At 41.1% G+C, this 72,089-nt stretch overlaps 2 protein-coding genes across 2 annotated transcripts; both read left to right on the top strand.

The window, feature by feature from the left end:
- Positions 1–13,800: 13,800 nt before the first annotated feature.
- Positions 13,801–33,395, top strand: LOC147635545 (ATP synthase subunit beta, mitochondrial-like). The gene is made up of 9 exons (XM_086802880.1): positions 13,801–14,464; positions 15,965–16,040; positions 16,214–16,302; positions 16,436–16,553; positions 16,654–16,757; positions 16,973–17,131; positions 17,227–17,451; positions 17,598–17,909; positions 32,870–33,395. Exons 1-9 carry the CDS (start codon positions 13,991–13,993, stop codon positions 32,975–32,977), a joined length of 1,665 nt encoding a protein of 554 aa, XP_086659006.1. The 5' UTR covers positions 13,801–13,990; the 3' UTR covers positions 32,978–33,395.
- An 18,519-nt stretch (positions 33,396–51,914) lies between these two features.
- Positions 51,915–53,943, top strand: LOC147635544 (putative GPI-anchored protein At4g28100). Its single transcript, XM_086802879.1, has 2 exons — positions 51,915–53,413; positions 53,597–53,943. The coding sequence occupies exons 1-2, from the start codon at positions 52,502–52,504 to the stop codon at positions 53,918–53,920; spliced, it is 1,236 nt and encodes a 411-aa protein (XP_086659005.1). The 5' UTR covers positions 51,915–52,501; the 3' UTR covers positions 53,921–53,943.
- The last annotated feature ends 18,146 nt before the right edge of the window (positions 53,944–72,089 follow it).

The following is a 72,089-nucleotide window of genomic DNA, read 5'->3' as shown; positions in this document are numbered from 1 at the left end:
AACAAAACATGATCACACAAATATAAAACTGCAATCATTCGCAGCAAAAAAAAAAACACCCACCCACCCATTAGGAATTTCCAAAAAACCACTAGCCTTTTCATTTATGTTACATTCCCGTAACGCCGCTACGGGCATTACCACAAGAGGGGACGGCCTCTGGCTCACCACCCAGCCATAGAGGAAGAATGAGGATTGCCCCTCATCCCCCAAGCTATATAGTGTGTGGCCTGCCGTCCACACTAGCCTGGCCGCCCATGACTCCGCATGGGCGTCCTCTCCCACTGAACCCCGGACATGGCCATCCGGTTTGCCGTCGGTCATAGGCATTACAGCCTACGTGACATTACCCCCCCCTTAAGAAGAGTTTTTGTCCTCGAAAACAAACTGGGGAAACCTTTTGGAAATTGCACTACGGCGTTCCCAGGTTGATACCTCCTCATCCCTATCTGTCCATTTAACAAGTACTTCCTGGTACACTTTATGTCGGGTTTGTCTGTCACGATACTATAGAATCTTTTCAGATTCATGTGGTATCTTTGGTGGCTCTATCAAGTCCACCGAATCTCTGGAGAAACTGCGTTCTCTAACCCGTGAACTGATTTCTTCAGTTTACTGACATGGAAGACAGGATGGACTTGAGAACTCTCCGGTAACTCAAGTTTATATGCTACGTCCCCAATCTTCTTAAGGATTTTAAAAGGACCACAATATCTCGGAGAAAGTTTATCACACTTTCCCGTTTTCATGGTTTCTGACTGCGCAGGAACCTTTAAAAATACAAAGTCACCTTCTGCAAAGAACACTTGTGTGCGTCCTTTATCGGCAAATGTGTTAGCGCGATCCTGTGCGCTACGGATGCTCTCGCGTACAGCTTTGAGCATATCATTCATTTATCAAGGAACTCCTTGACAAATTGAATCTTCTCCTTTTCCAGGCCTACAGCCATGGAGATCTCGGCTGGAATCCATACATTAACATGAATGGTGTAAATCCAGTCGTCGCTGAATGCTTGGAGTTGTTATAAGCAAACTCCAATATGGGCAAATATTCTTCCCAATTTGATTGCTTCTTACTTACATAAGAACGCAACATATCCTCGAGTATTTGGTTAACTTTTTCAGTTTGACCATCAGACTCCGGATGATCTGCCATACTCATACTCAGAGTAGTATCCAGTTTTTTTGAAGACTTCCCTCCAAAAATGACTGTTGAACTTTCTATCTCTATCCGACACTATATCTGCGGGCAGGCCATATAGCTTGTAGAGATGTTTAATAAAGAGTTTTGCCAACTCTGGCGTTTTAACAGTTTTCTTCGTGGCAATAAACTTTGCCATTTTAGTTAACGTGTCCACTACCACCCACACCGAGTCATTCCCTTGACTCGTCTTGGGTAAACCGGTAATGAAATCCATGGAAATGTTTTTCCATTTTCCTTGAGGAATCTCCAGCGGATGGAGTAGTCCTCCAACCTTAAGACGTTCATGTTTATTGACCTGTCACTTATTGCATTTCAGCACATAAGTCCGGACGTTCTTAAACAAACTAGGCCAATAAAATTGTCTTTTAACTAGTGCATAGGTCTTCTGAATCCCAGGATGACCCGCACTTGGACTATCAAAACTATACCCCGAAGGTCGCTTCGCTACCCGCCGCACCTACGGCCAGTCTCTCGGACTAGCATTACATGCCGGCGAGGAAGGTGGGCGAGGCTGTGACAAAGTGCGTACGCGTACAGCGCGCCAGACCTCTGTAAAGACAGGATCATGCTCACACAAGCCGTGATATGGTATTTCAACCAAAACCCCAAGGCAAATTTCATGCCTTGATTTTGAATCATGTCATTAGCACAGAAGCTAATGTACTGGAGAGCACTCTAGTAGCGCAAGTTGTTAGACTATGCTACTAGATATTTGTAGACTACGCTACCATGTTGCATTACCAACTTGTTAAAATTTCTCGTTGGAAAGCTCTACGGCCAATCTAATCATGCATCACAAGGATTAGTTCCAAAGCTGAGAGATACTTCCTCTCAGAGTAACATCTTTGCACAAGCATATGCTCTAGAATCTTGTTGAGTTTCTAACTACCATCAATCTACGGATGGTTAAATTCCACTCCAACTCAGAGTAAATGTAAGTTTTGAAAATTTCCATTCAAATATAACAATCAAACTTCCTATCTCTCATGCCATACTATATATACGGGTAGACCATATAGTATGTGGAGATGTTTGACAAAGATCTTGCTCCACTCTACGGGTGTCTGGAATTACATCCATTCACTTACAACTCTTTGTTGTTATTACCAGACACATCCCTTCAAGTATTGTATGGACTCACACAACTATTCCAGTTTATGTGATATTTGAGGATATCCCTCCTTTCCCTCAAGAAAGGTTTTTGTCCTCAAAAACTCTACTCTCAAGCGGACTACGCGCTAGTGTCATAGGTCCAAGAATAAATCTAGACCGTGTTTAATATATTTTATTCTTGAGTCCTTCCAAGAAACTTTCAAACATCTTGCAACGAAGATGTGGTATAGTGTCTACGCACATATGGTGGTACTATTGATAAATGCTTTGCAACAGATTAGTGGTTTCACACTTGTAACAAAGTGCTTCATTGTTGCATATTATTACCCTTCATAAGCGGTTACACACTTATGAATCATTTGGGTGGGTTGTACCATCTATCAAGAAAAATTCCAAACTACTAATAACCACATATCAATCCACAGATAATGACTGAGCTCGCTGCGAAGCCCTAGGTTGCTAGATAATTGATGGTAATTATACAAGCCCAATGTCTCATTACATCGTACATTCAATGTAAATGCAAACATCACAGTACTTCGTGATGATGAACTTAGGAATTTCATCCTATCCCTGTTTGGTGTTGGTATGAAGTATAAATATGAGAACATTATTTGCTGCCTCCTCATTATAGCGGCAAAGCTACCTACCCATCACAGGTGGCAATCTCTACCAAGCTATAACCAATGACTAGCAAATAAACGAGTACTGTTGTAAGAACTTCATAACCATATCTCACACCAAACTCATAATCACTACGGATTAAATGCTAGGGCTTGCAAAATTGAATGTTATCTGATAGGTAGAGGGGATCATCAAACTACGGATGATCTCGACAACTCACTAGAACTGGTGATGTGTAACTTTTAAGTTACTCCACTCCCTTGCTTATTCCATACCATCGAACAAATCGGTTCCTCGATTTGAGCAACGTCAACATATTTATGAGTATTCATGGATTGTGGTTCGGTAATTTAAAATGTTGATCTAGAGTATCGTTCACTCGAGGATCTTAATTTTATTAGCAGCTATGTATTAGTAGTGAGTAACTACGTACCCACTATCATCACACTAGTAGTTCCATACTAGTAGTGAGTAACTACGTACCCACTATCATCACACTAGTAGCTCCATACTAGTCTGTGAGTAACTCCGTACACAATGGCGTACCTCCCCCGAGTGGGAGTACCATATACAACCATCTATAACAAGATGCTTAAGTCACTTGCTGCTAAGAAGTGACTACATAAATTGACCTTTCCATTGCACATTGCAGTACAATTTCTGGTATTACAACACGAATTTTTGGACGTCCTTATCATAGAGGTCAACATAAAAAGTAGTGCATAGGTCTTGTGGAGTCTCGGCCGACCTAACCACACCACTGGTGACTTCCTACAAAAAATGTGGCGCCGAAGTCACCACCTATGTACTTTAACTCCGTAAAGTACATGGTCTCATCTATCATCTATGGAAAGTTGTAAAACATTCCCGCGAGATGGATTTTTATCACCCTAAAATTATTGTGCACTATTTTAGTGTGAAGAGCTTTTTTCCTGGGTACCATGGTTCACCCCAAGCTCATCTTTTGCTAAATTCTCCGATTTAACAAAAGATATGTCTGCCTCCGAACACTCCGGTTCAGCCCCAGACTTTGAGTTTACTTCTTAACACTCCGGTTGAGTCAAAACTCACCAGATACAGTAGGATTTACCACTAAGCTCTCCGGCTTAGCCTTCTATCCTAACTCAGCCCAAGTTTATGTACACTTCATATGTCGGATATGATACTAACAACAACCAGGCTCGTCTGGAGTGAGATACTACTCACTATTGCCATGTAAAACCTTATTAAATCCTAGAAATGCTCCACTCATTCCTTAGGGGTCATACGACTCATAGGGTTTACACGCACATGAACTTTGTAAGCAAAATAGCCTGTCATGCAATATTACAATTGCTTATGTAGGAAAGTAATATATTTCCCAAATTCATATGGTAGCAACTAAAATGTGCTCACACAATCGCACACTTATGTTGAACATAGGCAAGACTACACTTGCAAAATGCTATAGGGCATCCCCCATGCATGAAACTGTCCAACCAAACTAGTCTTACTGCTAACCTCTAGATTTAGATCACTCCGGAACTAAATCACTCTGTTAGCACTAGTACACCATCATGGTCTTGCTACCTAGAGCTTCTCCGAATTCTGTATAACTGGGTTTTATCCCAACTCATGGCTATATTTGTAATTGTCAAAGTTCAAATTTTATCTTGCACACTTTATCACTACGGACAAGTGTACATACAGACCTGCCAAAGAGTCAAGTTACATGCACAAGCCTTGGCGTCCCATTCCACCAAGACTACAATCGATTCCGTGAGAATTGATGTCCCATACCATTAAATTACCACCAAACCAATTGATGTGACATATAAAAAGGCTCTTTCCCCCCTCGAAAGATCACCACAAACTCTCGAGCAGTGGGATGTCAACGCATGGCAATAAAAAAAAGAGAAAACCATGCTAGTAAGTTTAAGAACAGTTCTCTTCGTCGATCAACTTCTATAAGGGCATTGATCATTACATCTCAAGACTATACCCCTTCAGATTTACCTTTGATTTTTACAAATTAATCCTAAATCTGCTATTATTATCTAGGCGTACGCTAATCCTTCAGATTAGTACTCCTAGATAAACCATTCAGTTGAGTACTGCTAGCAGCACTACTAGCCCCTTTATCCCAAGTAATACACACCTTAGGGATTATTTTTACAAGGCAATTTACGTGACTTTTATGGTCAATACTTGCTCAGCTTAAATTTAGTCTCTCCGAACCAAATGTGTGATCACCACATGTGTTATTCTTGCGGCGCTACGGCCATAGACGTGTTCACTAGGCACAACGGCCATAGAACGGCTCTCTTTCGAAGGATTCGACACTATGTCCGTGGGATTTGTCTCTCTCTTAGCACGCGGCGCTACGGCCGTGTGCGGTGGGTCTCGTTCGTGGAAAACGGGCACTACGGCCACACGGCACGACGGGTTTCGATGAACTCCGAATTGAAAGATCACTACGGACCTCACTCTAAGATTACTACAAATCTTAGAATAATAGACCTCTAGGACCATGCACAAGTGCTTGCATCTCTACGGACCTAGCATAATACACTTTGGTTGTTAAGCACAACACAACACTGCGGTTGTTTAGTACGTCCTGATCCAAGAGATCATCTCATGATTCTAGGACCATACAAGTAGTGTCAGATTATATCACTAAGCCTCAAAACGGGCTACGCTACAACATAATTGCTACTGCGTGTGGCTACGCACCCGCGATCCAAAGATAACTCGATGTCGATGTTGTGTTGTGTAGCCACACACACACACGGTATCTATGGCAATAACGGTGTTGCGGGTGGCTATGCACTCACGACATGTATGTCAATGATCCTATCAACTGCCCTCCTTCATGTGTGTAGCTCCGCACACATGAATAATCACCTATGGACTCGCTTGTATCCTTTTGGATGTCCACGGGCACGCCTACGGGCACACCAATGTACAATGTGGAGAGTGCAAACCTCACGCTGTTGCTGTGTTGCAAACCGCGTTCTCTTTGTGGGATCCTTGGCTTTGGAGGGCTGAAAAATGAACTCGCAGCCACAGAGAAGGCTTCCCGCAACCCCCCGTTTCCCAAGCTGCCCAACACACAGTTTTAAAGCGTGCGAGGAGGTTTCTTTCCGTGGGAACTTCCCCAACATTTTTTTTAAAAAAAAAACAAAAATTTATTAAGGTTCAAAACCTTATCATCATCCCGCTGCTCTCGCGAGGCAGCTGCTGGCGCTTGGCTTTTTTTTCTGCAGCGTTTCTGGGCTGGTGGCTGGCCGGCGTTGTGGCAGCCTGGCCGCCGCTGGCTGGCCGGTGCGCCGCCTGGCTGGCCTGGCCGGCCACCGGGGCTGGCCGTGGCCCTGGCCGCCCGCTGGGCTGGCTTGGCCTGGGCCCTGGCCGCTGAGGCCTTTCGCCCAGACAAACGGCGCACGCAGCAACGGGAGGGGATCATCAAATTGCGCCTCACCTCAACAGCTCAGCCCTCCCTCGACTCCCCCACTTTCGCGTACGCAGCAACGGGGTTGGGGCTGCTGGTCTTCGCCCCCCCCACACACTCGCGTTTTTTTTAAAAAAATTTTGTGGGGTTTGTCTGCGCATTGCACCCCCCCCCCACCTCTACACAGGTGTGGTCTGCGCCCCCCCCCCACACACAAGCTTCAACGAAGCTTTAGCAGACAATGGGGCTGCTCTTCGCCCCTTCCACTTCCCCCGCACAGAGTTGAAACAAATTTCAAAGCAGATATTCCATTCAGAAAAATTCAATCGCTTACAAAAATTGCTTACCTGCAATACTCCTTCGTGTGTGTGACGGGGAGAGAGAGAGAGAGAGAGAGTTCTTCCCCTCCATTCTTCCATGGCTGCCTCCCTCCACACCCTCCATTCGAGATAAGGATAAGGAGACGAATGTTCGAAAACCATCGGTCCCCAGGTCACGCGCGGGCTCTGACAATCCCATCGAACCACGCTCTGATACCAGTGTTACATTCCCGTAACGCCGCTACGGGCATTACCACAAGAGGGGACGGCCTCTGGCTCACCACCCAGCCATAGAGGAAGAATGAGGATTGCCCCTCATCCCCCAAGCTATATAGTGTGTGGCCTGCCGTCCACACTAGCCTGGCCGCCCATGACTCCGCATGGGCGTCCTCTCCCACTAAACCCCGGACATGGCCATCCGGTCTGCCGTCGATCACAGGCATTACAGCCTACGTGACAATTTACTAACTAGTCCTTCTCATTCCTTCCGGAGGAGCAAAGACTATTAAACGTTACTCAACATCAAAGCCATCGACAAAGCTTGTTCATTCTCCCCACCCAAAGGTCTTTAATGTGATCACGAGGATGCGATCACCATCTCAGGAAGGGGGAATGTTTAGCCCATTCCTATGGTTTACAAGAACTACCATCATTATCTTACATCAAGGAGTCGAGGTAGATACACCAAGAGGCCATAAATTCAAGATATGAAGCAATGGTGTCCAAATCTATAACTTGGACGGACGCTCGTAATGGTTCGATGGAATACTTTAGGTGATTCCTGCTTCAAGAGCGTGTGGTAGCAAGTTAAGATGAAGTCCCAAGTGATGTACTTCATGGATATATTATGAGAGTAGTCATTGTAATAGCATTAGGCCTTTTATGAGCCTAAAGTGCCTGGCCGACCACAGTTTAAGTGAGTGTGAACACTTATGGCCATGTATATAAGTGAATTTCTCTCATAATACAATGCATGCTAGTGAGTGTGTGTGAGTGATATAAGGTGAGAGGAGGGACAAGTACCCGTAGTGCAACGCGGTGGTGTGATAACCCTCGGGAGGTGCAGTGGAATTACTTCTCAAGGAGTTGTAAAGCTTGGAGACCTCAAGGGTTATGAGCTTTGCCATTGGAAAGATCCACACGGCAGTTGTGGCTCACCATGTAATCTCTTGTTGTGGATGTGTTTCAAGGGGGGTTAGGGTGAGCCACCCATGCTATAAAAGTAATAAATTAGGTCATTATGCTTGTGCTTGCCCTCTCTATAAGAAACCTAGTGGTGGTGGAGGTGGCAGCAAACTGTGTAATCATAAGCACACATATGTTGGATCTATTCCTGAGAATCCATATTTTGGTGGTATTGATATATGGTGAACCTGGCGTGCGTAACATAGTGTTGGTAGATCAAACTTCCTCAACTTGTTTTTAAGCTTCAAGGCTGTGAAGAGGAGCTTCACAGCCTTGAAGCTTTGGTGGTATTGATATATGGTGAACCTGGCGTGCGTAACACAGTGTTGGTAGATCAAACTTCCTCAACTTGTTTTTAAGCTTCAAGGCTGTGAAGAGGAGCTTCACAGCCTTGAAGCTTTGGTGGTATTGATGTATGGTGAACCTGGCGTGCGTAACACAGTAACTCAACTTGTTTTTAAGCTTCAAGGCTGTGAAGAGGAGCTTCCTTTTTTGATATTATGATTTCACAACATAGTTGTTTAATTGGGCAAAGATTGGTTTTTCCACAAAAGGCCAAATGTAAATATTGACTATGTCCATCATGTAATTACTTTTGTGCATAATGACAAGACTTTTTCATTGTGCAATGATCTTTCTGGTCCAATGAGGAAGAGATCTTATGTTATTGAGTATCCAATTGTATCACATAGTGATACTCTTTTGTTTAATTGGAAACTTCTCAAGTGTATCATAATGAAGAATATGTCATCCTTTATTATGCTCTATGATGATACAGATCCCTTTCAGATGATAATGTAAATAATTATGCATAAGTGGGTCTTAGCCTTATCAATAGCCAGTGTCTTGCCCTTGTACAATTGATTTATGAGCATGATTGATGAGTTACATACAAGCTCAAAAATCCCAGTGTCCCAAGCAATGATAATGTAGATTTATACCCTGTTTTGGATTTAAAATTGACCACTCAAATTAAGGGGAAAATATGATTTAATGCTTTATAAAGGCACTTGAATGTAAGATATGAACCGCTAATGGCCCTAAAAACCTTATTTAATTAGCACTAATCAAGGTATTAGTGAAAGCAATTTATTGTTAATTGGGCAAAAATACCATGATTTGTAGAACACTATTAGAAGGGTAAATCAAGGGGCTTTTTCAATATGAAGCTTTGGCAAGTTATAGCAGGTACCGAATGGTAGGGTTGAAACCTTAATGGTCCAATATGAAGCTTTGGCAAGTTATAGCAGAGGTACCGAATGGTAGGGTTGAAACCTCAATGGTCCAAAAATACTAGGATTAGTGCTGATTGATCATTGATTAGTAAAGGTAATTTTTTATTTGCACTACAAAGAATGGGTCAACTTGGAGTGTAAAATTAAAGCACCAAATGATAGGGCTTTTGTAAAGTAAGCATAAACCAAGTAATAGCAACTCCCACTGTGACGAGCTTTAAACTTATACACATAAAATTAACCACTCTTAATCAAGGTTAATCAAAACTTTACCAAAAATGCTTATGTTTGAGTTCCTAGTCTTGATTCAGCTGCTACATGCCACAAAATGCAAATATGATGCTGTAGGAGGCGGATTTGCAACGTACAAAAACCCTCGAAGCTTGATGGAATGCCTCTAATTTTGCTTCATCGGTACGCTCTGGAGTGATTTCTCCCAAAGACACAAGCATCGATAAATTGCTGGCTCCCAGTTGCTTCGAAGCATTTTCACCCCCACCATTGAATATGCCCAGCTTTATGCCTTTGAAGTGGGAAGATGGCCAAGAAGAGGCTTGAGAGCTATGGTTTCTTCTGTGAGGAGCAATCAAAGCTCCATTGAGCATGGGTTGTGGAGAAGATGATAAAAAGGCTTGAAATGTGATGAAATCTTAGTGACTAAGCTATGTGATTAGTGGATTATTGAAGATATAAAAAGCTAAGAGAAACCTAGATTTAGGTTCTGATATCTTTTGGAGTTTATGGTGGATCAAACATGATGATTTAACTTATGGTAAAGGTAACATTAGGTTAAGCAAGAGAGGTTAAGACTAATTACATGAGATTAGGTTTGATAATAATGCGAGAGAGAGAGAATGAGAATGTAGAAAGACTTGTGTTTGTGTGCTTGTGTTATAAATATTCATTGGATGCCAACCTATTTATAGGCTTAGTACAAAAGTGATTAAAAAGTTAATTAAGGGATAATCTCATTTACCAAATCTAAAGGTGTATCAAAAAGAGCACCCATTTCCTAGAATGGAGTGCAACCCAAGACTATGCACACATGCTATGGCTATCCTAGAATGGAGTGCAACCCAAGACTATGCACACATGCTATGGCTATCCTAGAGGTGTGGTTATGCCCATACACCTTGTGCCAAATTACGTCTTTAGACCATAGAAAATATACTCATATCCCCAATGTCACATGGTATTTTGGTGTATTATTTCAACACTGCAGCCTCATAGGTTGAGTCAATCTGAGAGAGATAAGGTTGTTAAACAACTTAAGGAGTAGCTCTATATGGGGCATGTGAGGCATAGAAAAGCACTGTGGGGAGGAGCGCCAATACTTTTAGTGTATGGGACATGTGGTGCCTAGAAAATCACCTTAGCAAGTGCCATTACTTTTAGTGGATAAAACTAGGAGAATGTGTGTTGACTATAAGGGTTTAAAGAAATTCCAATAAACAAGTATCCATTGCCAAGGATGCATGATCTTGTTGATCCTCCTCCTCTTTGAGGAGCGAAATACTTCTCAAAAATTAATTTAAGAATAGGGTATCATCATATTAGGATTTTCACGAAAGATGTCTATAAGGTTGTGTTTCGGACTAGGCATGGGCATTATAAGTTCTATAAGATTGTATTTCAGACTAGGTATAGGCATTATGAGTCCTTTGTATTACCTTTTAGACTCACTAATACACTAGCTACTTTCCAACTGATGATGAACGATATTTTTCTTATGTATTTGGGAAAATTTGTTATAGTCTTTCTAGATGACATCTTGGTATATAGTAAAACCCTTAAGGAACATGGTCAACACTTGGGAATTGTGTTATTAATTCTCATGAAGAGCTATTGTTTGCAAAACAAAGCAAATATGATTTCTTTAAACAAGAGCTTTGTAGCTCAGACATGTCATTGTGATTAATGGTGTTTGTTGATTGTGAGAAAACAAGAAAAGTGAGTGAGTGGCTGATTCTAAAGACCATCACACAAGTCAAATCTTTCTTTCTTCTAGACATTTATCTAGAATTACACTAAGATTGATTTACTCCTTTTTAAAAATTGAATAAAAGAATAGAGAAGGGCAAGTATAGTGAGTGTAAGCCTATTCAATGGATTGAGGAATTGGACAAGTGTTTTAAAGCGTTTAAATACGAGGCTACTACTCCTTCTATGCTCCAAATTATGCATCTGAGTAAACCATTTGTGGTTGAAACAAATGTCAATGACTATGATATTGGAGCTACTCTACTCTCGGATGGTAGGCCAGTAGATTTTGAGAGTAAAAAATTGACCAACCCACAGTTTAAGTGGCCCATGCGTGATAAAGAAATCTATACATTAAAGAAGTGGAGACACTATTTGTATAGCTCTACTTTTGTGGTTTATGTGGGTCTCCGAAATACTTTTGCAATTCCTTTGAATTGAGGGAGAGAAAAGCTCATTAGCTTAAGCTTCTACAAGAGTTTGATTTTGAGATAGATGCTTTGACTAGAATCGGTAAATTAGCTTTCATTTATCAAGGTATTCAAATTGACTTTTATGGCTCTCTAAGGGCTTGTGTATGAGAGAGATTCTTTCATAGAATTTGGGATGTAATCTAGGTTGGGATGACCCCCTATAGCTGTTAGTTTGCGAGAGAATTCGATTTGGAATCACTTGCTCTTTCAAAAAGGTAAGGTCTATGTACTTAACATAGATGGTGCGAGAAATCGCATTACATTTGAGTGTCATGACATTCCCTGTCTCGGGCATCCTAGGGTACTGAGGTCTGAGCCTTTGGTAAGAAGAGATTTGTTATGGCCAAAGTTAAAAGACAATGCTAGAAAATATGTTTGAAAGTGTCAACAATGCCAAGCCAATGAAGTTGAACGCTCGAGACACGCCAACTTGCTGTATCCGTGTCAAAAATACATGAACAGAAATATATTTCGATAGATTTTGTGGTTATGCTACCACGAATATATAAAGGGAATAATGCCATTTGGGTAATCATTAAATTAACTCACTAAGCTAGCATGATTTATTATTGCCAGAGAGAAAATCTTAGCTGTATAACTCGCAATTGAGAAGTGGTTTAGTCTTTATAGCTTACCTTTATGCCTTGCCAAAGTTGATATTGTTAGTGATAGAGATCCTAAATTTACTAGACATTTTTGGCGAGAAGTGTTTGAGAAATTGAACACTAAGCTGAGTATGAGCTCTTCATATCATCTCGAGTTTGATGGGGATAGATAGATTGTATGAATATAATGGAAGACATGTTGCAAGCATATGTTTCCATGAGACAATCTAATTAGAAAGAGTATCTTCCATTTGTGGAGTTTGCTTACAATAGTGCTAAGCATTCTACTACTAAGTTGTGCCCTTTTATGTTAATGTATGGGTTTCACCCTACAGTCCTTGTGGATGATTGGTTTAGAGAGAATCCAAGTAGAAGTTGCGGTTGATTTCTTGACGTAACATCAAGAGATGTTGCAATTTGCAAGAGAGTGCATAGGATAGAGCACAATTCTGTGCTAACCAAAAGCTATCAACTAGAGTCATGGAAGAAGACCAAATGGTTTACTTAAGTTTCTTAGGTAACAAGAAAGTATTCAAAACAATTATTGGGAGAATGCTGCTTCTTTGTGGAGCTAGTTTCTAGAGTTTGTCTCACAATCTTCCTCTCGTTAGGAGGGATAGAATGTTATGTTCCTATTGTTAAGACATTATGAGGTTAGCGTTGAGGCCGACTAGACACAATTCAATATAGTGTGAAGTGAGTAAGTTCTAGATAAGTTAGGTTGGTGGTTCATTTGTGATTATTTCAGTTATGTGATTGGACTCTAGATCTTGGGATTGGGGCATCCCAAGTGCCTAGCTATGGATAGCCCATTAGATCATCGTATTGGTTGTGAGGACCATAGTCACATTGGTCGTGTGAGGACCATAGTCATGAGGACCAAAATAGCTGTGATGGGGCTGGGAGTGCATGGTATGGAACATGTACTTTGTGTGGATGCTGACGATGTTAGGTTCTACGTGGCCTCTAGCTCGGGATTGTATTTGGTTTTGAGCGTATGGTTGGGTGGTGAGTGCTAGCCTACCCTTTTCATTGTCCACTTTGGTTTGATGGTATGTGTACGACTGTGGATTGCAAGTATTCTGATTGCCTTGGTTATATGAGTCAATCTTAAGCAAACAAAAAAGTAAGTGATTTGATGCTTGGGGTGCTACAAGGGTTTGGAGCGAAATTTAAGTGCTTAAAAAAACTACCAATACTTGGCCGATTGATTTAGGGTGTTTACACACTTGGGTGGAAGCCCATGAAAAAGTTTTGCCCAACCAATCAGATCACCACAATCACCTCCCGTTTGACATTTCTTTACAGACTGTGACCATGCCCATGCACCCTCAGTGCTGATGTGTTTGCTGATTGAAGCCCAACAACCACCATTCCAGTTCTGGGTGGAATAGCCTGCCCATAGCTCTCAGTTGCACGATGCCTTTTTTGTGGACATGACCGCGGTCTGTAAAGGGTATTGTCGCCCAACAATTGTTTATCAAAAATGTGCCCGCCCACAGCTCTCAACCTTTTCGTGGGCAGGCCCGTAGTCTGAAACACCCTTAAAATTTGCTTGATTAGAAGCTTCCAAAATCCTAAGAAATAGGATTTAGGAAAAGATAAAGGCTCTCTTTAACCTAGAATGTCATTCTCAAATTAGTAGGAGAAAGAGAACGCCTTGTTCATCAAATTCTGTTGGTGCTTGGAAAAATTGCTTGGTTTGCAAATTACAACCCATGTTGTGTTCCAAAAATGTAACACGTGAGACGAGAGCATATAAGGTTTTCCTTCACCTTTTCGTTATCAGGCCATTCGGCACAGCCACAGCTTAGAAAGCTTTCCCATGGCTACCCGACGTCTGCTCACCTCTCTTCTGCGCCATGCCGTCCGATCTTCTACACCAGGTCGCTTCTCACGGCATCTCTGCACTTCATCTCGCCCGGTCGCCTGTGCGGGCCTCCGACCCCCTACCGTGACCCCATCCATGGGCGCCCTAGGGTTTCGCCATTTTGCTGCAGAAGCCTCTGCTGCAGCAGTCGTGGCCCCTGCAGATGGATCTTCGAATTCTATGGATGAGTTCACAGGCGCGGGCAGCGTCGGCTCCATTGCCCAGGTGATCGGTGCTGTGGTCGATGTGAAGTTCGAATCCGGTTTGCCCCCCATCCTCACTTCGCTTGAAGTCCAGGACCACAATATCAGACTGGTCCTGGAAGTGGCGCAACACTTGGGAGAGAACACTGTCCGCACCATCGCCATGGATTCCACCGATGGTCTCGTCCGTGGTCAGAAAGTGCTCAACACTGGTGCCCCCATCACGGTATGCCTTCATCATCACCATGCCCCATAATGTGGCTTGTTTTCGTGCAGTATAGAACAGCGGCATTGATGTCAATGCTTCCATAATGTACATCCATACATGTAAGGCATGCGGTTTTGCTAGGACAAGGTCCCCTTCATGGCATTTGTTAGGGCAAGACCTTCTTCATGGCATTGCTCCTCTGATTTTTTTGGGCAAGAGCCCTCCATGGGGATGTTTCCCTGTTTTATTCCCGTCATGGCAGTTTGTTTAGGGTAAGGGCATATTTATCACAACCATGCTCATGAAGAGCTTTTGCTTTTCCAATGTAGCCCTAGGGTTTCATGCAAAACATGCTGGCTACCAAAGACACTCACCAGGACATTGCTTCCCTGATTTGTTAGGGCAGAACCCCATCATAGCAATGCCATTGTGTTTTGCTAGGGCAAGTCTCCTTCACGGCAATGTGTCTTGAGAGTTTCATGAGAAGCTTTTGTTAGGCTGAACCCTCATCACTTATGGCACTACTTTCCTAATGTACCTCTAGAGATCATGTAACGTTTGTTTTAATGGCAAGACCTTCACCATGGCAATGCTTTCCTGTTTAATACCCCATGATGGCATTGCTTCCCAATGTTACTCTCTCCCTGAACCCATTGCATCCTTGTGTTTTTGATGTCATATGCAACCCTTGTTGTAGAGGAAAACTCTATCATGAATAGGTGATGTCGCCAGAGGCCTTCATGTAAAGCTTGCTGTTTTGTTAGAGCAAGATCCTTGTGCAGAATTTCTGGTTGGTTAAGGTCCTGCTCCCCTAAACCTAGCTTCAGGGTTTCAGTGAGACTTCCTGCTTTCTTTTTTCACTTGATTGCCCGAGCTTTTGATGCAAAATGTGCTGTTGTGTAAGGGCCTTAAGTTATTCTAAAATTTATGGCTAGAGGTTTTAATGTTGCCCTATTAGCGTAAGGATTTCATGCAAGGAGGTTTCCATGTTAAGAAGGGATTTGTTCTCTTTGGTTGAAATAATATATTGCATTCACAGAAACTATATAAAAAAACAAGAAATTTGTTAACTGGTTAAGTTGCAGTGATATTTTTGGCCGTCGGCTTAGCATGCAAAGTGTTTTTAATGTTTTCATTTTCCTCTTGTACTTACTACTATCACAAATTGTTCATTCAAGTGAGTTTTCTAAGCTTTTAAAGATTCGGGGAAAATCGTGATTTTGTGCTTATGCCTTTAGCTAATGTGATACTTGTGAAGCGCTGCTATTGCTTCCAGAAAGTGAACTTCTGGTTGTGCAGTAGAGATGCTGTTGCGGACTATTTAAAACAAGCTCCTTTGTTTTGAGTTTGTGCATCATGTTTCACTGCTATTATATCCTGTAATTTTGTTTAGTTTTCTTTGACTCCCTCATTGTTGTCGAACTGCATGGCATAATCAATTGGTACAACGAGAGCAAAAAACCTACTTATATCTTGTTTCTCTATGCTACCCTGTGCCCTAATACAATCTGCTGGCAGATCCCTGTGGGCAGGGCTACTTTGGGACGCATTATGAATGTGATTGGAGAACCGATTGACGAGCGTGGTGATATAAGTATGAAATTTGCCCCAAACATTAGAGCGTTTTTGGGGGCTTGGAATCTCTTATTTTTAAAAGGATTTTGTGGGCTTTCAAACCAAGCAAAGTTGTTGCAGATATTAAAAAGTTACTTGCTGTGAAGAGTTTCAGTTCTTCTTTCCTGATGATGCATTTGACGTGCTTGGCAGCAACTGAGCACTTTTTGCCCATCCATCGTGAGGCTCCTGCTTTTATTGACCAGGGTACAGAACAGGAGATTTTGGTGACTGGAATCAAGGTGGACTCCAGATTTTTTCCATGTTGTCAAACAGACCTCAATGGAGGCACTCATTTATTGTAATGTTTGTACATAAGAAGATGGGAGTTCTGTTTCCAGTCACATTCAGAAATGATGAGGTTTCGTCTTTTAGGTTGTTGATCTTTTGGCTCCTTATCAACGAGGTGGAAAAATTGGACTGTTTGGAGGTGCTGGAGTGGGGAAGACTGTTCTTATCATGGAGCTGATTAACAATATTGCCAAGGCCCATGGTTTGCAGCTTGATATCATCAGCTTGAGGACTCATCATAGCAAAAGAATCTACTGCTTGTCTGACTTGGAGCTGATTGCAAGATTTTTGGCGGTTGGCAGGTGGGTTTTCTGTGTTTGCTGGTGTAGGAGAACGGACACGAGAAGGCAATGACCTTTACAAAGAAATGATTGAAAGTGGAGTCATTAAGCTGGGAGAGAAACAGGTGGGTTGCGCACCATTTCAGTGAAGGTTGATGTTAGAGAGTAGGATGAAATGACTTCACTAACATTGATGTGCTAGCAAGATGAGTAGGGATGCCATCTTTTTGATCTGAAGCCTTTGGACTAGAGTCTCATGAAGTGGATATTACTCTGTTTTCTTTGCTAATTTGTTAAACAACCTGGCCTTTTGATTGGGTTTATGCTATGCTTGACACAGGCAGAGAGCAAGTGTGCTCTTGTATATGGACAAATGAATGAGCCACCAGGTGCTCGTGCAAGAGTGGGGCTTACTGGCTTGACTGTTGCGGAGCACTTTCGAGATGCAGAGGGTCAAGATGTGTTACTTTTTATTGACAACATTTTCAGGTTTACTCAGGTATTTGCATTCGGGTTCATAACAGTAATCAAATCTGGGAAATAGTTTTAATTCAATTGTACAAATACGGCAACCTGCATTTTGTTTGCCTGCAGGCAAACTCTGAAGTGTCAGCTCTTTTGGGAAGAATTCCATCTGCTGTGGGTTATCAGCCCACTTTGGCAACGGATCTGGGAGGTTTACAGGAACGGATTACTACTACCAAGAAGGGTTCAATCACTTCAGTGCAGGCTATTTATGTGCCAGCAGATGATCTGACGGATCCTGCTCCGGCCACTACTTTTGCTCATCTTGATGCCACGACAGTGTTGTCTCGGCAGGTATGCAACATCTTACAGCACTTGATTCGGTGTCAAAGCCTAAAGGTGTTAAGCTAGTGCCTAGTAGATCGTCAGATGATTCTTAGTTTCATTGTGGACTCTGCTGCTAGTCTGGCTCTTTATATATGTGTGTGACTTCTTTGCAGATTTCTGAGCTTGGTATCTACCCAGCTGTGGATCCTCTGGATTCAACATCTCGCATGCTTTCTCCTCGTATTTTGGGTGAAGAACATTATGATTGTGCTCGTGGAGTGCAAAAGGTTTTGCAAAGCTACAAGAATCTTCAAGATATTATAGCTATTTTGGGTATGGATGAACTCAGCGAAGATGATAAGCTGACAGTTGCCCGGGCCAGGAAAATCCAGAGATTTTTGAGTCAACCTTTCCATGTGGCTGAGGTCTTCACAGGGTCACCTGGCAAATACGTTGATTTGAAAGATTGTATCACTGGTTTCAAGGTAATGTCAAGATATTTGTTAAAGTTTATGCTTCTTGCTTCAAAATTTTGAATTGAGAGTAATAATGGACTTGATAGGCATGAATACAACTAAAGGGTTTTTCTCTTTACATGTTATTGTAGATTTATACGGGCTACATTTTTGGTTTGTATTATTTTCAAGATACGTAAGTGGGCACACACTCATATACATGTATTTATATATACATATATATAAATACATACAAACATATGTGTGTGTGTGTGTGAGCACACATGTTTATGCGGTATGCACACACGTGCACACACATCAATTCTCAAATTTTTTCCTTAGTTCTGGTTTTCTTACAAATTTTACTTCTCGTTTACACTAAACAATGTTTGAGAGCTATTGTTTCCATTTCCTAGCTTCAAGTCATTTTGGTTCCTTCATTTTTGTTTTCCTTTCCATGACTATGAGAGATAGAGTTTTATTATCATGTTCAAAAGATGCAATGGGTGTATGAGACCAAAAGTAGTACAAGAGTTCCGTGTGATACTGAACCATGGAAAAGACAGAAACTAAAAAGACTCATATAAAAGATGAAACTAGCTGAATGTTATCTCCTTATCATCATCATCATCATCTTAGTGAGCATGTGGATACTTGTGAATTTACCTCGTTATATCAACATCATCCTCATCCGCGTTGAATTTTTGGCATAGGGGAGTTTGATTGTTGAGAGGCTTAGCTTTTTCCACTAGTAGTGGGGGAGTGTCTCTATGTCATTGGGGAGAGAGAAAATCATATTAGCGTCTGGGCGAGGAGAGAGAAAGAGAGATATTAACGTCTTGCAAAAGACCCAACGGGTCTATGAGACAAAAGGTGTACAATGTGTCCACAGAATCTCATCATAAAAAAAAAGGCAACATAACGTAAAAGAACTTACACTAATCCCTAGGTAAATGGAGAGAGAGAGAGAGAGAGAGAGAGAGAGAGAGAGAGAGAGAGAGAGAGGCCTTTGTAAGGGCTATGACACGGGTACCTAGCTTATCTTCAAGAAAAAAGCAATTTCACGCGTAAAACCTTGAGAAAATCTGAAAGTTAATAAAAGAGAGTAGAGAGAGAAGACACCACAATAGGGGTTGAAATAGCCTTAGGCCGACCCCCCCCTTCCGAGTTATATTAGATAAAACTCCTTGGAGGAGTCTTGAGTACAAGTTCTTAGAGCTAAAGAGCTCTATATGTCAACATTGAGAGAATTGTTGAATTTATAGTTCTTGCCCAAGAGCACTTGAGAAAAGCGCTATAAAACTCACTTATAGTACAAAAAGCATATTTTTAATAATAAAAGTTCTCCTCTTTTTAGTATTTAAAAAGATTTTAATCTTTTGCTTTCCAAAAGCTAGTCGCATCATTGCAAGTCGGTAAGATGACTTTGCGTTGTTATCTTGCCACGTCACCATTGCTACGTCATCAGTGCCATGTTACTTTTTTCCTCCCCCCAAAAACGTTGCATTTTTACATATCAATAGCTTGTATTTTGATACTTTGGTGACATCCTCCCAACTTATTAAACAGTTGTCCTCAACTGTTAGGTCTTGCCTTTCTTTGCTTCCCTCCCTCCCCTCCTTCTTTTTTTGTGGGCTTAGCAGCTAGCTGTTCTCTCTTTGGCTCTTGACATGGTTCTTTACGTAGTTGTTTCTCGTACTGGTACGAATGGGTTCGTACTGTACGGTTAGTACGGTACGATACCGTACGATATCGCACGGTACGAGTTTTGTTTTGCTTTGTTTTGTTTTTTTTTTAAATTTTTTTCCCTTTGAAAAAAAAATTCCAAATGCTTAAAAAAAATATAGAAACCCTGCTTTACGAAGATCCCAAATGCTCGCAATACTTCGCAACTTTCGTGTCCACTCAATATTCCATATGGGGTTGTTGAGAGACCTAAAAAATTTGGCGAGGTAGATTGGTAGTGTACACTTGATTGGTAGGATGAGAGAATCTTGCTACATCACTTGGGGATCCCTGGTATAGGTAGGCTATTAGATTCTCAAGTTATGTACGAGGGAGAAGATTTGGACATGGCCATTTTGATCTAGAGAGGAGTCCCTAAACTTATCACCCTAGATGCACTCCTCGTATTTGTGCAAGGATGGTCCCTTAGTCATAAACACTACACTGGGAGACCTTTGGTATTGCATTATCCATCCAGGTTCTTTTTTGGAGACAATCGGGAGATCCAACCGAGAGAGACACATATCCATGTTCTGGTTCCTCAAGCACTGTAGACTCCTCCCCTCCCAACCTTTCCTCACATTTAAGCTTGAAGCTGTCACGATTGTGACTAACTCTCTTAATCTCTCCTTAATTATTCATTAATCTCTTATTAACTGAAAGAACACCTGTGAAGGGTCACACCCTTACACATGGGTCACTATCAAAGGACATGTCTATTCATTAAAAGGCACACCCCTAAGTCCAAAGGACATAACCGTTGACTCAAGAGCCACACCCCTTCCCAGGGATGTGTCTCTGCACTTGTAACCTTTCGGCCTCTATTTAAGAAAGGCCCCTGTCTCAATGCAAACGATCTCAATCTTCCTATCAGCATTTGTCTTATGTTTGTTAATTAAGTCTTAATCATGTTAATAAAGCTATAAAAGCTTTACAGTGGTATCAGAGCAAAATTTTTTCCCGGGCCTACGGTTGTGAGCCTCTCACCCTCTCCGCTCTACTCTCCTCTCGGTGTTGTATGGAAGAAGCAGAGCGATGGTGGACTTGGCGTGAATCCTTGCTTAAAGTAATGTAAACAAGCAGCAAACTTTTTCCCGCCCTGTGAGATGTCCAAACCCTAACCCTAAAATCAGCCTGCCCAAACCCTAAAATTGGGTGTAGCAAGTGTTGAATGGAAGAGCAGGAGAGAATGCCCCATTTAATTCTACCCAATTTTGCCAATTTTGCTTGATTAAGCATTTTCTCAATTTTCTATCAAAAAAAAAAAAACCACCTGCGGTCTATGATGGTGTTCTTCGCAGCTTGATGGCTACCTTGGTGCTTCTTCTCCAGCAAAACTATTTATTATGACATTCACAGCAACAAGCTGCATTCCAGTGGTTTGAAGCCATGTTCCATCAACAACCAAAAGCTCGTATCGATGAGCTTCAACATGTTTCTCAACAAAAATTCTCTCACCCTAAGCATGGTTCTTCAGAGACAACTAGACACAAAGTATCTTCGTGCGAGCAACGCAAGCCTCAGCATGGATATTCTTGGAAATGTTACAGTTCTAAGCAACCAACTTCTTATTGGAATCATCACAACAGAAGCAGCAACATGAAGCTTCCAAAGGATCACATCTTGGAAAGAAATCAGCCATATCAAGATGGGCTTACTTAGTGGCATGTGTGCCCGACCCTAGTCGACGAGTACTCGGTCGTGAACGCCGCGACGTTGGACAAGTTTCCCCTCGCGAGCAATGCCCTACATTCAAGTCCTTACAAGCTCTTGGTGGCAGTGTTGAAGACTTACTCATTCTCACGTTGTGCAAGAGGATCCTTGAGAGGTCTAAGAGACGCAAACAACCTCAACCTCCCCCTTCTACATTGGAAGCCTTAATACCTGCTGAGAAAGCTGAAGATTCAGAAGATTCTTGTACATGTGTGACAAATACAATGTCCACAACCCCTTTTCTTGCCGTGACCCAGGCAGAAGCAATAGCCTCGTCACCGCTCGTGCAAAACGGAGTCTTTGCCTCTGACCAGATACCTGACGCCGTGGTGAATGATGATTCTTCTTCAAAAATGAAGACTCCAGTCCTTACCTTCAGTGGTGCAAATGAATCTTTGAACATAACTTGTCCCGAGAACAACTTTCTAAGCAAAGAAAACCATATGGAAGATATTTCTTCTTCATCTACGACAACCCTTGAAGACATCCGTGTTACAGACAAGCCAATGGAATCCCTTTCAAATTTCCAAATGATGGTCACTAACCAAATGCAAAGTTTGGTGACACAATCCTTGATATTGGAGACTCAAGACAGTTTGCTTATGGTTTCTCTAACGGCAAATGAAGATTTAGTCTTTTCTTGGACAAAGCTTGAAGTTACCAATGATGTTAACAAAAGTTCTACTCAAGTTACAGATATGATTCTCATGCTTTTGGTAAAGATGAGACAAGTTGCAGATGCAGTTAATATTCAGTTTGGTATATGCAAGATTGTTATGGTCAACAATAATGCCATGACATGGGATCTAGCAGCTAGAGCTTTGGATGCAGAAGCAATTCAATCATTTCCCTTCTTCCAGAGTCTCAACAACTACCCCTGGATCTTATTTTAAGTGGGAGGGAATGTCACGATTGTGACTAACTCTCTTAATCTCTCCTTAATTATTCATTAATCTCTTATTAACTGAAAGGACACCTATGAAGGGTCACACCCTTACACATGGGTCACTATCAAAGGACATGTCTATTCATTAAAAGGCACACCCCTAAGTCCAAAGGACATAACCGTTGACTCAAGAGCCACACCCCTTCCCAGGGATGTGTCTCTTCACTTGTAACCTTTCGGCCTCTATTTAAGAAAGGCCCCTGTCTCAATGCAAACGATCTCAATCTTCCTATCAGCATTTGTCTTATGTTTGTTAATTAAGTCTTAATCATGTTAATAAAGCTATAAAAGCTTTACAGAAGCTCCATAGGTTGTAAGTGTAAAAAATAAAAACCGTATTTTATCGTACGGTATTCAAAAATTTCATATCGTACCAAAATTCCCGTACGCTATCGTATTTTCGTACCGTGGCAACCATGGTTCTTTATGCGGAGTGTCCTCCTCTTCTCTTGTGCTTGGCTTTGGGGAGCATCTTGTCCTCACGGTTTTCACTCTTCACATAAAGTGACCTTGGGTTTGATCTCTCTGGCAAATACTGTGAGGACAAAAGGAGGAAAGGACCCTATGTGTGAGAGATCAGAGCAGATCAACACACCATGAAATGAATGAATGATTATATGTATAATAGTGAATGTAATCCAGTACAAGAGGGTCTTTGATGTGAGGTGACTGAGTAGTAGACCGGCGAGGATAAAACTCCTTGGAGGAGTCTTGCGTACAAGTTCTTAGAGCTAAAGAGCTCTTGTCTTTTTACATATGTCAACATTGCGAGAATTGTTGAATTTATAGTTCTTGCCTTAAAACACTTAAGAAAAGCGCTTCCAAAAGCTGGTCGCATCATTGCAAGTCGGTAAGATGACTTTGCGTTGTTATCCTGCCATGTCACTTTCCCTCCCCTCCCCAAAAAGAATACATATCAATAACTTGTATTTTGATACTTTGGTGACATTCTCCAACTTATTGAACATTTATTCTCAACTGTTAGGTCTTGCTTTTCTTTGCTTTTTTTCCCCTCCCTTTCTGTGGGCTTAGCAGCTAGCTCTTCTCTCTTCGGCTCTTGAGACATGGTTCTTTATGCGGAATGTCTTCCTCTTCTCTTGTGCTTGGCTTTGGAGAGCATCTTGTCCTCACGGTTTTCACTCTTCACAAAGATGAAGTCGGTGCAAGAGGCTCGGTTGATGATGAAGGCTTGCATCGAGGACAGCGGTGGCATGTGAAGTAGAGGTCAAAGGTTGCAAACGCAGATGTGCTGTTGAATATCGAGGGAGCATGCCAGTTGCAATGTGGTGTGGAGCACTTATGGGTAATGATGAATAACTAGGGCAGAATGTTGTTGCTGAATGCTAGTTGGCGAAGGAGCAGGGTTGCACTATTGATGAATCAAGATATGTGTTGAAGCTCGATGATGAGGGTAGAAACGTTGCTGTCGAAGTGTCGATTGATGATTTGCGTGTAGTCGGGTTGCTGCTGTGTGCGGGGGATAGAGTTGACGGCGGCTGATTGATCATATGCGATGGTGATCAATGTGTTGATGGTTCAGGCGGCTACTGCAATGCTAGAGCCAACTACTTGATGATGTTGATCAATCGGGCTGCTGTTGGGTGCAGGGGGTAGAGTTGACGGGGGCTGGATGGTGTGTGTTGATGAATGTTGTGATGATCACCGGTTGTTGCAAAACGTTGCTGAATGCAGGTTGATGTGTGTTGGTTGAATTGAATGATCAGCACAATGTAGGAGGGACACGTTTATATAGTGCTGACCGGCCTTGTTGGCTAGCCCAACCAACCAAGAGACAAGGCCTTTTTAGGCCTTTGAAAGGTAAATAATGAGGGCCTTCTTGGGCCCTTATGGAGGACCTATTTGGGGCCTCCCTTGGCAGCCCTTTTGGGCTTGATAGTCACATAGATACTCCCACCTCTTGTACCTCTAGATTTTGTCAGAATATGCAACGGAAGTGCACTGAAGAAAAACATAGCAATAGAGAAGGAGAGAGAGAGGCGTGTAACTCTGCTATATATATACAAGAAAATCCTTGGAACTGAATACAACATGTGTGGGGGCAAGGGGCCATTTTATATGGCCCCTATGAGCCAATCGGCCAGCCCAAAAAGCAACCAATAGGAGCAAAAAGCTCACGACTTGCTCATGTCTCTAGTCGGCCAGCACACAGATGGAGACGTGGACGAGCAAGGGCAGTCGGCTAGCATCCAGGACACCCAGACCAGCAGTCGGCCAGTGTCTGGATCAGCCAGGAGCCACAGAACAGTCTCCCACACCTGGTAAAAATAGGAAAAAATATGGAGAGGGAAAAAATGAGAAAACACCTAAATCGGGTGAGCACACCCACAATAGAGGTCTTGGTGTAAATATACAGACAGGAGATGACTGCTAACACCCCCTCTCAGCTGTTGGATGTGGAACTAACCCGAGTGAGCTAGAGTGCCGCCAGAGCAAAGCCTGAGATAGAGACTTCGTGAAGAGGTCCACCGCATTGTCCTCCGTCGAACAGAACTCTAGCAAGATGTCATCAGCAACAATCTTTTTACGACCAAAATGCCTGTGGATGACCATGGGTTCCTCCAATAAAATTCCAATCCTACCAAGTAACCTCTGTAACCTTACCACCTCGTAACCTGCACCACAAACAGCTTGGTACTGTGTCTCTGTCAACGACAAGGCAATAGATGGCTGCCTCTTATTGCTCCATAAAACTGCTCTTGAGCCAAGGGAAAAGCTGTAGCTTGATGTCAAGGTCCTCGTGTCTGGCTATCCTCCCCAATTTGAGTCACTCCATTCGTGGAGTCTGACTCCATCCATCAATCCCCCTCCTGTGTAAAAGAGTTCAAGATCCTTTGCATGCTGCAGAAACCACAAGATACGCAATCCTGCCTCCCAAAGAGTCCTCTGCAAACATGAGCTCAACAGCCTCATCAGGAAGCTCCCGTCCAATCTGGTATGCATCAACCAAATCAATGAACCATTCTGCTCCTGAGTCAAAGAGGCATCATACTGCTCACAAGGATCAACACCTATTACGGTGGGGTGCCAAGTCCTGGAAACCTGCTGAAGACCACTCAGGGCCTTCGGAAACCTTTTACCAACCCCCTTTGAATTCGGAACCACAAAGCCTGGAGAATGTGCAACATCCACCTCCTTTTGCAAGTAATCAATTGCCACTTGCTTGGCTTTCCAATAGGTCCCTGTGGAAAGAACTTTCTCATCTACAGGAGTTTCTTTGTCCTGAATACTACGAGACATCAGAGCATAGGTTACCTGTAAAGTTTCCTCTGACTGACGAACACAAGAACTACCAACATCCGTATTGGAAAGTTCTTGTCAATTGCTACCATCATCTGGCAAGCCATCCACCATCTGGTCCTGGAAAGCGTGCACCTGCAGCGTATCCACACTTAAGTGGCCATTACCAGACTGCCACTCATCACAAAACTGAGGACCTGGGAGAGAGAGTGCTGAAAGTTTGTAAACTCCATTCTCCACTCTGCCTTCCCAAACTACTTGGTCTGTTGCCTTGTCCTGGAGAGCAACAAAATGCTCATCAAACTCCACCCGTACGCCAGTCTTGCAAACCTGATGCACTGACAACAGATGAAAACCAAGTGATAGAACATACAACACCTGGGAGGAATGCTTCTCTCCTCTGCCATCGGGAACTATCTCCAGCTTGTCCTCACTGTGAACTGGGATAGTGGATGTATCCCCAGTAAGAATGTGACCAGAATACTTGCAGAGATCCTGTAAATCTGAACAGGAAGGAGTCATGTGCCTGGAAGCACCACTGTCTAAAATCCACTCCTGAGTATCCGTAGTGGAGAGTCTTGCAACCTTCTCCTTGCTCGAAGAAAATGAAACATCGGTGTCCATCACCTCTAGGTGCACAGTCTTCACGGTTGCTGCTAAGGATTCTGCACCCTTCTCGATGCTCCGCTTGGGACACTGCCTCCAATAGTGGCCTCTCTCGCCACAATCATTACAGGCCCTCTGCCTTGAGTTTCTCGCGGTTTGAGTCGGACATCTTCTCAGAAGACTTCTCCGATGAAGCCTTCCCTTTGCCGTTGTTGTTACGGCCTTTTGACCGTTGGCCAGTTAAGGCCTCCGAACCTCTGCCCTGTGGAGGGTTCGAGAATCTTTCCTCCTGGTCCAAAACCATGGGCACAAGCTCCTCCCATGTGACGGTGCTGAGCCTGCCCCACTGGTAATCAAAGAAGAGTAGAATGCTGAGTATTGAGAGGGCAAATGCGACAGCAACGTGATGGCCATATCCTTCGAAGATATCTCTTTCCCAGCCTGAAGCTCTTCCTGCTGAAGAGCCTGCAGCTTGTTGATGTGCTCCCGCATCATCGATGACTTTGCAGGATTCATCACTCGCATCTGGATTTCCAAGGAGATCCTCTTTATGGGCGATACCCTGTTATAGAGAGAAGCCAAATGTTGCCATATACCTCTGGCTAGTGTCATATGCTTGATATGATTGATTACCTGCGGTGTGCAGTTGAGGAAAATGAAAGAACGGATCTTGGCGTTGACACGATCCCACAACTGAGAACTAAGCATGTGCCTTGTGTTCCTTCCAAATTGAGGGTAACTCCCCTTCTTCTAACTCCTGTCGTGGAACCCCAACAACAATGAAATCAACAAGGTTGTAAGACTGCAAAATAGATTCCATCATTACCTTCCATATGACGTAGTTGTTCCCGTCCAACTGACGGTCCACTGGGAACGTGGGGAGTGTTGGGATCTTCACATGCCTCTCAGCCATCTCAAGTAAATCTGCCATTGCGTGAGTGTAACTGAAAAGGGTGGGTGGGTCGGAAAAAAGAACAACTTAAACCTACAAGTGGCTGTCCAGCAAGTCAGCCCGCCTTCCTCTTGCTTCTCTTTCCGAACGGTCCAAAACAGTCCACCAATCAGCAACAAAACAGCCCCCCTCATGCTCACACAGTTCCCAAGATTTATCAAGAGCCTAGAGCTCTGATACCATGTCAGAATATGTAGCGGAGATGAAGACAAAATCTGAAAACTCAAGAGCAAGTGCACTGCAGAAAAACACAGCAATAGAGAAGGAGAGAGAGAGAGGCGTGTAACTCTGCTATATATACACAAGAAAATCCCGAGAACTGAATACAACATGTGCAAGGGGCCATTTTAAATGGCCCCTATGAGCCAATCGGCCAGCCCAAAAAGCAGCCGTCAGGAGCAAAAAGCTCACGACCTGCTCATGTCTCCAGTCAGCCAGCAAAGACTCAATCGGCCAGCACACAGATGGAGACGTGGACCAGCAGGGGCAGTTGGCCAGCATCCAGGACACTCAGACCAGCATTCGGCCAGTGTTTGGATCAGCCAGGAGCCACAGAACAGCCTCCCACACTTGGTAAAAATAGGGAAAAATATGGAGAGGGGAAAAATGAGAAAACACCTATATTGGGCGGGCACACCCACAATAGAGGCCCTCGTGTAAATATATAGACAGGAGATGACTGCAAACAGATTTCCCCTTAGGGAGGAGTTTTCGAGCATGATTCTCTTCCTGTCAAGATGAGCTTGCACCCGTTATATGTCAGAAGACACAAACGTGTGCACACATGCTCGTCCTTGGGTTTAACTTGGCGTCCGAGACCCTTGGCACACTTACACAGATATTGCTTACAAGCATAAATCAAATGAACAAATGAATGCACAAACAATTCCTTGGTTTTGATACCAAGTTCGTGGGGGGTGTGTGTGTGTGGGAGCATATATTGATACCAATATATGCTCCATTCAGTCGTATTAGTGGACATGCAAATTTCACATTGTGAAGTTTTTGTCCGAGTTGCGGCGAGTTGATATTGTGCCTATTCTTTCTATCTTTAGCGGTGCATTTACCCTATCTAGTATCAACGACTTACCCTATCTAAGTGTCCAAGGTTAGGTATATAAGTCCCGTACATGGTCTTGGTCAGGTGTGCATTGTCTTGCACATGAAGCAGTGCCAGTCCAAACCATGAGTCTCTCTCTGGAATGATGTTAGGTGTTTTGAGTGTTTGGTTTGCAGCCAGACTCTAGGCATCTGTATAGGAAGCATGTGGAAGAAAGGGCCAGCCCTTTGGGTTACCATGGGAAGGGGCGTTGCATCTCTTGAATGGGCAAGGGGTAGGCCTTAGGCTACCCCAAGGGCCCAAGAGACCTGTGGCCAGTGGCTACCAGCCAAGGGATGGCTGTGGCCCTGTTGGCCAGCCCCCAGAGGGGCTTTGGCAGCCTGTTGGCCAGCTTTGGAGGCTTGGCCAGCCAGCTGACCTGCCTTAGGAGGCCAGCCCAGCCAGGCGGCCAGGGCATATGGGGCTGCCCAGCAGCCAGCGCAGGCTTGGACAGTCTGCGCAGGGCGGCCAGCAGACAGATGTGAAATGCGCTGCCCAAAGAGGGACTTTTCCATGTCGTGTAGGAAATATAAACAGGCCGACTCATGCATGAGCCAGCCGACCAGCATTAAGAAGGGGCTATAAATATCCAAGCCTGAAATCCATTCATTCATCTCATAATTCACAAAGAGTTGCTATATTCCAAGGGCGAGGACAGCCAAGGCGAAGAGTGCAGGTCAAGAACATATCTTTAGATCTACAAATTTGCGTTATTGTACATCATTCTAATAAAGCAAATACACCATTCGTGGTGGGGGCCCTTCAAAGGGTGTTCGGCACCCAATACTGTGTCTGAATCCCCCCCCCTCCTCTCTCTCTCTCTCTCTCTCTCTCTACACATCTCTCTCTATGTTGTCCGTTATCTTCATCCCGAAAGATTACTGAATTTTGAACATTGAAGTTACCGATTCTATGCACCAAGCTTCCGCATGTTACAATACAAAGGCCATTGACATTCCCTCGGCTTCTAATAAGTTGTCTTCAATTGAAAAGCTTCTTGATATGCCTGTAAAACCTGTGGATGCTTTGCAAAGAAGTTCTCATCCACCCACTTGGCATCCATAGCCGAATAATAGTGAACTTGACAAGGTACTTTATAGTAATCTTGCCATGTGATCCCCTTCTTTCCTTGTGAAAGACAATGTCCTCTAGCTCTTCAACTTCTGGTGGATCCTCGTTCACTGGTTTCAAAGGTTCGAGACTTTTATAAGCTCTTAAGAGACTCTCATGAAAAGCATTGTGAATCGTCCAATGATTGGGTAATGCTAATTTGAAAGCCACATCGTTGATCTTTTCCAATATTTGGAAAGGTCCATGGTACCTATTGGACAACTTAGGGTAAACCTTTTGTTTGCTCTTGTGCTTTCGAAGCCTTTCCTTCTGAAACTTCAACAATAGCCAATCACCTTCCTTGTACTCCACCTACCATGTGCCTTCCTCCCACCAAAAAACTCAGCCCTAACAGGTTGGATGGCACCCGAAAATGCTTCTGTAGCAAAAAAAAATAAAAAAAATAAAAAAATGCGAAAGGTTCTGTCGATTGTACTTGCAACCTTGAGGCCTCTAGACGAGGGAAGCAAAAAAAAAAAGCTGATTTGATAGAGAGAAAAAAACAGCCACATAGGGCTAGGGAATATGTTGTAAGAAGATGCAAGAGGGTTTGGCGTTTAATCTTTTGTCAGTGAGTGCTCTTACAGATCAAGGTGTGGAGGTGATCTTCTCTCGTTACGAGATTACTATTCGTGATAAGGAGACTAGTAGCATCTTGGCTCAGGGAGTCCAGGATAGTAGCTTGTACAAGCTGATCGCTTTACTTTCTACTGGTTCTTCTTCAGCTCTTTGGCATGCTCGGTTTGGTCATTTGAGTTATTAGCTTCTACAGCGAGCTTCGAAGGATGGGTTGGTTGAGGGTTTACCAACCATCAAGGCGCCATCTTGTGTTTGTACCTCTTGTTTACAAGGGAAGCAACACCGAGCTGCATTTTCGAAGGAGGCGACACAGATCTTCGACATCACTTGCTCTTGTTCATGCAGACTTATGTGGTCCTATGAGTACCGCGTCTTTGAGTAAGGTGTTGTACATGGTTGTGATGGTGGATGACTTCTCCAGATTTACTTGGGTTTTCTTTTTGAAATCCAAGGATGAGGCTTTTCAGCACTTTTGTGATTTGAGGATCGAGGTGGAAAAAGAGATCGGTTCTTCATTCAAGGTTCTCAAGACTGACAGAGGGGGCGAGTTTACATCCTAGGAGTTTCAACAATATTGCAAGGATCACAGCATTCGGAGACAACTTACTATAACATATACTTCATCACAGAATGGATTTGTAGAGAGTAAGAATAGGACCATCATGGAGATAGCCCGTGCTATACTTGAGCATTCTTCTTCACCTCAACGTTTTTGGGCTGAGGTGGCTTCTGTTGCTTATATTCAAAACAGGTCTCCTACTGTTGCTCTTTGAGATAAAACTCCATACAAGGCTTTTCATGGTGAGGAGCCCTTTGTTGTTCATTTGCGGGTATTTGGTTGTTCGGCGTATGTACATGTGTCTAAGGAGCGATGATGTGTCTAAGGAGCATCGCTCCAAGTTGGACTCGAAGTCTCAACGCATGACTTTTCCCGGATATAGTTGTGTCTAAGGCATATCGTCTGTATGATTAGCAGGGCGGAAAAGTTGTCGTGAGCTGTGATGCGTTCGATGAGACTCTTGCATCTTTTGAGAGGGGTGGTGAGCTTCTTCTTCCTCCGCCTCGTCCTCCTACTCCCCTTGCTTTTGTTACATCTCTAGCTCTGGATTCTCAATGAGATGATGATAATGACTCTGCTCCTCCTCAAGCAAGTTCGAGCAGATCGGTGCTTGGATGGTATTTTCAGACAGTTCGTGATTTTGGGTTACGAGAGCTTCCTTTTACTACTCTGCCTAGTTCTCTCAGGCAACCTTGCAGAGTTTTAGGAAAACAAATTCATAAGGGCAACATGTTTATTAACTATGCTCTTATGTTCTCTATTATTCATGGTCCTGCTAATCCCACTTTTGTGGACGAGGCTCTTTTACATGAGCCTTGGCATCGTGCTATGCAGGCAGAGCTGGATGCTATTGAACGGAATGGCACTTGGATTTTGGTGCTTGGGTCATAGCAGCGTAAGGTGATTGGTGTGCGGTGGATCTTCAAAATGAAGTACTGAGCTGATGGCAGCTTGGACAAGCACAAGGCGAGGTTGGTTGCCAAGGGCTATGCTCAACGCCATGGAGTGGTCTTGGATGAGATCTTTGCTCTGATGGCCCGGATGCCTGTATTCCAGATGGACGTCAAGTCGGTTTTCTTGAATGGAGAGCTTACACAAGAAGTGTATGTTGATTAGCCGTTGGGATTTGAGGTTCCAGAGGTAGACAGGATCAGGTGTATCGGCTAAAGAAAGCTTTGTATGGTCTAAAGCAGGCTCCGCGGGCTTGGTAGCAACAGATTGATGAGTTTTTTCAAAAGCTTGGCTTGTGTCCTTCTCATGCAGGTTTGAATCTTTATATCCTCCTTGAGAGGGGGTTAGTTGTTATCATTGTGGTCTATGTTGATGATCTCATCTTTACAGGTTCTTATTCTGTGTGGATCCGTTCAATCATGGATGCTTTGGAGACGGAGTTTGAGATGACGGATCTTGGCCTTCTGCATTATTTTCTTGGCTTTGAGATTTGGCAGACTCCTAAGGGTATTTTCTTCTCTTAGCAGAAGTACACATGGGAGATTCTTGATAGGTTTTAGATGAATGGATGTAGACCAATATCTTCTCCTATGGATACTAGTGAGAAGCTTTATCTTCTTGATGCTTCTCCAAGGATTGATCAGGGACAATATCGGGTTCTCGTCGGTTGTTTGGTATGGTTGACCTACTCTGGATTGGACATTTGTTTCGTAGTCAGCTTATTGAGTTCTTTCACATCCAAACCTCGTCAGCAGCATTGGCGGTGTGCTCTCAGGGTGCTTGGTATTTGCATGGTACTTTGGACTTTGGCATCTTCTATGGCCAAGGGTGCACTCTTCTTAGATGGTTTGATTGAGATTGGGCTGGACATCGAGATACTCGGTGTTCGACCACTGGTTTTATTTTTTCACTTGGGTCAAGAGCCATTTCATGGAGTAATAAAAAGCAATCTACTGTGGCGCTTTTCTCTAGAGAGGCGGAGTATCGTGTAATTTGTTATGTTGCATGTGAGGCGATTTGGTTGCAAAGATTATTGGGAGAACTCAGCTTTTCTCCTATTGGATCTACTCTTCGTTGGGTTGCATCGCCATCGCTAAGATCCTTGTGTTTCATGCTCGTACGAAACACATTGAGATTCAGTATCACTACGCTCGTGAACGGTGTTGCTTCATCTCTCTCTCTCTCTCTCTCTCTCTCTCTCTCTCTCTCTCGCACATTTCAGATCAGCACACTCTAGTGCTTATCTTGCTTCCGCTCTGTGCACTCTTTCAAGATGATTGCATATCATGTGTTGATGAGGTCACGTAGATAGATAGCACAACGTGGTGCAGTCATTTGGTTCTTGAGGAGGCCCGTTGGATAAAATTTTTTACTGTGGGAAAGTGTATTGTACTGTTGACACATGCTTGATAGCAGAGTGCTTGTTTTGTATGGGTTCAAATGTGAGGATAAGTTCTAACCAGTTTGGACACTGCATGTGTTTTCTTTGCAGGGTGTTTTGGATGGCAAATTTGATGACTTGCCAGAACAGGCTTTTTACATGGTTGGAGGTATTGAAGAAGTGGTACAGAAGGCAGAGAAGCTTGCCAAGCTGTCTTGAGGAATTTCATGGCCTAGGAACTGTCACCTTTCTTATTAGGATGTTTAGCTTATTCCGAAAGAGAAAAGCAGCAGCTTTGACATTTTGCGAGGATGCCTTCATCAGACGGTGTCTCAATCAAACCATGGTTCAACATGTGGGATCAGAATTGGACTTTTTGGGTCACAAATGTCTTTTATTTTCAGAGGAATAAGTTGAGGGGAAGGTCTTGTGTGATCCTCTCTGCCTTAAATTTTTGTTCACTTCGTACACCCAATATCTCTAAGTTGCTCTGAAAGAGTTGGGATCATTGCGGTAAAAAGCTGCTAGGAACTGGATTTTATTAGTTTCAAGCTGAGCCCTCTTCAAAGGCATGATAATGACGATAAATAATCGCTGTTGCTCTTGCAATGTGGATAAATGTTTTTTTGTTGTTGAAGTGGTAGTGTTTTGTGTCTTGGATGAGTAGGTTGTGGGGAATGCTAATGGATGTTTGTATTCCTCTTGTACATTGGTTTTTGTGGCCACTGTGTATACATACGCTTATGCTTTCTAGCTTAAGCACTAATCTGTATGACTGGTGGCAAGATCTCTGTGCCTCATGCAAGTAATGATGGTCAAATCTTGTGGCCCAGACAAGTGATTTTCCACATGCATTAGATTTAGAGATCACTCTTTCAACTCTGGAAGCATGATAAGGAGTGCAGGATCATCTTCAAGTTATTAAGCGTTTTGGTGGATTCGTTAGAGAAGGTTGTGATGTGGGGCATACCTCTGGTTTGGTGCACATTCTCTAGGATTAAGCTTAAATGTAGAGTGGGGCAGAGTTTTCTTCAGGTGAGCATGTCTGGTACAAGGCATACTTTTTATCGGCTTATTGATGGGAAGGTTTTTAACAAACAGCTTCTTCACAAATTGGTACCGTGTTCGATATGTGTCTTCGGATTTCGATGGGTGTCATATTGCCTGGTCCAGCATCAAGAGAGGAAAATGCCCTCGTGCAACATATTTTTTAAGACAACCAGAAGAATTTACGGGAGAGTTATCCCTGCTGCCGTCTTTTTATGGATATGAGATGAGAGGGTACTGAAGGTTCGAACATACCAATGCCTCCTTTTTGGGAGGTATGGGCACTGCTCATGAGGCAACTCCCATCTTGATAGATGATATTCTTCCTATTTGCCAGAGTCAGTGTTTCAAAGCTCATCTGGTGTGCTTTAGAACCCAGTTCAAAGTTTAATGAGATTGTGGTGCAGTGAGTCAATTGGAATATATTATTGCAGCCATATTCTTCCTATATTAGTATTACCACGAGGGTGAAAAAAATAGAGTAGGGGTTGTGTGCTATTTGATATGGTGGATCTGATGAATGCCTGTTCCGAAGGCGGTTAACCTAGATTGCATGATCTTATCGATTTTGCTAGGAAACATCGAGAACCAACTTTCATTCAATGGTCGGATATCTCTCAAGTTTGGGCCTCTTTCTTCACATGTATTAAATAAGCGTTCAGGAGGTGCCAAAGCTTTGTAACACCCTGCAAGTTCTTTATCTTGAAGTCTTTCGAGAATATTGCAACCAACAAACCCAGAAAGTTATTTTGGAAAAGCAATTTCTTCATCATTGTTTAATTTGACTTTGTCTCAATGATGAGATCTGTGTATTATCTTGTAGTGAAGCTCATAAGTGTTGCTAGGTGATTCTCACAACGTGATTTACTAGGAATACTATCAGTGTGGGTGTTCATGTCAATGCTTGATGATTCCATGTGTTGTATTTGAGTAAGTTGTATGTAGGCTTCAAGGTGATTATCACAACGTGATTAACTAGGAGTATATAATACCGCTTGCTATCAATGTGGGTGTTCATGTCAATGCTTGATGATTCCATGTGTTGCATTTGAGTAAGTTGTATATCACCCTTAAATTAATCCAATGCCTTGTTGATACATCCACAAAGTGGTGTTAAAGATCTTAATGCAAGTGTCCAAAGTGTTAATCATAAAATAATACAATTAAATGAATGGAAAGATGTTCACATGTGATTAGTGTTTTATTAGAAGTCATAAAATACACAAGTAAAAATTCAAACGATTAACATAGTTGTAGAAATATTTGTAAGATTTAGCAATGAATTTCTTTATTAAAAATTATGACATTGCATTTAAATCTTCGATCTTGCCTTTGAGCCGCAAATACAACTTCCCACTGTGGGTGTGCTAGCTCGTTCGTCGTGTCCTCACTCTAGTGTCACACGAGAATAAAGGGAGAGCTCTCAAATCCTAGATACCTAGATGGAGGCAAGAAGAGATGGTCCTTCAAGAGGGTTTTCTCTTACAAAAAGAAGGGGAAGAAGAAACTAATAGAAGAGGGAAACCTACAAGCAAACCTGTTCCAGCAAGCATGAACTCAAGAGCATACAAGCAAGTAAGAAGAGAGAAGAAAGTAGAGCTCACAAGAAAACTATTTTAAAAGGGAATGATTGTGTATTGCTTATTGTAAAAAATGACTTACAAATGACACTAGGCTAACCAAATAGTGGTTCGGGATGTCTTGGCGCAACATGATATTATGCCTAGATCTCACACAAAGACTTCTCCAACTCAACCACTTTCTTCGACTCTCTTTTGCTGCTTTCTTCGATATTTACTTCACATCCCTTTTCTTGGGGAGTTAAGATTATTAACTTGTTTGAGACATGGCAACAATGGACTTTTACTTGATATCCCTTTTCTTAGCGAGTCAAGATCATTAACTTGTTTGAGGCATGGTAGAAGAGTGGACTTTTGCACATGGCTTTTTCCTCCATAATGTGTAATGGAGCTGGGCAGTCTCTGTGGCTTGAGGGATTTGGCATTGTCGAGCACTTGAGATATAGGCGGTGGGCTGTACTATGGGCTAGACTTGCGCCCACCATGGTCTCTCCATCCAGAAATGTACTTGGAGGGGTGTCAAAGATGCAGCTTAATGTAGGTTCAAGAATAAATAATGCCTATGCGTCTATTACAGGCAGAGTTCGTGGATGTATGTAGGTGGTGTGTATGGGCATTGGGCAAAAGGTGGGCATGTGTGTAAGGCGAAAACTCCAACACTACATTCTTTGACACTTATTGGTTTGCATTCTTTGTTTGAGATAGAAAATTGGTGGTTGTTTAAGTAAGTTGGCCAATAAGGCTAGTGTGAATGAGGTTGGGTTGTCCATGAGAATGAAAGAATTTAGGATATATTGTCTAGCAGGTACAACGGCAAACCACAAACTATGGGTGGTGTGCCGGACATCACTGAATGGATCCGAGTGCTTCTTGAGTCTCTTTTTGAAATGTTGGTGGCTATTTGGTCTGCTTGTGTTGGAAGCATGGTGATGGTAGAAAGATGGGAAGCAGTAAAACATTCCGTGACTTAGGGGCGAAATGTGGGATTGCCAAATAATGCCGACCTTGGGCATGTGATGTCGCTTTGATCTTTTGGGCATTTGTACCTTGCTTGATTAGCGTAGATGTAGGCAAGTTGGTTGCCATGGAGGGAGATGCAGAGCATGGTGGATTGAGTCATCCCTTTGTGTGAAGATCACCATTTAGATGTATGGATCTAACAGCTCCATAGACCGTGATTAGGATGCCTCTTTGATTGGGCAAGATGGAGGATTCTTTAGTAGGCATCATCACAAAGTCCTAGCATGCTATGCACACATGGACGGCTAGTAGTCCTTGTGAGCGTGCGGACACCGGAATTGTGCTTTCATGGATGGAAAGAAGGTTGGATTGAGAAAGAACAAGACTCAATGAATAAGACAAGACCAAGCAAGACAATTGGATCATAGAAAAACATGCAAGGTGTTGGCATGGGGCATGGATGTTGCGTACAAGAATGGGATCTAATGTCAGAGTGCACGAAGGACTATTTGGGCATATGTGTCGAAGTGTTGATGGAACAAGGATGTGAGTGAAGGGGGTTGAATTCATACCAGAAACTTGTAAGGGTCTGGCGTAAAGTGAAATGTTTTACCTTCACTTACTGGTTTGTTGGGAAGATGAAAATGTTGGCATTGCATCGGTCATCGCTTACTGGAATTCCAATAGTGGCTGGATGAGGTCTTGTACTCGTGCTTGCCAGAGGTGGTGTTGCCTTGTTTGCTAGCATTGGTGTTGGTGGACTGGAGGCTCGATCTTCTTACTGGGGGGGGGGCGGCGGGGGGGGCGGCGGGGCATAGATTTGTCGAGTTGTGGGTGGTGCTTTAAATAAGCTAGTAGTATGGTTTGTGTTTGGGATGCCGTTGGAGATTGTTGGAGAAGCCAGGCCAATAGAGATGTTGGAAAGGCCGAGGGTGTTGGATTTGGTTATGAAGTTGGAAAGGCTAGCTTTGGGGCTCTCTCCCTCTCGATGTTGAGAATCAATCTTTCATGCTCTCAAGCTTGCTCTCCACTCTTCTTCTCAAGCTGTCGCTTCCTTACGCACAAGATATCTCTCCTCTCTAGCTTTCTCACATCTATTTTGTGCGTTCTGTCACACTCTCACTCACACTCACACTCACACCCGCACACACTTTTGGCTCTCTGTCTTAATACCACTCACATACGCACACTTCTGAGTCCTATGTCTGTATATAAAATAAGATAAGCAAGTAAACCACACCATGAATGGCATTTAATGGGAGCCCAAATGGCCTTGAGAGGTGGCATTGACTATGACTACGGACCTACGCGGTCATGTTTATGGGTTGAGTCTACATCGGGGATGGTGGCACCAACTATGACCATGGACCTACGCGGTCATGTAATAACCGCCTCGCAAATACATGGCTATAAAGATACATGGCCAATGATATATATATATATATATATATATATATATATATATATATATATATATATATATATATATATATATATCATTGGCCATGTATCTTTATAGCCATGTATTATATATATATATATATATATATATCATTGGCCATGTATCTTTATAGCCATGTATTTGCGAGGCGGTTATATATATATATATATATATATATATATATATATAAATATAAATATATATATATATATATATATCATTGGCCATGTATCTTTATAGCCATGTATTTGCGAGGCGGTTATATATATATATATCATTGGCCATGTATCTTTATAGCCATGTATTTGCGAGGCGGTTATATATATATATATATATATATATATATATATATATATATATATATATATATATATATATAAAAGGAAACAAAGATTATTAGGAGAGGGGGATTTTGTTTTGCTTTTTTTGAAAGGGAATAAAAGCAAACGGGATTGTGCTTTGTTTTTTAAATAATAATATTATTTGGATAAAATAAAGCAAATAGGGGGGATTTGAAATGAAGGGGAGGAATTCAAATAAAATAAAAATTACATGGGGTTTTTTTTGAAAAGAAATAGCGGGTAAGTGCGCACGTGAATGCACGTGTGCATGCGCAAGTGAATGGAGTGAATGGGCAAGATTGGGTGTAGGCACGTATGGTGTGAATGGAAGTGTGTGGGGTGCACGTGTCGGTGTGTGCACACGAATGCGCATGCAAGTGTGCGCGCATGGGTAGGTGGATGATGCTTGTGCACATGCCAATGTGTGGGGTGAGTGCATCTTCATGTGCGAGTGTAATGTGTGAAGGTGGGGTGCAGGTGCATGGGTGCAAGTGTGTTACGACGTGCACGAATGTGGATGGGATCACGTGTATGTGTGCAGGGTCAAGGTCATGCAAAGGTGTAAGAGTGAGTGCACGCATGTGAATGTGAGAGTGTGTACATGCTTCGGGCATAGGCATGGGTGTGTGCACGTGTGTAAATGGTGCATATGTGGGTGCAATCACATGAATGCATGTACACATGCCTACTTGTGTATGCGTGCTGGAGTACACATGCATGGTGTGTGAATGACGTGATGTAAGTGTGCATGTGTGGTGAAAATGTGTATATGACATGAGCGTGCATGGGTGAATGTGCCCAAGAGAGTGTGTGCATGATACAAATATGGGTGCATAGGTGTAAGGTGGTGTGAAGGTGTAAATGTGCATGATACAAATATGGTTGCATAGGTGTAAGGTGGTGTGAAGGTGTAAATGTGCATGCACGAGTGAATGCATGTGCACATGAGGGTGTAAGTTTATTTGCACATATGTGTGTGTACATGTGTGGGGTACATAGGTGATTCTATGCACACGGGTTGTATGGGTGGGGTGTCCGTGTGGGGGTGTGTGTGCATGGGTGGACAAGCGGTGGTGCATATAGAGGTGCGGTGCACGTGTGAATGTGAATGTATACATGTAAATGTGCAATTGTGCATCTGTGGGATGCACGTGCATGTGCAAGCATAAATGGGTGTGCACGTGCAAGTGCAAATGTGTATGCACGTGCGTGCTTCAAATGTGTGAATATGTGTGCGCACATACGTGTGTAGTGGGTGCACGTGCATGTTTTTAGTAGTTTTCTGATGTTTCTTGATATGTTTTAAGGTGTTTAATGTGTGTCTTCTCATTCTCGGTGAAGGTAATAACTGTACACTTAAGCAGGGGGCTAGATTACATATGCACACATGGGCTAGGGTTCGAGGCTTACCGTATGCACGCTCAGGGTGTGTGTAAGAGAGGACAGAGAACCATTTGCCCATCCACGATGAAATCTTGACACCACCACGATTGGCTTTGCTAGTATAATTGATTGAGTTGTGACTTGCAAGTTGGTGTTGTGTGGCATGGTGCACATAGGTGTTGTGGAGTTGTGGTGGTGATGTTTTTGAGTCCGAGGGCCACGTGGCAATTTCACGTAAGTGTGTACATGATTCTCTTTGGGGTTTGGCCAACTCTTCAAAAATTGAAACTGTCTGGGATGCATTTAGTGTGCACTTGCTTGATGGCACTTCCAAGGGTTCTGCCACTTGCTTCTTACGGGGCTGGCATGTGCATGTCGGGGGTGCTGTCACCAATCCTCTCCATTCTTGCTTAAACTTTGGGGATGGCATCGAAGGTAGGACCTTGGGTCTCCACACCCCCCTTGAATTTGACGTTCGAGGGTGTGCTTATTGGTTGGGTTCACGGTTGGGCTTTGGGACAAATGGTGGGCTGCAGGGCCTTACATGGGGGTCATACTTTCTTTTTTGGTGACTCCATGGAGGGTTTGAAGGGGTGGCTGAGTGTGAGACGAGAGAGTTGTGTAGTGTTAGAGGTTACCTTAGGTGGTGGTTAAGTGGACGAGGCGGCTTGGGATGTTGATTGGTTTGGGGTGCCCTCATCCACCAAGGATATGGTAACCATTTCAAAGGGAGGAGCTCTTACGTTACAGTCCTTCTTTGCTAGTTGATGATGCAATCCATCCCTTCTTGAGGATGATGCGGTCTCTTAATGTACCTACCTATAGTAGGGGTTACATAAAACTTACATGACATATGTTTAGATCTAAGTAGAAACTCTTCTTTAAAATAATTGATGATGATCATAGATTGGGAATTATTTATCACGATGGTATGATGGGTTAATTGGCCTAATGAGGTCCACATCTCCTAAGATAAAACATTGTGGCTAGCCTTGATGTCAACCAAAGTAGTTTTTTTGGGGGAACTCACTCTCAAGTTGAGTCGGTTCAACCAATTGGTTCTATCTTGAGTTTCAACATGTGATTTCGGCACCATCTAAATCGTGCAAACCTTGTACCAAGATTCTATGGAAGAGTGTCCATGGTTGCAAGAATGTGAATATAGTCCTCAGAGTCGGTAGGCCCCGAGAGGGGCTCATATTCCTAGTCCTCATTTCCAAACATCTTGTTACAAAATCTCTACAAATGCCACAGTTGACGTGGTGTGATATTCTTCGTTACACGCTCTTGTATGTAATAAATATCGAGTGACGCAGTTCGAGTGGCTATGCCATTGGTGAGAATGCCTCGATCCATAGGATAAGTCTTCCTTGTTTTCAAGTTTATTTTCAAGGACTAGTCACCCTTGCATATATAAATGTGATTGGTTTTCCAATCACATTTAAATGTGACTGGTTTACCCTTGCACATATGTAAATGTGATTGGTTTCCTAATCGTGAACTACCCTTGTATCGCTCATGTAAGGCCCTTTAAAGATTATGGTGTATAACCCTCTTCTATAAAAATCCATCACCACGAATGTGTGGTGGAAGCTTAGCTCGAAGGTCTTAATATTTTCATCCTGCAGGATGCCCGAAGGTTTAACTATGTTTGCATCAGCAAGCTTGACCATAAGGCTTGTGGTGGGATTCTAGCAATCCTTGGTGATTATGTTGACACTAGCATAACCGTCCAAGATTTCAGAGACCATCATACCTTTATAAATGATAGGTAATACGATGTTCATTTCATTGATTTTAAAGTAGTATCCCAAGTTGTTCATGGGAACTTTGGTTGTCCTTTTGTCTTAGGTATGGAAGGAGAGCACTCACAGTGGGCATGACTCATCCTCCTCCTCTTCAAGTCCAAGGTTCAACTATTCCCATTCATCTAGTTGGATAAGTCTCTACAAACCTATGAATTTCCTTGTAAAAGAGAACTTATTAGGATTCGTACTTTTAAGGATAAGAAAGTTGTGAGGCCTGCCATGTCCCTCATGCAATATTCGCGCTCATTCTGGTACTCACTCAGAGGTGGTCTTGGACCTACCAATGTGTAAGGGATGTGCACTGATCCTTCCCTAGGAGGCGGTGCCTTTGATGGTGTTAAAATGAAGTCTACCTATCACATCAAAGAAAATATTATGGTGTGACTATGATGAGCCATGGAAGGCCGACTTTCACCTCTCCCACTCATTACATCTAGCAATACAAAATTTGGTTGGATTGGTGCCAGAGGTGGAGGCTCCATAATTTCACCTCCCACACTCATTGCATCTAGCAATGCGGAATCTGGTGGCTCTAGAATGGGGTTTGGGATTAGCTCAGGCAAGGTCAATGGTTCATACCCAACCACTTGCTCAAGTAGTGGCTCTAGTTTAGCTTGCACCAGTTCCTGGGTTTCCTCTCTTTGGGAAGAGCTGGTTTGAATGGGAGATTGCTCATTATCTCTATGAAGGAGGTAGTTTCGAGGCTATCGTCTGAACCACTTTCAATGGTCATGATATCGTTACCCTTGACAAATCATCATGCTTTGTGTTTCCACATGATCTTTGAGGTCTTCATCTAGTGGACCTCTGGTTCAAGTTCATTGGCCTTTTTAGGGGTTGATGCAGCCTTTGGGGCGGCATGCACCTCTGTCTCTAAGGCTACTGATCTCAAGGTTGAAGCTTTCTCTTCTTTGTTGCTTTAGATGTTTCCTTGGAAACTTCCCTCAACTTATCTTGGAGACTTGTGATGGAATTAAGGGGGATGTCATGAATAAGTCCTCCTTATACACTTAACAAATTAAGGATCGTGGAAGAGTGGCTAATGCTTCAACCACCACTGGGGTGATTGTCATTTTGTTGGAACAATACTCGAAGGCATGTTGGAATTCGCACTTGTAAACAACTTAGTTTGGAGACGTGATGGAATTAAGGGGGATGTCATGAATAAGTCCTCCTTATACACTTAACAAATTAAGGATCGTGGAAGAGTGGCTATTGCTTCAACCACCAATGGGGTGATTGTCATTCTGTTGGAACAATACTCGAAGGCATGTTGGAATTCGCACTTGTAAACATTTTCCTCCATATGGAGTGGAATTGGGGTCTAAAATTAGATTCATGGATGGAGTTGGGGAACTAGGTGTAATGATTCTCTATCAGAAACTTGACAACATAGTGCAATCCCTTACAATGGAAATATTGCATTGGTGGGCTGTGTGCCATATTATTGATGTCTCTTACTCTTTCTTACACCATGGATTTGAGCAGAGAGGTATAGTCTATGGTTGGAGGTTGTTCATGATATCCTTTTGAAGGATATTACTCATATGACTCATAGCTCTCATGTTCTAAACTCTCTGGGTGCACTAGTAATTGAGTATTATTGTAGTGGTGCGGTTCTAGGAGGAAATGATTGGGGTGATAATATTAGAGGTGGATATGGAACTGGTGGCATTCTGTACATATCCTCATCGGTAATGGGTCTTGATATGTAGGCCCTAGAGCCTATGTATGTTGAGGAGCATTTGGTATGGGCGGTGGGGCTTTGGCATCGGGAGCATAGGCTGGGGTGTTGGGTTTCCTTGGTACCAACAATGGGTTGTATTATGGTTTCCCATGGTGTTGATAATGAGAACAATTCAATTTTTATCTAGACCTTGATATTGGACACTCCGTACTTGTATGGTTTTCTGAGAGAATTACACACCAAACCATATTTCTTACTGGGAATAGATCTGGGTGTCTTGTGCTTGAGGTGGTGACTGGGGTTAGCCATGAGGTCATCCTTGGGTTTCGCCTTGCCCCCATTGCTAGCTTGAACAAATTTTCTACCAACTCGTCCACCATGCTCATGTTCTTGATTAAGACTCTGCTAGTGCTAGTTGGGCATCCTTGGCTAACAATGAAGCTTTAGATGATGCATGACCTATCTCTTAGTTCGGGTGGAAAACTACATCCTTTCCTTCAGGTTGTCAACTAGGTATATTGCCTTGTCGTGGGGCAACACTCAGTCTAGACCTACAGAGATGGTTATGAAGCCTCTTGCTCTTGAGACTGATCATAAATTTGTTGATGAGTGATAAGTCATCTAATCTCTTCCTGGGACTGCATCTCATGTGGAGATACTTGGTTCTAGCAATGAAGTCCCGCATGGTTTCTCCCTCCTCCTACTTGAGGTTATAAATCTATGCAATAGGATGATTGGCTATAGACCTGACATTGGGCACTGGAAAGTGTTTGGTTGTGTGGCTTATGTACATGTGCTTGATGAGAAGAGAAGAAATTACATCTAAAAGCAGAGAAGTATGTATTCATTGGGTATATGCACAAGATAGGAAAGTATACAAGTGTTACAATCTAGTGACAAAATAGGTCCTCATTAGTCGTGATGTGATATTTGATGAGATGCCTAGTTTGTACAAGGGAACTGAGAGTGTCATTTGGGTTTATGAAATTGATGCCAATGTAGATGTGTACTTACCATTGGAGGAGTCTAGTCATTAGGAACTCAATGGAGTCTTTTTGGGCCCTTTAATTTGCCATGAGGTTATGGAAACGTTTAACTTTTTGACAAATAGGAGCCCACCATGTAAGCAAAAACCATTGGTGATTAAGAGAGGTGTAAGAGTGGTCAAAGGGTGCACTTTTCCCCCCAAAAAAAGGGGGGGGGAGGGGAGAATTTTACAATTTTCGGACCTCCATAACTTCTACATATAAGCTCCGATTTGAGCGGAGATTACAGATCCGTGATCTACGCATCAAGAGCTTTCCATAGATATGTTACATGATATGGTTTTAACTGCTAGATTTTAAATTCCATTTTTCTCCCAAAATTCAAATTCGAATAAAGTAGCCGTTTTGAAGCTTCTAATTAGAAATCAAGAGAAAAGGTTTGACTCCCTTAAACTGCCAAATAAAAGGGCCTAAGAAGACTCCATTGAGGTCCTAATGAGTATGTTTGGGCCACATGAGAAATCTAGTAGTGATAGTGTGCATCCTGTTAAAATATACAAGTGAATAGGGTGTGTGCGGGAACAAGCCCTTGGCAAGAGGCTATAAAAGAGAATCTGTAAATGTGAGAGAAGCTGTGAAAAGGTGAGAAGTATCTACTGGGAGAGAATAAAGGGTAGCATGAGGAGATTTAGGAGGTGTGGAGATATTCTGGGAAGAGGTGGAGAGAATCAATCAAAAGAGGTGGAGTGAATCAAGGAGAGATCAATGGGATTGGATGGATGTAAACTCTATAAATTGAGGCATTGGCCTAATGAGAATTTGCTGGTTTTTGATTATCCATGCCTACATTAAGCTATTAGTTAATTTCTCACTAATCACATCTTAATTATCATCTAATCTCTTTTTTTTAATGATGTTAGTTCTAGCATTTGATCCACCATAGCTCATCACATTGCTGTAAATTTAACATGGTATCATAGCCTAGCCTAGAATCCATCAATTTATGAGCCCATTATCTTGCTAATCACATGGCTAATTAGGATTAGTAGATAATCAAGATTTTTTTACCTCTTTTTCAATTAGCCTTTGAACCCCCAACTGGTGGAGGAGCTCTATCTCCCTTCATACATTAAATTAGCCCAAACCACTTTAGCCACAAGCCTTGTGCTTCAGCCCATCAAGACAAACCAGCAAATTGCCGACGCATGCTACAGAAATTCACATTTTTTCCAGCGCTTGTTTTCTGAGGGAAAAGTGAGATCTCTGTTGCTCCAGATGCAATGGCTCTAATTTCTCTTGGCCTTAGGGGTTTTCAAGGGTGCTCTACAAGCTGGTGAAGACAGTTTTTGATTTGATCAAGTGTACAGCAGTGAGATCCAAGCTCTTCATCAAATCTGTAGAGGTGACTTTGGTAAAACAGAGATTAAGCATTCAATGTTTGGTCAAATCTTGTGTTTCTTAGCTTAATCCTCTACTAGACTAATTGCTATTGATGGCCTTGAAAGGATTTGAGCTCATTTGAACTCTAAGGCCTCAGATCTAGACTCCCCGCATACTCTATTTTTTGCACACAAAATAGAGGATTAATTTACTAATTAGTGATTAATTAATACTAATTACTATATTTTGGTATAATTGAGGGTTCAAATTAACCATTAGGTATCTGATACAGATCCCTATAACTTCAGATTGCAATTCGGAGATGGTTTGATACTCCAACAATTTCGTATAGATTTGTTACCCTTGGTTTAATGTAATTTCTGGTAAAATTATGCTGATAAATCTATGGTAATCGTCATCTTGCATTTACCCCTTGGTTAATGCCTGCAAATCACACTCAAATTCAAGTTATTCACAGCCAGTGTTGCATTTGGGAATGTGTATAAGAATGAATGCTATATGTATTATGTATTGGGCACACGCGGGTGATTACATCATTGTAAAAATGGGATCAGACACTACCCTTGTCCAGAATAAGGCAAGAGGTAAGACCTCCCGCATAGATTTGGGTTTACATTGCATAATGACACAAGATAAACATTAAAAGCCCAAAAGAACTGTCAATAATACATTAAAACATGTTGCTCACATGGAGCAAGAACTGACGGACAAGCTTGTGGCCCCAGCCATGAAAGAAGAAGAACATCTCTTTCCAAGAGGAAGATCAACATCGAGAAGAAGAGCTAGACGAAGCATTGAAGGAAGATATGGACGCGTGAAGAGAAGCTACCACAACACGAAGACTGAAGACAAGAGAAGATGTGGGGCTCCAAGAAGTGAGGAGCCATGTGAAAATCTATAAGAGAGAGAGAGAGAGAAGCCCCACAACCCAATGTAACCTGCCCCAATAGAGTAAAACCACCTCTGAGCCATCGATGATGTAGGCCATGTGGTAGATGTATGTGAGCACTTTAGTCAAGGTCACGGGCACTTGTGGTAGCCTTGGACACATAGTGAGAGAGAGTGTCAAGGATTATGAGTTTAGGGGAGTTGTGCTAGGGCATTGGTCGGTCTCGCGGACTATCAAGTAAGAGGGAAACTTGGTATAGGGTCTAGGTGTGCTAGGAGTATTCACTTGAGGGGAGGTGTTGAAATATACAAGTGAATAGGGTGTGTGCAGGAACAAGCCCTTGGCAAGAGGCTGTAAAAGAGAATCTGTAAATGTGAGAGAAGCTGTGAAAAGGTGAGAAGTATCTACTGGGAGAGAATAAAGGGTAGCATGAGGAGATTTAGGAGGTGTGGAGATATTCTGGGAAGAGGTGGAGAGAATCAATCAAAAGAGGTGGAGTGAATCAAGGAGAGATTAGTGGGATTGGATGCTTGGATGTAAACTCTATAAATTGAGGCATTGGCCTAATGAGAATTTGCTGGTTTTTGATTATCCATGCCTACATTAAGCTATCAGTTAATTGCTCACTAATCATATCTTAATTATCATCTAATCTCTTTTCTAATGATGTTGATTCTAGCATTTGATCCACCATAGCTCATCACATTGCTGTAAATTTAACACATCCATGGTCAAAAAGATTGAGATATGATGTGAGCACTGATGAGAGTAGTGCATTAGACAAAGGCAAGAAGAAGGTTGAAGGCATCGGCATTGGAAATGCAGGTTATGAATCGTTTAGTTTGGAGAGTGTTGATAATGAGTTGGAAATTCCAGTGTGATTAGGTCTCCATGTGTAAAACATGACATGTATATACCACCACATTCTAGAGCTCATGAAGCTCACAATGACCCACATCCATTGAGGTCACAAAGGGTGAGATATCTAGCATAGAGGTTGAAATATAGAGGATATGCTATGCATTATGCATATATGACATCTATGTGAATCATGTGGAGCCTACTTGCTTTAATGAGGCTATTGGTAAATAAGCTTGGGATCAAGATATGGATGCATTGGTACATAATGACACATGAGATTTGGTTGAGTTACAAAATGGCAAGAATGTGATTGGCTATAAATGGGTTTATAAGGTCAAATATAAGTCAGATGAATCTGTGGAAAGATATAAGGCAAGGCTAGTCACACCAAGGGTTATACGCAAAATCATGGGCTTGATTATAATGAGACATTTAGTTCAGTGGGGTGGGGCTAAGATGGCTACTGTAAGATCGATGATATCATTGGTTGTATTAAAATGTTGGGAATTTTATCAAATGAATGTCAAGAATGCTTTCTTGAATGGAGAGCTACAAAAAGCGGTATTTATAGAACAACCATAGGGTTATATACACCTAGATTTTCCCTTACATGTATGTAGATTCAAGAAGGCATTATATGGGCTAAAGCAAGTACCATGCATGGAGTGACAGGATTAGCAGGTATCTCATTAGCATTGGATTTCATGTGGGAAATTCAGATTCTTCACTATATGTGGAGAAGAAGAGAATGGTATGGTTATGTGATTGTGATTTTTGTGGATGAATTGATAGTCAAACGTGACTATGATTTATGTAGATGTCTTCACTATAAGTGAAGAAGAGAGAGAATGGTATGGTGATGTGATTGTGATTTATGTGGATGACTTGATAGTCACATGTGGTTATGATTTATGTGGATGACTTGATAGTCACACATGTGATTGTGGGAATGACATTTCCAATGTGTAAGTATAATTGAGTAGCCATTTTGACATGAAAGATTTGGGAGAGTTGAGATCCTTTCTTGGCATAGAGGTTATCAGGTCATCACATGGTATATGGTGGTGTGCAAAGGTAATATGCCTTGGATATGTTGGCAAAGTATGGCATGATTGGATGCAAGCCTATGGTGACACCATGGGAGAAAAACATAAAGCTAAGGGTCGATCTTGGTGATAAATTGGATGATGTTACTATGTTAGTATGTTACTTTGGTTTGGCAGCTTGATTTACTTGACTATCACTAGACCGAATTTATGTTATAGGTGGAACTAGTTAGTTAGTTTATGTAGAGTCCTAGGAAGTCACATTTGGATGCTATCAAGAGGATCATGAGTTATGTGAAGACCACTACACATTATGGTTTATTTTATTAGCATGGAAAGGATGTGATAGTGTATGGTCACACAGATGTAGATTGGATAAGAACTGCTTATGACAAGAGATCTACTAGTGTGGGTATGTATTTAGCATGGGAATTACTACAGAGTGAGTTAGAGTAGTAAGAAGCAACCCACAGTTGCTTTATCTAGCATAGAGGCATAGTATAGAGGAGTAGCCTATGGCTGCATGTAATGTAGGATAGTATCATGATGGAGAAGTTGTTATACATTGTGACAACATGAGTAGTATTCAGGTGGCTAGTAATCAGGTTTATCATGGAGAAGTTGTTATACATTGTGACAACATGAGTAGTATTCAGGTGGCTAGTAATCAGGTTTATCATGGAGAAGTTGTTATACATTGTGACAACATGAGCAATATTTAGTTGGCTTGTAATCCAGTTTATCATGCGAGGACCAAACATATAGAGGTCCATTATCATTTCATTAGGGAGAGGGTATTGGATGGATAAATTAAGTTGACATATTGTGAAGACAAAAAAATAGGTTGCAGATCTCTTTACCAAATCACTTGGTAAAGAGAAGTATGAATACTGCAGAGATAGACTTTGAGTACATGAGATGGACATAGCGAGCTTGAGGGGGAGTGTTGAGAATGCAAGCTCATTACTCATGATAGTTGGTGGATAGCATTAGATGTGTGGACAATAGTCTAGTAATGTGTGGACAATAATGTTTGTGCCCAATTGGCCAGGTGTGTGTGTGGATATGAGTACTAGGTTATGTTAGGTGTGAACTTGTTGCTTGTAGAATGTGTTGATTTTGGTGAAGGAGAATGAAGCCAATTATGGATCTTCTCTACATTGTGTGAGATGGATTAATGAGAGTTATTAGGGTTTGTGTGTGTCTCCTCTAATCTCATCTATTCTATTTTCAAATAAGAACCATTATCTCACAACTAGAGAAGAGAGCTAAATTAATCATAGTAAAAGAGAAACATTACTAGCATAAAATCTTCATTAAGATAGGATATAGGAAATACAAATGAATGACCCTCCTTATATAGTAAATGGAGGCATCATGAGCCCATGGGTACATGCCATGGCATCCTATGCACACATGGGATACAAGGTGAAGTGGAAGAAGCTAATTCATACAAGTGGTGGATAGAAGTGGGTAGAGTGTGCGTGGGACATATCTTGTCAATAGCTACTCCCCACCTCTTTATTACAAGAAGACACTCCCCACCTCTTTATTACAAGAAGACACTCCACAATATTAAAATGAGATGCTTTTCAAATCTCACTTTAATAGTTAAAGATGTTATTTTTCTTCATCTAATAATATGCACTAACATAAGCATCCTCTTAGTTAGAGGTTGGTCACATGCTCCTTATTTCCATATATATACATGGAATTTTTATGCCTATGGATAAGACAATCTATCACAATTGACATGTGAAGTGGAGAAGAAGGTCCAAATGTCTTAACAAATTAAAAAAGGACACATGCACAAACTTTCCAGAATATGCCTTTTTTAAATATTGATTGGAGTATGGCATGTTGTTTTTGGAACATGTCATTTTGTTCCCAACTGTTTTTTGAATCTATGATTGTGTATAGTGACTATTAAATCTTAATATCTCAAATTGATAGCAAGGGTGGTTTACATTGCTAAACTAGTTTTAATAGAACTCCATATAGATATTAAATCAAATTGATAGCAAGGGTGAGCTACATGGCTAAACTATTTAACTAAACTCCATATAGAAACAAGGTTGGGCCCTTTGTTTTTGGGTGATACATGATGTGTTATTGTGCTTCATGCTAGTACATAATCCTCCTATAAGACTAATTATAAACCACTTAACCAGCATTTAGAATTAAAGGATGTGTGAAAGATTTATGGTTTTGAAACATCTTCTTCATGACAACCATTTGTTTGTGTAGGGTGCTTCTTCATGATAAACCATTTGTGTGGCAAGCTTTGGAACCACCACACATTAATTGATGACACATGCTTTGGCATAATATTCATGTAGTATGCTTTATCTCTTTTCAATCTTATGAATTGAGCCTATACTATAACACATGAAGAGCACATGAATAACATAAATATTATAGTGATAATAATTGAGCCTACACTATAACACGTGCTTTGGCATAATTTTCATGTAGTATGCTTTTCAATCTTATGAATTGAGCCTATACTATCACACATGAAGAGCACATGAATAACATAAAGATTATAGTGATAATAATTTAAGTGGATTTGGAGTAAGTTGCATTCGGTGATCAATCTTGGCTATGTGGAACACAAACAATCCTATTGCCAATTAAAACTCGTTAAGTAAATTATGTATATCATGACTACCTTCATAAATAGCAAACTCAAATACCATGAAACACTATAGACATTTAAATAGCATTTGATGGCATTCACTCAATTACATAGAGCCACATTCATGTAATGATAAATGAGTATTCTAAGGCAATGAATTGCATCATGCCTCAAATACCATGAAACACTATAGACATTTAAATAGCCTTTGATGGCATTCACTGAATTAGATAGAGTCGAATTCATGTAATGATAAATGAGTGTTCTAGTGCAATGAATTGCATCATGCCTGAAATTTTAAGGGTAGCTTTAAAAAATTATTTTAAAGGGAAAATTTTGATCCACCCTTCTTACAGTGTAAATCTACCCTTCTTACAATGTAAAATCTAAGTGTATTTTCAAGGGTGTTTACTTAATTGATTCTTTGAAGTTTTAGCCCTTCTTTGATAGGCAAACTTTTCATAGGACAAACCTGCTTTGAACCTAAGGACTAAATTTAATTACAGTAAACATGCATCTTACTAAGGGGGTTACACACCTACTTCCCCTGTTTTGGGCATCCGTTTTGAGAAGGCAAGTGGATAGGGGGAACTTTCTGTGGAGAGAGGAAACTCCCCATCCATGAGGAATGGGGAGGGGGAGATCTTCGCCTATTTTTTTGGGTGTCGACTGGAAAAGGCGTGTGTAAAAAGTGGAGTTCGAGTGAGAATTTTGAATTTGAAGCTGTGGTGGTAAGAATGTACTCTAACTCTAGTAGGAACATGGCAGGTACTAACTTGGACTGAGGAATGTAGACTTTAAAGCCATGATGTGTGGTAAAATAAAGAATGAAGAGGTACTCTAGTAGAGAAGGGACATGGTGAGGAGAGTGAACTTTTGAAGGGCATGGTAAAGATGTACACTAGTAGGAGGAGTGTGAACTTTTGAAGGGCGTGGTAAAGGTGTACTCCACTAGGGGGTGAACTTTTGAAGCTTGGTGGCAAAAAAAAGGGACATCTCATGAAAAGGGGTGGCCTTTTTGATGAGAGTGTGAAAGGAAAATGGGCCATGCAAACGTAAACCTCAGAGCCAGAACCTGCCAGACTCCCGTGATGCACTTAGCTTCAACCCTTGTAGACTTTCGGCACACATCAAAATGTGAGCTCTCTCCCTGCTTACCTCCTCAATTACACTGTCTCCCACCTTTCTAAATTCCTCCTTTTTTTGGTCAGCAATTAATTACATTCTATACATCCCTAATCATCCTTCAGAATTTATCATTTTTCTACTTTTTTTTTTTTTGGGGGGGGGGGACATCATCCTTATTAAATTAATTGCTCTCACCAGGTTTATTCTCAATTTGGACTCCAGGATGTGTGTTTTTTTCTTAATTGACTGCAACTTTTTAATTATTATTATTATTCTCGAGTTGGCATTATATTATTTGAATTAATTTGCTTTTGAAAGGGATAATTTTTTTGATTTACATTCTTTGTTTTGTTCAAAAAGAAGGACACAGCTAGCTTGCGGTACTCCTTAGGAATTTGAGGTCCTCTTTCCCATGCAGTTTGTCTTTTTAACACTTCCTTTTAACTAACCCACTATTGCATTGCATACCTACACCCCTTTATTTTTATTTACAAAGTAGAGCATGCTCCTTTGATCTGATTTTTAAGCAATTAGTAAGTCCATAGCTATGGGCTCCAGTTATAAATCATTCATGCCTCCATCTTTGTTAATCATCATACACCTGCTGCCTCTGTGCATACACATTCTACACTGTGAGTGCAGCAAGGTGCAGGTGGGAAGCATCAATGGAGAGACTGCATGGTTGGGTGCTAATCAGCAAGTGGATGGAGGAGCAATCAGTCACAATGATGAGCAATTAGTGTACTCTGGCTATGGGAGCACAATACCAGCAGCTCCAGTGCAGTGGCAAGCAAACAGCTGCTCATTGAATCTCAGTGATCAGCTATTAGGGGGTGTGAAGGCAGCATGCATGGAGGGTTCTCTTGACAGGAAGCATTGCTGCCCTGTGCTAGCAGCTTGGCTCATGGCAGCCAGGTCCGAAGTGGCTCTAAACCCTCCCCTCCCCCAGCAGCCTGGCATGCCCCTCCTCCCTGATGACTCCCTAGTTTGCATTGCCAGCCTCAAGGCTGCCCTCGCCGCCCGCGGCATCTCCCTCTCCCCCCCCAACTCCACCTGTGATGTAGTCATATGCTTCTGTGGCATCAAACTCAACCACATCACCACCCAAACCTGCCCTTTACCCTTCTCTAATCTCGATAATCATAGTATAAACACATCTGTTTCTCAACCCACATCTCCTAATCCCATGATTAATGTGAGCTTTAATTCGGTTCCCAGTAATGTGGCCTCTGCTGTATATAAACAGTTGCCATCTCAATTAAACTATAATCCTCCTACCACGAATGCTAGCAAGGATTTGCCATTTCAGCCCTTACAACCTGCCATCAATGACAGTAATACTGTGCCCAGCATTCCTTCTACTCCTACTGGATTATCTGATTTGCTTCAAGGATTGGCTGCAAACTGCACAGATCACTCTTACAGAGGCTGCACAAGGTGTTTGAGAGCCCTTAGAAAGGTAACTTTCACCATTCAGCTATGGCAATTATGTCAATTTTGATGAATTTACAACCTTCATAATGGATGGAAAACAGTACTGTGTTGAATCAATCATTAATGAATTGATTATCTTTTAGTGATAAAGGTCGTTTTTTAAACATATTTTCTGAAGATTAAGGTGGTGTGTTTTGGTTAATTGCAGGAGATTAGCAGTGGAGTAGCCAAGGGATTGGGTGTTAGCAACTCCAGTGTGAAATCAATGGATTGTGAGATGATTGGGTTGATGTGGTTGCTTGAGATCAACAAAACCTTCTACATTCCCACAGTCTCTGCTGTTGTGAGAGCTCTCCTGTACAGTGATCATCCTACAAAAGCCCCCAGATGTAGTCCTGACACAGACAACATGCCATTGGCTCTTGATTACGCAGAAATACTATCAGAATCCAATGCATGCAAGGCATATTATGCTAATCTCTCTCTAATCTTGATATCAATGTTTGTAATCACAGCTACTTCTTTTCTGTAATACAATGATTATTTTTTCTTTAATGGGCTACTTCTTTTCTTTAATGCAATGATTAATTTTTCTTTAATGAGCTACTTCTGTTCTTTAATAAAATGTTTTTTTATTTTTTTGGGTCCCCAAAATGATATGCCACATTCCAGTGTTTATGAAAGAATATAATATTAAAGGAGATATAAATAGAATTATAACTACGGTAGAAAGATTATGATAATGTATATAATAGGATAATAATCAGGGGGGAAAATATTGGTTAATTTTTTAACCCATTTCGAATGCATTTTACGTCGAATTGTTGCGCAAATGATGGGAAAAAAGGGCGAAAAAATCAGGGGAAAAAAAGGCTAAATAATCTGAAGTACCCATCATCATGATCGAAGAAAAGCAACGCGTACGTTCTGTGTCTGTTTTTTTTTAAATTTTAATAAAGATATTTGAGCTTGCCATGCAAAAAAGATGGGGACCTTGACTTTGTGTTTTTGTCGCCAACCTCAGCTGCTGTACCACCAGCTTTGCTTTGCATGTGAGCTTTGAATAGAAAGATGGAACAACATGGTCAGGCTTTATCCCACATTCCAATGCCTTCTCACATGCAAATACCAGAGGCCCTTGTCATCATCTTGATTCTTGCACCCCACTCTATAGTGAGGTGCCAACCTTACCTTAGTGCCCATGGTTCAAAATGCCATAGCACCAACCTTACCTTAGGGCCCATGTTTCAAAATACCATCTACATTCCTTCAAAGCTCTCTCTCTCTCTCTCTCTCTCTCTCTCTCTCTCTCTATATATATATATATATATATATATATATATATATATAAAGCTGTTTGCCCCATCCCTTCTTCTCAAAGATCAAGTTTTCCTTCTTCAAACCATTCTTCCTCCACCTTCATAATCAGCCTCTCATCAATATAAGGGGTCTTCACAATAATTGACAACTTTTTATGGCTCATCAAGGGCCTCCCTTCCTACCTACTATGATTATTGTAGCACTTCACTCTACAGTTTTTTCTAAAATGTGGATCCACATTATTGCACAACCTTTATACATATGATGTCCACAACCTTTATCCATATGGTAAGCGATTATTTGTGTCCAAAACGATAGGGTGGGCTTTGAAGAATAAGGGCTCAACACTACAAGCCGCATTAAATCTTCAACTCCTCATGTAAAACAATGGTGTTACTCCATATCCTTGTAATAAATTATTGGAATACCTTAAGGTTTGTTTCAATACTAGGGTTAAGGTCCTCTCTTTCCCACATGATGCCAATCGAATGCATTATTAAGTGAAGTGGAGCAACTCTTCTTTGTTGATGCTTTTAGGATCAAGTGAACAATGGAAGAGCCTAGAAATTGTGCTAATGTATAGTGTGTTCTTTCTAGGAAGAGTTTAGGAGTCTCCCCAAAAGTATGGTTGGTTTCAAATTACGAAGTCACTTTAAATTCATCTAAAAATTGGATTAGGTTACAACAATAATCTTGGGAAACTACTCGTATTTTAAGTGTTTTTCAAGTTTTGCATGAGAAGATACAAACTCCATGTTTCACATACACAGTAATGTGTAAAGATAGCTTCAAAACTGTGATAGCTAGAATACTTGCTATTCAGAGAGAGAGAGAGAGAGAGAGAGAGAGAGAGAGAGAGAGAGAGAGAGAGAGAGAGTATGACATATGGGACTAACACAAGAAAATCATGTGCATTACATCAGTTTAGGAGTGAGAATCCATCCAATGAGAAAATGAAATACCTATTTGGAACTTCTACTTGTTGTCGCCAAAAGTCTTAGATAATATCTAACTCTTTCTTGAGTCACCTTTTTCAACCATGCAAAAATTCTTGGATGACTGCCTTTTCTTTGTAGAGGACCGCCCACTTGCCTACGTCACATGATGGTCTCACCTTTGCTAGTTTACCTACTTTTACCTTGGGTTGCATTGATGTGAGTCCTTCAAGCATACACCAAAGCTCGATGCCTTTTAGAAACGTGGATCACTTAAGTTTTTTTTTTAGCCTTGCTTCCTTAGAGATGAATGTGATGATGGTGTGTCCCTTGTACTTGTGTCATTGGTAATATCCCATGTGATTTTGTGTTGTTTCTCAACCCATTGCTTGGTATGTTACAACCTCATCATTGGGGGGTACGGACCATCAATTTGATAAACCTCCAACTCTTATTAGGATCTGCCACCAATTTTTGTGTCTACCCAAATGTAAAATTTGATTTTCTTAGGGTTACATGTTTTGTTGTTGCACTAGTCAAGCTTGGGAGAGAGACAAGCAAGTGGAGCTAGCTAGATCCAACATATAGTTGGTGGACTAGTCTACACTAGGAGATGGGCAGTAAGATAAGGAACATAAGCATATTAGGCATGGTGGAGAAAGAGAGCTACCCAAGATGATCCGAGCTAGGGATAATGCTAGTCTTGCAAAGGGCACCCCTAGCGATGGCTAAAAGCTTTGTCTTGAGGTTAGGCCCAAATCACACACACACACACACACACACACACACACACACACACACACACACACACACACACACACACACACACACACACACACACACAAACACACACAAATCTATCACAAAAATCATGGTTTAGAGGATTTTTTCTTTTTTCTTCTTTAACACATTTACCTACACCATGCACACTTACACATTTAAATCCACTTATCTACCACATAGCTACACGTTACACTAACTCTTGCATTTAGACTCTCTCTCGTTGATTATGGGACATGTACCTTGCTAGGTTTTTGGTACATTATCGACACATGAGCTGGTTATTGAATAAACACTCTGCACATGTATTAACTTCAATAATAACCGAGCTATGGCGAGCCGCCCCCATCAAAGGCTCAATATATGAAGGGTTTTGGCTCTTTACGGGCTTTAGCCGTGCACGGATATGGCTATTAAGATTCACCTTCATGAGGGCAACTGGTGAGAACTATGACCCTGGCTATTTAAGAGAACCAACTGGTGAGTCGTCCTACTCACTTAGCCTATGGTGTTTGGTGTTTTCCTCTAGCATGTCTATGGCACTCGTTACCATTGGGAGTCTATCTCAGGTAGCATATATGGATGCTTCGATTTATCTATTGTGTATTACCTTGTATTCATATGAACTCTTCACCCCTAAATTGGTTGCAGAGGGGAAGTCATGGCTATGCAACGGAACTGGGATTTTGCAATATAATAATCTCCTAGGTTTATTACGGATTGTCTGCATATTTTGACTCCTTAATGTTAAGTGTCTTCATGAAAAAATTACCGCATGCTGTACGACACATGCTCCTTTGGGTCAATGATGGATTATAGACCCACAACATGCATGTAGGCTATGATATTGTCCAACGATGGATAAAATGCTTCTGTGGTGATTTATATGGCTTTTGCAACCTTAAATTTCAAGGTTTGAGAACTAGAATACTATGCGTATTGGCTTTTATGCATGTTGCTTAGGGTCGATGATGATGTAGAGACCCTTGGCATGCATAGAGTCTGAATTAATGTCCATTGGCTGGCCGGTGTGCTGGGGGGTAACGATAGATTTTGATGCACCACCTAGGGTGTTGGTTGTGACTTTTATGGGCTTAAACCCCTTACTCTTGTTCTTGATTAGAATATGGATATTACGGTTTACTGTCAATAATTCATGTACTACAATCAATGATAAAGGAGTTGTCGCTGGTAACACAATAGCTGATATGTTGTGTATATATTCCCTCGAGAGGAATCTCGGGAATAGGTGATGTTTTTTTAATTGATCATGGTTTCGGATATGGTATATGCATGGATATCGATGATTATGGTGATTTATTGCGTTGTGCCTCTGTGCCTTGTCCATACAGTCTTGTCCATACAGTGTGGTATGGACTCGGGGGGGTCACTATATGTAAATCCTCTATATCACGTGCGTTCAAGGCCTATTTAAAAAGTCCCTTATCTGTGAATTTTTTACTGAATATAATGTATCCTTTCCTATTCAAATCTGTAATTTTTTTTAAAATACAATAAATAAATCCCCTCTGTAAATATATTTCTGTAAGTTTTAAATATTTAAAATGTCCTTCTGTTGAACCCATGTGATACTTACATATTTATACGAGTGACCCCCCCGAGGGTATGGAAAACTTAAAATAAAATAGTTTTTGACTTTGGCAGAATGATTTGCGATTTCCTTTCATATAGCCACTAGGCTTTGGAAGATATCAGCGTGCTTTCTTATGCATGGCTGGAGACGCTTTGACAACAACTGGGTCTATGTCACCTGAATGCATGCTATATGGGGTTTCGGGCATTAGGACATGGCACTACAATGCCGGGGTTTGAGTATAATACATATATATGATTATTGGATTGTTAACATGAATTTGTAATGGGTTTTCATATTGACCATTGATGGGGCTAATTAGGCCCATACTGGGCATATTCTTCTGATGATTGTAGGTTTGTAAACATGATTTTGTTTTGGTCTTTTCGAACACATATGTTGCCTCGACTAGAGGCACCTGTAGTGATAATGGCTTAGAATTAAAATAAATGTGTTAGATATGAATGCTCCATTCTCAGAATGTAGTGTTTGAGCATTAGCTAACTCATATATGTATGGCACACATTCATATGATTCATGTATGGGTCTTCCGCTACATCGACATTCCGCCATGGATGTGATGCCCAAAGAAAAGTCAGATACAAGTGGCTATGTACAAAAGCTAGAAATGACCACCCTTTGATTTTCGAGGACGCAATCATTATAGGAGGGGATGGTTTGTAATGAAGCAACACCTTTAGTTTAGGTCTAGGACCTTGGTCATGGCGGCTCAAGTATAAAAAGGGGCTCATGGAATATCATTGTACCCTTTAACCTTTATACCTTTTGAAACCTTTTGACATCTTGGCTTCTCTCATGGAGATGCCCTTTCATGGTCTAGGGCTCATGGCAAGCTTGATAGCAATCCTCTTGGTGTAGGAGGTTAACTCACCTAGGCATCATGGCCATTGTATGAGATTATCCTTAATATTGTATTAATCCATGATGATTTGTCCCTAATTTGAGCTTTATGATCACTTGATTTCATGTACTCTTGCCAAAAGAGAATAAAATTATTTGAACAAGCATGGTGTGTGTTATAGTCCATCCCTATGGAGTGCAACTCAATTTTGCTCTTGCACGGTCCGAAGGCATCTCATTGTCTTCTGGTATAATTTGATCCTTCAATAACTCATATGATATAACATAATGAATAGTAAAGGATAAAGACAAGACATTCATGCAAGCATGTGAAACATAGAGCGGGGAAGGGACACATACCCCATAAGATTTGAAACCCTCATAGCAGACCACCATATATTGATTGCAAGTTCAATATGGAGAGGCAAGTGCGCAAAAATGAAACACATACTCCACAGAGTAAAGTGGTAGTAGACAGGCAAGCCTACGTAGCTCTTTCTCCTCTCGAGAAACATGCTCCACATGTCGTCTGATGTTTTCTACTTCTTGGGCCATTGCATGCTCCGAATCATGATTGTCTACTCTATAGCTTGTGTCGTGCAATCGTGCAAGGCATCTACCATGCCATCCATTTCATGTTCTAGAACTTAATCCAATTTCGTCAAAGCTTGCTTAGGTTCTAATCCCATTGAGGAACCGGTTCATTATTTTTTGGGCAAACATTGAGGCCAGTAAAGTAGACGTTGCAAGTTCTCCACTGGAAATACGCCCCATTTTTTGGAATGCTCATTGCGAATTCTTTGACATCGAGGGCGACTTGGTACTTGTAATAACTACATGGGCATAACCTTTTCTCCTCTAAATCAATAAAATTTGAAAGGTTCATAGCACTCACAGGCTCCATGTAGGTTAAATACGCGTGTTAATTTGGGTTTAAATGAGGGGGAGGTGGGAGATTCTTTTATAGTTCATGCATGGCCTAGTTGGTATATTCTATTTTGGAAAGGTGTTGGGCTGCCAAAAAAATCAAAATTTGAATGAGAATTTGCATGAAAAAGTAAACTGAAGCGAGCGTCGAACTAAACATCGAAATACCCGTCGAAAATAGAAGTTAAACTCTAACATTTTTTTACGCCTATTTCGACACTTATTTCGACACTTATTGCGACGTTTATTTTGACGACTATTTCAACTCTAAGAAATTTTTAACATAACTGCGGTGCCTCACTTATAGCGTTTTCGAAAGTTTTGCAGTTTTGCACAAGTTCTATTTTTCCCCAAATTTATGCAGGTTCTCTCCTCTCTCCTCCCCCATCCCCAAACCCTAAACCTGATTCCTTGTGTGGTATTTCTTCATTCCTAACATGCTGTGTTTTTTGTTTGTTTTGCAACTTCTAATTGGTCTCACGTTGCAAACCCCAAACCTTTGAAATTCCAAGTAGCCCTTCTCCTTTTCCCTTGCTTTTGATTTCTTTAGCCTTGTTTTTAATTATATGTGTGTGGTCTTTCAAAATTACCTAACATGTTGTGTTTTGTTTGTTTTGTAGGCTCATGCAAACCCTTAATCTTTACGACTCCAGATAGGTTGATCTCTTTGCCTTTGCTTTTGATTATATGTGCGTGTGGTGTGGGGTGTGTGTGTGTATAATTTTATTTTTTTGCTAATATGTCTTGTTTGTGTTTGTTTTATAGGTTTTCATTCATTTTCTCTTGAGGCACAAGCTCTCTCTTGGTCTCTCCCGCTTAAGCCCTCCCTCAAGACTCCAATTAGCAAACAATCTCTCCAGTAAGTGCCCTAATCTCATTGTCTTTGGTTTTTTTTAAAGCATCTTCTTGCTTTTGATGTTGCCCATGCTCCTCTCCTTATTAGAGTCATGGTGTAAGCATGGGCATGTTGTTAGGAAAACCCATAAGCATGGGCATGTTATTAGGAAAACCCATAAGCATGGGCATGTTATGATGGTATGTGTGTAGACCATGGATCGCACACACCAGGCGACCACCCACATACAGCTCCAATCTCTCCATCATGCCTACACCACAAGCAATGTCCCCAAGCCATTTTTATCATTCCATCTCACAAACGAGCCCCGAGCAAAGGTCTATGGCTCAAGCCAACTTTGGGGCACGTGTTGGCACTTCTGCATAGCCCACCGCCACACATGCCATGCCCTCAGACACTCCACGGTGTGTCACACAAACCCCATCCACCATGGCTCGCTCGACTACTTCCAGTCATAGAAGACAAGATCGCTCAATGGGTTTTTTCCATGATGGTGGCTCCACAGATGCTTCTTCCCCTCAGCGTGAGCACTCAACCATTTCTAGTTGTGAGGGGACATCACGCTCGCACGCTCATCCGGTCGTGTCAACACAAACCCTTCTACCCCCAATCCGGCTCGTTCCCAATATCAAGTAGTAGACGAAAATGTGGTCATGAATGATGTTGACAGTGAGACGAAGTCTCGAATCCACGAGTTATGCCATATAGCCTTTGCCTACGACTGCATGACTACATGGCATAAACTTGATGCAGCAAAGAAGGATTGAGTCATCAATAAAATCAAGAGTGAGTTTATGCCAGCACCAGGTAGTGAAGAGGTCCATCCTTGATGGATTAAAGATCACATGGTGAACATAATGAAGCACTGGCGCGCAGCGACATCACACACAAGGTAAGGATAGGGAGAGAAAAGCTTTGGCATTGTACATAAGATATTTAGGAAGAGGAGTGCAGAAAGCACAATGCGAATCTCCATAGGTATAAGCAGTAATAAGAGGAGGCCGCAAAGCAAAGCGAGTGGAGAGCATAGGGAGCTCCCATCTTAGAGTGGTGTCTAGGATGCTTTCCACACGTACTTTGTAAGTATTAATAGTACCATTACTCACTTTTTTGGAATAATGGGCATTTCATTTTTGTTAAGTATTCATGATTCATGCTTCCAACAAAGAGTGGTCGGTCGTGTAGTGACTAATGCGGAGGAAAGATATGTCCTAATGCACAGCATGTATCCCTTTCTCGAGTAACTTGAGCAAGAGGGCGTCAATGTGAATTGGACGGATGTGATTAATATAGTAAGTCTCTACATTTTGCACCCATTAAATAGTGTTTGCCTTACTTGTCATTTTTGAGTTTTTCCATTATGAATCCTCTTTGCAGGGACCAATACCAAACCTTGAGGGCAGCGAGGATGAATAGGCATCTTCTTGTAGTGCAAGAGGACCTTCTTCTTTGTCTTCGCCACTTACATAAATAAGCACAGGGGTAGCCTTCTTTATTTTCTTCTTCCACTCCAACTATAATTTCTTCAGTTTCTTTGATTGAATGTGATTTTCCATCAGATACGGCAACAATGGCACCTTACTTTTGTTCATCTGCTTTGGCTTAATACTATTGCTAATCAATTTTCTTTTTCCAGAACTTTGATCATTTGAAGTAGATTTTCTTTTTCCAGAACTTTGATCATTTGAAGAGATTTGTGATCGAGATCATTGATGTGGAGGAGATCTTGCATGTTCAAAGAAAGATGATCTCAATTGTTTATTTGGACTGCATCATGGCCGTTTCTTGAGGTTTCCATAGCATTATTTGGTAGGGTTTGCAACAAGTCCCTTATTAGCAGGGTGAGTGCTTTGAGTAGCACTTATGTTGGTGCGCACGAGTGTCAATCTCCACTACCTAAGTTGATGGATATCAACCCACTTGTTTGTTGGCTTTGGTTTGTTGGGTCGAAGCAATAAGCCTACGTGGTCTAATCTATGGATTTTTTAAACCATCTTTGTTAGGAGAGGGTTCTCCAATGAGTTTATCTTTCCTAACTAGTTTGTTAAGATAGTGTTTGACCCAACTAAATCCTCCTTTGTATTTGTTTACAAAATTCACCATAGTGTGGCTAAGACCAAACTAAGCCCACTATTCTTACCCCACTAGTTGACAAGAAAGTGTCTTTGGTTCATTTAATAATAGTAGGACTGTGTCATTGATTTGAACAACATCAGGTTGCATTATTTAACAATCCTAGTGTTGTTTTCTTGCTTAGTATAGCAACATTGCTTGGTCCGTAGAGATGCAAGCCTTTGTGCGTGGGTTTCAACATGCCAAACCAAGTTTATGCTTCACAAGAAAATGTGAGTTATGTTTAGGTTTTGAACATGATTGATTCATTTTGAGGAACGTCTTTCACTTGCAAAGTTTTTTGAGTTGGGTTTTGACCCATTTTATGGAAAAGGGAAAAGTGGGAAGCTTTCTTCCCACCTTGTTTACCTCAAACTCTTAAATATTTTTAAAGCTAGAAGAATGTTTCATCTCTTCAATTTGCTTTTGAGATTCATAGAAATCTTATAGAGATTCGTGGTAATCTCAAGATTTCAGGTTTGTAGAGATCTCAAGATTTCAGGTTTGTAGAGATCTCACTTAGATTTGAGAAATTTTGAGTAGCTTTTGAGATTCGCAGAAATCCTAAGCTATAGGCTTCGAAGTAATCCTAGGCTCGAAATCAACATATTTTGAGTATGTAAAACCCAAGTATTAAGGCATTTATTGTTTGTTAATCACCATGTTTACATTTGACAGGTATGTCTACTCGTCCAATTTCCTCTCCGAGTTTGTAGTCTCATCCCATTCACTTGTCCTTGGCTTGAAATATGCACATGCCACATGGCTCGTGTATAATATATAATGTGTGCACATGAATAAAATAACACTTGATCACAATTCTCTAGGAAGATAAATAGTGTTACACTCCATACTTGAACATAGTGAAAATCCAAGATATTCATGAATGGTCCATGTGAGCATGCCATGTAGAATGAAGTTTTGATTCACTCGTCAAATCTAGATCTAGCATGCATCTCACAACCCCACCAAAGATCTTGGAGCTGCTCCGATAAGAGGTGGAGTACACATTCATGTTTGATACTTGGCACTTTCCTAGTAGATCATGACAATCGATGAATTAATTTTGCACCGTTATATAGATAATGTAAAATTAAAAAGAAAGATACCCATAATATAGGTACATGCGAAAAATTGAAGGGCTAAAAAAAGACCCATAATATAAATTGGAAAAGAAAGAGACCCATAATATACAGTTAAATACCATGAAATGAAGGGCTTAAAAAAGGCCCATATTACACTTACATAGCAAGAATTAAAGGGCTGAGAAAGGGACCAATAATACAATTACATACAAAGAATAAATAGGCTAAGAATCAATTGCTCCTTTTATTACCATAAAAGGTGGAATATTGTAGTTGCTAGCACAAAGGCCATGTCGATTATTTATAACACTCCATATATTTGGCAAGAAATGAAAATCCAAGCATAAACTTTAGATGAGGTTTAAGAGGGAAATGAGGTAGTACCTTTCTTGGTACATTTATGTTTGGGACTCTATACAACACACAATCATTGATGCACAATCATTTGTGCATGCAGCATGGATACGCTTGTAATCTATGCTAAAACTAGATAACATGGACTTTGTCTCTTATCTTGACTTAAGGCAATGTATTGTTATCCGATAATAATCTTGTTAATAGGAATATATAAAAAGACACTCAATTCTCATGCTTAAGAATTTATGCCATGCACATATAATCAAATCTCCAATCACATGGACCACATGTCACAATCTTATCACCCTTACATTTGATTTAGAACACCCCATTTTTAGCATTTTTTATAATGTTTTTGTTTAAAAAAAATCAAACACTAGTATACATTCCAATATACATTCCAATATAAGCATTAGTATTGCATTGATAATATAAAAAACCATCAATTATACCAATGTTGAGAAGCTTACTTTTATAAGAGACTTATAAGCTAAATTATGCACAAATATTATGTATAAGCCTGCTTTATGCATAAAGAAGGCATAAAGCTTCTTTTTAAATATCTTATCTGAAGTTAAGGTTTTCCCATCCCTCTTCTCTTTTGTATTTTCTTTTTGAAGGTAGAGAAAGCAATATTAATTTTCAAGTCATTTTTCCATGTGTTTCTTTTTTATTTAAATCATATGTTGGGGTTTTTTGGGATTTTTTACTTTTATATTTATGCATAAGAACATGCACAAATATCTTTATGCATACGACTTATGCATAAGCTCTTTACATATAAGCTTCATTGTGTTCAAGTGCTCTTGTAAGCAAGACATAGAATTTGTCTAGATTATCATCAAATTGCTTTACCCAGAGCACACAGGTGGGCACACAACCATTGATTTGTAATCAAAGTTTGCAAGTAATAATATTGTTTACTCTCCATTTCTTTCTACAATTTATGAGGATTCTATTTCCACTATTGTGTTTTCTTACATGGTATCATAGCGTAGGTTCTAGGGCAAACCTTGTTTATGGGGGAAAAAAAGAACAAAAACATGACTTTGTTGTTTGTGTTAATATAAAAAAAACATATTTGACAAATTATTCTTTAATTTCATGCATTTAAGAATGATTGGTTTTGGGCCTCTCTTTATTCAATATAGTCTAATTATTAGCACTCCTCAATCGAGTCTGCACTCTAATTCACAAAACTTAGCCATCCACAATGTGAGCACAAGCACACATGTAGCCATGTAGCCTTGTGCTCATGAACCTACGTTTTAGAGGGTTTTTTCTTCTTCTTCTTTTTTGGGGGGTGCTGAGGGGAGGGGGTGGAAGGGGGTTGCGAAATTATGAAAGAGAAGGTGATAAAAGTACTCCACCAAGCACGTGTTATTTATTATTGTCCCCAAACTGGCAAATAATTCCATGCACACTATGAATATGCAGGAAGTTACACCAAATCCAAAATGAACTTTTATAGGTACTTATCTCTACACTATTATTCTTACCCTTGCCACAATTATTCTTGCCCTTGCCACAGCATTCGCCCACATATCACTTTGTGGCCATCTCATTTTACCACGTGGCAAGAGTGTACAAGGGGGGCACAGATTGCAGGGCAATGTTGCAGTGCTAGTTGAGTTAATAGGTTTAACATAACCATTTTAATCTTTTTTTAACAAAAAAAGAGGAAATAATTATTCACTACTCAAAGTGGACCTTGATCATCATCACAAAGGATTGATTCAAACCCATTTTAAATGTAAAATAAGTGAGGTCACAATAATGTGTGTGTGTGTGTGTGAGAGAGAGAGAGAGAGAGAGAGAGAGAGAGAGAGAGAGAGAGAAGGTGGGAGAGGGGCCAATTTTTAGAGATTTTAGCATTAATATTTATGATATATGTACATAGAAAATACCTTAGAGAAGAAACAGACATTAAAAAAAGTGAAAATTGAAATTCAAAAGGATTTTTTTGAGACAAGAGAGGGCAAGAGAAGGACAAAGAGCATCAATATCTAGTATAATGTTAAGGCATCAGGTTGCTTATATGCATTTCCAAGGTTGACGACCGTTGATGAGTGATCCGTTGCACGTAACTGTCTAGCTTAACGGCAAAGGAGTTGGTTATAGAGAGAGTATGTGCAGGACGCTGCAGACGTTCAATAGATGATCGCAATCAGAGGCGATGGAAAACGGCACACTAATTCTGCGAGTGTTTTTCATAGTGGGGCACTTCATCGTGTCATTTGGGAGCCCTAATCAATCCGCAGTCACACCATCTCCATCGACACAGTCTAACTCATCGTCGCGCGTCGCACAACCTCCTCCTCATTATCCACTGCAAAAATTAAACACCCTTGGCAGCCCTAAAGCAGAGAAGCCGAGCTCGCCACCCTCTCCGTTAGTGCATGTGGAGAGCTTCAATGCTAGTGCTTCTGTGAATAATAATGTTACTACTGCGCCTTCCCCTTCTCCCGACGCAGTTTTTCCCCGGCTTGATGTAAATACAGCAGCAGCAGCAGCAGCTGATGCGCCGCCTGTGACAAAACACCATAACCCTGGAGCCACACAGGCTTTGGTGGGCATCCTTCTAGTGCTGTTGGGCGCTTTGATTGCTTATGGATACAAGCTCTACAAGAAGAGAAGAAGACCAAGCACCCTACACTATGAAAGATTTCAGCCAGAAAACCTCTAAACATTTGAGGGAGTGCTTTAATCTTCATCGGTATATCTCAACATGGGATGACATAATTATCATGTAAAGCCCTCTCCGGGATGACATAATTGTCATGTAATTACCATGTAAGGCCCTCTCCTTGAGGCTTAGTCCAATGGCAAAAAGGTTCAAGTAGTAAGCAATGCTGCCATAAGAAATATGCTTAACACGTGACATGGCCCAAAGAATGCATAGCTTCCACCAAGGACACTTTGTCTCTGAATCTTTAACACTATCAATGTACATGTATTGTGCTAAATAATCCTTTTCATTGGAGTTTCCACACAAAAGCCTACTTAAGCTAGAGTTTTCTAGTTTATAATCCTCATTCACAAAATCTTTAACATTTTAGTTTGATACATAATGTACTGGAAGATGTTGACACTAACAAATTCCTTTTAAAAGCCATACAATACCACCTTTTATGTGGGATAACAATTATCTTCCAATGATAATAAGTACAACAACTACCATAGTGACTATATTTATATAGTCCAAAAAAACATTTTTGAAGCCTTGTTAAAAGAAGGTATAATTGTAATGTATATTGTTTCGACTCAGGGTTTTTAGCAAACTATCATGGTATAAATATACATGGGTTTGCAAACTTTATATTCTTTCTATATGTTTGAAAGTATTGAAAACTTGGGTGAATCTTTCAGAATTCCTATCTTACATGTCGACATGGTGTGTATTTTTGGTAATTTCTCTTCATGTCCCATTTAAATTTGGGATTTTGGGCAGCGAGTTTTAAAAAGTTGTTCAACAAATTTTGTTTTAATATCCAACACTTTTTGGAGAACCTCATAAAATCAAGTACTCACCTATTATTAAAAGAGAAGGTGTTTCAAATCATTCAAAGATAAATTCCTTTCTCATGATTGGTTTTGTTACACCATCCCAATTGGGAGCACAAGTTCAGAACTTGACACTTAGTAAACTATGTTACTTTAAAAAAAAGATTTGTTACCCAAATTTGACAAGGCCCCCATATCATCTATAGACACAGGTTAATAAAAATAACAAGATCTATTGCTTTTGTGTGGATTTGGAATGGAGTACATTTATAAGGTTTCTATATCTAGGGTATTTGGAAGGGAGTACATACATTATGGGAGGGAGAGAGCAATATAGACAAGGCTTGAAATGATAGCCAACCTTGGATGCAGGGTTTTAGAGGCGATCATCTAAGAAACACCATTGCCTTTGCCTATTCTTGGTTTCATTAGAGGAATCAAGAAATAAGAGAAAATTCCAAATCAAATGTTATGAATATAGATAAGAGGCCACACAAAGATAAAATGAAATCTATGGTAGAGGGACAATTGACTTATTAAGAGTTCCTCTATTATGTATAGACAACATAAACCCTAAAGCAAGGTTATCAATAAAAAGATGTTGAAGAGAAGATGCTCAAGAGAAGCTAGGAGCTATCACAAGAACCTATGAAGTGACGTTGGTGATTGAGGAAATCCAAGTTAGCTACAAGGAAAAAGAGCATCTTTTGGTTGTGATTAGCACGTAAACAAATGCTTTACCTTAACATCATATTTTTGATTACTTTCCTTTAAACAATAACTTCCAACATATTGTCAACTAGCACAGTTCTACATTTCAATTGATTTTAATTCAACTAGAATTGTTATACATTATAATTCATTTATATTTTGATATTTATAATTCAATTCAACTAGAATTGTTATACATTATAATTCATTTATATTTTGATATTTATTTTTATGTATTACTATGATCTCTTATGGCCACGTGAGATCAATGGTAAAAGTAACAGTTTTGGCATTGTGGCTCTATTTTAACTACATTGCCATTATGTTACCCAGCTAGCAGAACGTTTTTCCCGCCTCTCAAAAAAAGGGGGGTGACCCTAGTAAAGGCCACCCGTTGAAACTACAAGTTGTAGGTGTAATGCGCTTCTACAACCATAACCCTAGTTCTACACTTCTCATGCAAAAACATGATGATAGAGAAGAGAATATCTCAAGGTAGAAGTTAGAGCCCTAGCATATTATTCTCTCAATGTTAATCCACCCAACCTTATATATATCTAAACCTGGGTTTCCATTGTATACCTTACTAATACTCATGAGCCCCTTGTTTCTCTGGTGATATGCCCACACATTAACTTGGTCTTTTGGCCTATAGCTATCACCCCACAAACATTACCCATTCACACTTAATCTCATAAGCAGTGCTGTACATGTATAATAGCATTAGATCCCACATGCACTATTCGCATGTCCCACACTTTTCAAGCATACCACCATTAGGGTCATAACGTTCTTCCCACCTTTTGGGAGTTATTGTGCTTGATGACAAACTCTCAAGGAACAATGTCACACAAATAACTTGCATTCCCAAAAAGTACGATATTGTGCTCTTTGTTCCAAATCAAACATAATCTCTAATTTGTGATACCCTTGCCTCTCTATCCACTCAAAAACCTAGAAGAAAAGACTACACTAAGGGTAAAGTGACTCACTTGGGGCCTCATAGCATAATGTCACAATGCTTAGATATCCTATTAGCTCTCCAAGTTCTAACTTATGTGCGTAATTGTGTATGATTCCACCATGTGCGTAATTGTGTATGATTCCACCAATGTTTTCCTTCATAATTCTCACAAGAAAGTTACATCAAGTGGCTCCCCAGGATTATGAAGGCAACTCGCCAAGTGTTGACTTATGTGAGGACTTGTGTATGATTCCACCATGTGTTTTCCTTCATAATTCTCACAATCAAGTCACATCGAGTGGCTCCTCGAGATTATGAAGGCAACTTCTCTATCCTTTTCATAACTTCTAATCTAACTTATTCTCCCCAAGTTTAATTTTAAGATACAATTTGGTTTTGTTTGGAAAGTATCTACAAGCTTGGTTCCACCCTACCACCCACTTTTCAGTGTTTAATACTTTTTCTACTTAAACCAGCTCCATACTCAGCCTAGCCTTGTGCAATCCCATGAGTCTACCCTTTTGTTTGACCTTTGAAGCCGGTGTGAACTTACACATCCATGATGAAAATTTCCATTTGACTCATACACACCACTTAATAGGGTTCACACATGCACTCCTTTGAGAACGATTCTTTTCATGAAAATAAAATATCATATACTAAACTTATCACATAATATCTATGAGTTTCATGTGTCTAGACCATAATCATAATCACATATCATTGAGTAACACATCACACATGGTGTCACAACATCATCACAATATATCTCCTTGCACCACGATCATGATCCTTAGACATGATGGCATGCACCACTAAGCCCGATCACTCTTGGCTCTCTATGTGGACCAGCATAAGGAGGAGCTGCCCATATGTCTCACCTCCACCACAATATAAAATCCCACTATCCTAGGAGCCACTTCTACCAGTATCACCTATCCCACATGCTAGCACACTCCTACACATGTGTCACAAGCCACATACCTAGTCCCATACCTAGCCGTGAGGCACCACTTGCCTAAACTTCTTCCTTGTCCATCACAATAATGTGCAAGGATCACACCCATGTGCGGTCAAGAGGGCTCAAGGTCTTGCATGATGCACCCTGCAAATAATATCCACATGGAAATCCATGAGCCTATGTGGTACCTTCATAGGCTTCCACAAATAAAAAACACATATATATCACATAAATACGTGTCCATCAACAATTGTTATTTCAAGACATGATTTCAACCAACATGTATCATGCACATAATTGAGGCAATGTAAATCATTGTAAGTTTGATGAGACATCATAGCTCTCCATTCAAAACTGTGAATAAGTCAAATTTCTTCAACATGCATCTTGGTGAGGCCTTCTCTAGCCATTTTCTTTTCAACATACTTGGGATCGCACCCAATTTTTTCAAGAGATCACAGATCCTTTTTCCTTAGGGTTTCTAGTGTCATCATAATTTCTATCTAAAATAAATTTAAGATTATTTCTTGGCCATTTTTTTATCGGAGTTCATAACCTTAAGAGCACTAGAAGACTTACAAAATGCACACTAGGCACTACTTTTAACATACCAAACATTATCTGATTAGTGACCAAACTTTGCAAGAATGTGGGGAGTAACTACCCCACATTCTTGCAAAGTTTCATCACCAATGGACAATGTTGGGTATGATGGCATAGAGAAGAGTGGGATTTTTCAAGGCCTCTTGAGCACTAGGAGACTTAAAAATGCACACTAAGTGCTACATATGAAACATCATTTAATGGTGACCATCCCCACACTCTTGCAAAGTTTGGTTACCATCGGATAATGTTTGGGTATGATTTCATGGGGAAGAGTAGGATTTTAAAGGCCTCTCGAGCACTAGCAGACTTAAAAAATGTACACTAGGTGATACTTGACATATGAAACATCATTCGATGGTGACTAAACTTTGCAAACATGTGGGGGTGAACCCCCCCACATTAGGGAAAATCGAAACCCATTTTGGGGACCTCTAAGAAACTCTTCATTTTCCTATTTATTTGATGTCAAGAATGTGTAAAAAGAAAACAAGATCCAAAAGAAACATTACAATATCCCCACATACTGAAAAGGTGAATCTATTTAGATCCTCGTGTAAATGACACTAACTATATTACACATCATATTAATGAGCACTAATTACTATACACACCACATTGAAGGTATTTTTTATTTCATATCAAACATGAAATTCACCAAATTTTTTAAATTTTGGAGGATAAAAACAAGTTTTGCGCCATTAGTCCTACTTTGGTATGATAAAAGGTCTAGTTTGTATATCAACAGACAACCAAAAAAAATGGAAGGAGGTGAGCTTTCAAATTGGAAGAGGCTTTATCATCTTCATATAGATCTTGAAGATGATTATGCTCCAATTCAAAAAAGGGAAAAAGGGTCTATGCATTGGTGCTATGAAGAGAGAGAACATGAGGTCATCAAGATTGCACCATATTGATCTATGGTGTGATGGCTCAATTTATCCCCCCAAATTCCCAATCACAAACTCCACTCCCTCTTTTTTCAATCCAACATCACTCTTAATATTTGTTGGGGATGGTTATAAAGGTCTGCTGTGAGATCCCTCTGCCCCCCTTTGCGCACCGGCGGACTCCCGGTAGTAGCTGATAGCCCCCTCATGCGTGGGGCAGGGTTTCTCACTCGCCGGGGCC

The sequence above is a fragment of the Cibotium barometz genome, chromosome 9 (genome assembly GCF_041138505.1).
Source record: "Cibotium barometz isolate CiBa-2024 chromosome 9, ASM4113850v1, whole genome shotgun sequence".
Lineage (NCBI taxonomy): Eukaryota > Viridiplantae > Streptophyta > Polypodiopsida > Cyatheales > Cibotiaceae > Cibotium > Cibotium barometz.
This window is presented reverse-complemented; position numbering and strand designations above follow the sequence as displayed.

Bases quoted from the DNA above. Each gene is read 5' to 3' on its own strand.
- LOC147635545 (XM_086802880.1), top strand. From the start codon at position 13,991: ATGGCTACCCGACGTCTGCTCACCTCTCTTCTGCGCCATGCCGTCCGA. The intron at 14,465-15,964 runs GTATGCCTTCAT...ATCTGCTGGCAG, and splicing joins ACACTGGTGCCCCCATCACG to ATCCCTGTGGGCAGGGCTAC. The intron at 16,303-16,435 runs GTGGACTCCAGA...TTCGTCTTTTAG, and splicing joins TTTTGGTGACTGGAATCAAG to GTTGTTGATCTTTTGGCTCC.
- LOC147635544 (XM_086802879.1), top strand. From the start codon at position 52,502: ATGGGCTCCAGTTATAAATCATTCATGCCTCCATCTTTGTTAATCATC. The intron at 53,414-53,596 runs GTAACTTTCACC...GGTTAATTGCAG, and splicing joins GTTTGAGAGCCCTTAGAAAG to GAGATTAGCAGTGGAGTAGC.